Source organism: Ziziphus jujuba, chromosome 5, assembly GCF_031755915.1.
Source record: "Ziziphus jujuba cultivar Dongzao chromosome 5, ASM3175591v1".
Classification (NCBI taxonomy): Eukaryota; Viridiplantae; Streptophyta; class Magnoliopsida; order Rosales; family Rhamnaceae; genus Ziziphus; species Ziziphus jujuba.
The window spans coordinates 15297240-15369328 of record NC_083383.1 but is presented as its reverse complement, the minus strand read 5'-3'; the positions used below and the strand labels follow the sequence as shown (position 1 = coordinate 15369328).

Genomic DNA, 72089 nt, shown 5'->3' with positions numbered 1-72089 from the left:
TTGAGATTTGAGTTAATTATAAAAACATCTCTAAAATTTTGGAAAAATCATTTAAGCCATCTAGAGCAAGCTTGCAAATATAATTTGGTTGTAGCTAAAGATAAGGAATGCACACATGCAGCAAGGTTTCTATCAGGTTGATCTGTTGATTTTATTATTAAGTTCTTTATTATAAGCTATTAAATCGCCCCGTAAGCTATTATTTAAAATTTCATTTATAGCACATCAAGTCTATAGATGTTTCACTTTTCCCAATTAGGGTTTTAGAGTCTTACTAAATTATATTAAATCTTCTTTTTTTATTTTTAAATCTCAACTATTAAAGCGACTAATGGTATACAGCAAATGACCTAATGATAAAACCATCAAGTCAACCTGATATGAGCGTAACTCTACATATATATATATATATATCCATATAGTCAGGCTCATGCTCAAATCATGTTCTTAATATTAGGATTAACATCTGAATTTTCTTTTTTAATGAATGGATCGCATCAAGGGTTGGAATTTAATATTACATTTATTAATCTTCAAATCTTGATAGGGTACACTTTTTCCAAATAAGATCTTAGTATATCACTAAACATATATGTGACTACTTTTTAAATTTAAATTCTAACGTTAATGTGATCTAATAGCTAATAAAAGAAGACTTAGTTTTAATCATCAAGTCTTCTAATGTGAGTTTGACTCTACATAATATATTTATAATATAAATATATATAGACAACTATGCTAAAATCAAGTCGTTAATATTAGACCTAATGTCAAGACTTTTTTTTTTTAGTCTTTAAATTATATTAATGGTTAATATTTAAAATTATATTTTATTAATCACTAGGTTTCTACAGGGTCCGTTTTCTTTAAATAGAATTTTAGTGTATGTCATTATAATCATATTTTACTATTTTTTGAATTTTAAATTATTAATCTTGACGTGATCCAAGGGCCAATTAAAGAAAATTTAATTTTAAAAATATTAAGTTGTTTTGATATGAGCATGACTATATATGTACAAATAATATAATATATATATATATATATATCGAGAGAGAGAGAGAGAGAGAGAGGAGTCATTCGGTTGACGTGATGATTTCAACACTAGATCTTCCTATATTAGTTCTTTGATCACATTAATGGGTAATATTAAATTTTACTTAATGGTTAAATATAAGTTTAATGATATATAAAAATGATAGTTAGAGAAAGTGAATCTTATTAGGATTTGTTGAACCTTAAATATATTTTTAGGATTAAAAGATTCGAACAAAAAATCCAACTTCATGTAAATATGGTTATATATATTTATAAGTTCTGACGGTAAAATCCTCATATCGACTTGACATATATATATACATATATACAATTTTATTATAAAGAAAAGCTATGTGCTCTATAACGTGAGCACTCAATCATAAATTATCCTTTTTTTATTTATTTATTTTTATTTTTATGTAATTTTGTAGTGCTATTCAAGCGTATACACCAAAATTTACGAAAATCACATAAAAGAAAAAAAAAAAATCTAGATTGGCCCTCGCACGATGAAGTGGACAAGTCTTTTTAATATTAAAACAAAACCCTCTGTGTGTGTGTGTGTGTGTGTGTGTATAATTATAGAGAAGAGGGATTATCTTCAATATATATACATGTGTGTGTATCCAGTTTTACCATAAAGAAGACGTGTCCACTCAACAGTGTGAGTACCCAACTATGGCATTTTTTGTTTTTTTCTTTTATGTAAATATCAAGTGTTATTCAAGTTTACATACCAAAATTTATAAGTATACACACAAAAGTTTATAAACAATTACATAAGAGAAAAAAATTTCATCGTTAGGTGCTCATAGAGTGGACAGTTCTTCTCTATAATAAAATCATTTGCATATATACATCATATATATATATATATAGAAAATCTCTTCTATGGAAAATTTTAGATGAATTTCATCCCACGGAATAGTAGAAAAGATTATTTTTTTAAAAATATAATCATCTATTACATTTAAAAACGAGGATAATATAAAAAATTATCGTTTTTACTACTGCTCCAAATGAAATTCGTTGGAGACTTCTTGCAATTGAGAATATTATTTTATATATATATATATATATATATTATATGTTTATGGACAGAAGGTAGAAATGTTATTGATTAATACCCATAATAACCCTCAAACCGTTAATTGCCACCTTTATTAACCAAAGGGTAGAATGGGCAAACAATGAAATGTGACGAATGACAAAGACATTCTGAAAAATGGCTGTGCTGGCAACACCTCGAGAAAACGTGGAACAGTGGGCTCTTCCATGACAGCCTACAAAACATGCACACATAAGTTAATAAAGAGACACAGACTCGCGGAAGCTCAGTGGTTAGCACACCACAGCCCGGCCAGTGGAAGTTGAGTTCGAATCTTTGGGAGGAAGGGGATGCCAGGCCCAGAGGGCATAGCAAAAAACCAAAAAAAAAATTCATAAAGAGACGCGAAATTGGACCATGAGTAGAGATGTGTAACTTTCAGCAAAAAAAAGGAGATGTGGAAGGAGCAATTATTTGTGATAATTTTTAGATTTTGAATTTGAAATTCAGCGATGAAATTTCATTTTATAAATAAAAATATAAAAATAAAAGGGCAACTATATTTATGCTATAAAGTTGCTCACAGAATGGTGCTTTATGAACTATTATTATTAGTGTTAATTATATCCAATCAGAAATTGAGATAGATAAATTTGATAAAAGAAAATTATAGCAAATTAATTAGCAAGCATAAGATAACATATTAATTAGCAAATTAAATTATATCCTATCTTTTGTATTGCATCAATAGCATATTTATATAACTTAGCAAGCATAAGATAACCTTAGCAACTAATAATAGCTTATCAACATCATTTTGCATTTAAAGGACTTCTTGGATAACTGTGGGAGATCGTTCAATGATCACTCCATTGGTTCTTCTTTCCTTCGTCAACAGCTTGTTAGTGATGTTGTAAAGTCGTCAACTGTAGTCTATCAGATATTAAAAATTATTAATGCCAAATGACAATTTTATGAATTCTTTTTTTTTTTTTTTCATACAGAAATAGTTGAATGACATATAATGACATAACATGACATGTTTTTGGCAGAAAAACAAATAGTAATAATAATAATATGTTGCATTATAATATATATATGTTTAAATCTCTCCCAAAAGAAAATTAGGAAAAAAAAAAGATGATACCACTTTTCACGGGTGCTCCTTTTTGGGTTTGCTACTTGAATTATATTTAAGGAATATTTGATTTACACTTTTTTTAAATTTTAGTTAAATATAAAAATATCCCAAGGTTTTCAAAAAGTCGTTTATACCCGCTAGAGCAAGCTTGCAGATATAAGTTACTGGTAGCTAAAGGTAAGGAATGCATATATGCAACAGGGTTTTTATCAAGTTGGTATGCTAATTTTGTCATTAGATTCTTAATTGTAAATCATTAAATTGTTCCAAAAACTATTAATTAAAATATTATTTATGATTAATCGGGTCTTTACATATTTTATTTTTTGTGGGGGCTTTAATATTTTGTTAAATTTGTATTTAGATTTTTTTTTTTAAATCCTAATTGTTAAACCAATTCAATGGTATACAACAAATCATCTAATGATAAAACAATCTGGTTAACCTGATATAACTTTACTTTTATTTATATATATATATATATATATATATAAATACAAGCTTAAATCACATCTTTAATATTAGAAAAAATATCGAAACTTTTTTTTTAGTTCATGAATTCATCAAACGTTAGAAATTAAAATTATATTTATTAATATTCGAATTCTAATAAGATTCAATTTTTCTAAACAGAATTTCAATATGTAATCGAACAAATATTTGACTACTTTTTAAATTTTAAATTCTATCTTTAATATGATTAAAGGGCTAATAAAGAAAAACATGTTTTTACGCATTACATCTTTTTATGTCATAAATATATTTATAATATATATAGATTTTTTTTTTTTAGTCTTTAAGTTTCATTAATGAATAATATTTAAAATTATATTTATTAATCAATGGATTATGGAAAAGTTAATTTTTGTTTTAAGTTGGATTTTAATATGCCATTAAAATCATATTTTATTATTTTTTAATTTTAAATCGTAACTCTTAATGCGACTAGTAAAAAAAGATCTGATTTTGAAAATATTAAGTTATCTTTTTGTGAGTCTAACTATTTATATAAATATATAAATAATATAATATATATATATATTCATTTGGCCGATATGCTGATTTTAATATCAAATCTTCCTATATTAATTCTTGATCACATTAATAAGCAGGAATGAAATTTTATTTATTGATCAAATATAAATTTAATAATATGTTAAAATAATAACTAAGGAAAATAAACTTTATTAGGATTCATTGAATCATAAATACATTTTTATATCTCAACAAAACGATTTGAAAATTATAAAAAGAAATTTTGACGGTAAAACTCTTAGATCGATTTAATATAAATCTGATTACATATATATATATATATATATAGAAAAAAACCTATGCACTCTATAGTGTCAGCACCCAACTATAAATTATTTTTTTTTAATTTTTGCTTTTGTTTTTACTTTTATGTAATTTTTAAGTAATACTCAAGTGTACACACTAAAATTTATGAAAATCACATAAAAGGAAAAAAAACAATTCATGATTGGGTGCTCACTCTGTGAAGTGGAAAAGTCTTCTCAATATTAAAACCATATATATATATATATATATATATACACATTTATATGACTATAGAAAAGATGAATCCTCTTTTTATATATGTGTGTGTGTATTTAGTTTTAGTATAAAGAAGATATGATCACTTCACCATACCCAAACTATGGAATTTTTTGCTTTCTTTTATGTAAATATCAAGTGTGTATATCAAAATTTATAAGTACATACCAAAATTTATGAAAGTTATATTAAAAAAAGTTTATAGTTATTTGCTTAGAGGACAAGTATTTTCTATAATAAAATCATATATATATTATACACACACATATATATATATATAAAGAAAGTTTTTCTGTAAAAAATATCAAATGAATTTCATTCCGAACAGTGATAAAGATGATAATTGTTTTAAAAATTATCATTATCTATTGCATTTACATATAATGATAATTCTTTACCACTGTTTCCTATGAAATTCATTCAAAATTTCTCATGTGAAAATTATTACACATGTATATATGTAAAATTTATTCAGAATTTTTCAGAATTAATATATATATATATGTAGAATAATATTATCGTGCAGTTTGTCTATTTACATATCCACATTAAAATTAAAATTTTAAATATTAATTTTGCTGTATATATATAATAAAATTAATATTTTTTTAAAAATATAGATTTATATACCAACAATTAAATAGTAAAAACTCCCTGCACGCCAAAGACGTGTAAACAACACATTTTTCATAAAAATGGCCGTGCAGCACCTCAAGACAACGTACAACACAAAAGCTCTTATGTTCATGAACGAGCCAAACAACACCCATATTTAAGTTGATAAAGAGACATGAAATTGGACCACTAAAAACTCCTTCTTCTTTTTTGTGGTAGTTTTTGCAGCATTTGCTGCACTGCAACTCGAACTGGGGCAGGGAGGAGGCAGAAGCATGGACCAGTAAAAACTCCTTATACGCAAAAAACGTGTAGACAACACATTTTTCATAAATATGGCTGTGCTGACAGCACCTCAAGAAAACGTACAACACGAGGGCTCTTCTTTTCATGAACGAGCCAAACAACACGCATATTTAAATTTATAAAGAGACATCAAATTGGACCGCGAGGAGACGTGTAGCTTACGGCAAAAAAGGGGGAGATGTGTCAGGCCGTAACAATAATAATCATAAATGATAATTTTTATATTTTAAATTTGCAAATTGGTGATAAAATTTTATTTTTTTAATTAATAAAAAAATAAAAGAATCAGATTTTTTTTTGTTTTTTTACTAATTTTACAATTAAATAATATGCATGACTAATAATTATCAACTGAGAAGGAAAAATTATAAAACTGACTAAACTGACAAACACTTTAGAGTTAAAAGGCCAACACTTTAGAGTTAAAAGGCCATGTGATGGGTTTTATAATTCAGAGGGAAACAATGTGATGGGTTCAATGATCCACATGTGATGTGATGGGTTTTATAATTCAAGAAAGTATAAAAGGTATAATAATTGGTACTCTGATACTTTACCACTATATCTTGTCACACTTTCAGCCTCATGCTATAGTTGTTCTTATCACATTTTTTCCTTAACTATCATTATTATATTAATTTTGTCAATTAAATCTAATTATGAACTCGATAAAAAATTTGAAAAAAATTTGAATTTTCATTTAATAAATACATTTAATAAATTTAAAATATAGAAACTATAAATTTGTTTAAAAATGTATTTTTTTTAAAAATATTTCATTTAAACCTTTTCAGTTTTATATTAATTTTAATTTATTTTTTTAAATTTTAAAAATTATAATTGATATATTTATAAAAGATGTAGATTAAATTATTTTGAAAGATGTGAATGAAATAAAAAAAAATAAAATAAAATTGTTTGAAACTTTAGAAAAGATAAATGATATTTTTTAAATCTTAAAAACTAAATTGAAATTAATATAAATCCGAAAAGGTGTAGATGAAATATTTTCTCTTTTTAATTTCTATTAATTATTTTTGAACAATATGCATGATGAATTATATTAAGTTATAAGAAAAAATTACTTAATTGTACTTAAGTAATAAAAATATAATGGGGCAAGATGGTCATGTGAGGGGTTTTAAAAGGTAGAATAGTTCAGTGCTAAACTATAGTTTAGTCCAGTCTGTACACATATAAAATATATATATATATATATATATATATATATATTTTAAAACGTCGATTTTGGTACTGATTCGCATATAGATAGATCACACCGTAAAAATACCCTATGTACATATATATACATATACACACACCTTTATAAAAGTCAAAATATAGTTTATAATATATGTATACATGTTTATTTATAATATAGAGAGGACTTACCCACTCTATAGTCTGTGTACCCAATTAAGATTTTTTTTTTCCTTTATGTAATTTTTAAGTGCTATTCAAGTGTATACACATAAATTTATGAGTATATATTTAAGTTTATGAAAATCACATAGAAGATAAAAAAAATTTCATGCTTGGATGGTCAAAGTGGAAAGGTACTTTTTATATCAAAATTGTATATATATATATACACAAATACTGTCAATAATGATCTAACAGATTATCTGGTTTACTTTTATTATTAGCTATTTATAAATAGAATTGGTAAATTATATATAATAATATTAAATTAAATTATTTTTATTTTGTTTTTAATAGAAAAAATCTAATAAGAAAAGTGAGCTCTATAATGATGGCTAAATTAATTCTTCTTTGATGTTTAAATAACTTTGAATTTTTCATTAGAAATAAATTTGAAAATTTTATACATATTCTCCTTTAATTCCGTTTTATTTTGTGTCATATCAATTTTTGATACCATAAAATAAGTTAAGCAGTATACTAAATCAAAATTCTACATATTATTATTGAGAAGATATGTTTGCTTTATAGCATTAGTACTCTATTCTAAAATTTTCTTAATATAATTTTCACATGTTATTCAAATTTAGATATTCAAATTTACGAGTATAAATCAAAATTTATGTAAATTACGTAAAAGAAAAAAATTATGGAAATTCATAAATCTGAGGGTTTGTGAGAAGAGTTTATCTTATCGCATAGTTTTTATTTATTTATTTAACTTAAAAAACTATAACATGTTTTGAAACAAATTTATTTAAAAATATAAATTTATAAAACTTTCAAGTGTCAATTTAATTTTTGCTAAATTGTTAAAAAAATTAATTTTTACTAAAAAAAAATGAAACAAGGCATTTAAAAATAATTTAATTTTATAAGGATATAAAAGTAATTTAATTTACCATCAAAGAGTATAGATAATTTATTATAAATTTTAAAAATAATTTTATATTTATCTCAAAGCTCAGAAGGTGTAAATGAAATATTTTTTTATATTTATGGAGATATAAAGAAAAAAGCTACTTATAAATCTATTATTGTAGAGTGGTATATCAGTCAAAAGAGGTCACGATAACCAATCGGTCCTTCTTAAACCCAAACTAGAGGTGGGCATGGTTCAGTTCAGTTCGGTTTTAATTGAAATTTATAACCAAATCGAGCATTTAGTTTTGCTTTATGATCTTAATCAAACCAAACCAATAAAAAAAAAAAAAAAGCAAACTTCAATCGAACTGAATGGTTCGGTTTTCAATTGGTTAGTTTGGACCTATTATTTTAGGTCTGTTTTTATACTAGATTTACCAATTTGGTATCAAGTTATACCAAATTTTCAAATAAAAGGTTTTTGGTTTGAGATGTGGACCTAATATTACCACAACTAGTTTAGCATAAGTAAATAAATAAAAGAAAAAGATTACTAAGCATACATGTTTTGAATTACATATGTTTAAGTTTAGCCTAATAAATTACAAATACAAACATCTAATTGACGCAATTACAAACACAAAGTTACAAAAACTGACAATATAAAGCACAAACAGTTCCATACTTCTATTATTTTTAGAATACAACAAACATTACCATCATCAATATACATAAAATAAAAAATAAAAATAAAAAGAATGTCTAGAGAGAAATACAAAGTTTCAAAGAAAAACAAAGTCCAAAACTACCTCTAATTTCCAAAGAAAAACAAAGTCCAAAACTACCTCTAATTTCCAAATCTCCCACTTCAAAGCTAAAAACTACCTCCAAATCTATCCTCGGAGTCCTCCAAACTTCAAAGTTCAAACAATAAGCACTCTTACAATTATAAAGGAAGGAACGCCAAAATAAATTAAACTAATAATGTAATGATTAATAAAAAAAAATAATAATAATAAAACAAAAAGAGTTGCCGTAGATAGATATAAAAGCCTCCAAGACCCTCTACTCTATAATGTACGAGCACAATCAATCTTTTTTTTTTTTTTTTTTTACTACTATTAGGCGCTGTTCTTTGTAGGGCCGGAGCCAGAATTTCTAGATAATGGGGCAAGTGTAAATCTATATAAGATTTATATAATATATAAAAATAAAATAATTAATGTCATGTGTTATTATAATATTCTTCTAAATTTTTTCAAAATAATAAAAAAATTATTTATTATTATTATTTATAGTCATAACAAAATATTAATCAATATTAAATAAATCAACTATTTAAAAGTATGAAATTTTTTATCTTTTATTGTTGTAACGTAAAATATATAAAATTTATTATTATAACCATTATATATATATATATATATATAAGACATAGAGTGTTTCTACATATACAATAGATTTGGACGTGAATTGAAAAAAAATTGAATGAAAGAGTATAAAATTTTTACCTTTTATTGTTTGTACCAAAAAAATATATTTTTATTATAATAATATTATATATGATATACCGTGTATTTGCATATATATGTTTCTCTTAATCAAATGTATTTTAAATATTTTTACATACACAAATATGATACTATGAAAATTAATAAATATATCTCCATATTTTAACACAAAAAAATTTACATAAACAATATAATTTTATTTTATCAGTGAAAAAATTTAAGATATCTTTTTCATAATATAATTGTTAATCGTGACAAAGTAAGATTTATATTCAAATCTAATTATTTGATTTTATTTTATTTAAGACTGATGATGCATCTAATGTTGCTAATTTAAGAAAATTATGAGACTGATGATGCGTCTAGGACTATTGTTTCGGATAGGGATGCTAAGTTCTTAAGTTATTTTTGGAAAACTTTGTGGTTTAAATTAGGAACTAAGCTTTTATTTTCAACTATTTGTCATCCACAAATTGATGGACAAACTGAAGTAGTAAATAGAACTTTGTTTGCATTGTTAAGGGCTTTAATTAGTATAAATTTAAGAACATAGGAAGAATGTTTGCCACATGTTGAATTTGCTTATAATAAATCTGTAAATTCAGTGACTAAATATACTCCATTTGAGATTGTTTATGGTTTTAATCATTTAACTCCATTAAATTTAACACATTTTCCTTTAAATGAATGTGCTAATCTAGATGGAAAACAAAAAGCTAATTTTGTGAAACAAATTCATGAGAAGACTAAGGCAAATATTGAGAGGAGAACGGAACAATATGCAAGGAATGCAAATCAAGGCCGAATAAAAGTTCTTTTTGAACCTGGAGATTGGGTTTGGTTGCATTTAAGGAAAAAGAGGTTTCCCGAACAAAGAAAGTCCAAGCTTATACCACAAAGAGATGAACTTTTTCAAGTTTTGGAGAGGATTAATGAAAATGCCTATAAGCTTGACTTACCGGGTGAGTATAATGTTAGTGTCACATTTAATGTTGATGACTTATCTCCTTTTGCTGCAGGTGATGATTTTAAGGCAAATTCTTTTCAAGAGGAGGGGAATGATGAGAATCCGCCCGCATCCGCTCAATCTACAACCCGCTGGGGTGCGGATCCTATGCAAATGAAGACATGGTCAATCACTAGGGAACAAGCTAGAAAATTCATGGATAATCTGGTTAGCTTCATCCAAGAAGTAATTCAATCACAAAAGGGCATGACAATACCCGAAGATCCGAAGCCTATTTTAAGCATCCAAGTAGTGGAGACTAGTATAGACCCGAGGAGCTGTTTTGGTACATTCGTGGACTCCAGGCATCAAGGACTGGATCCAACACTTCACAGAGTCAATGGATATCACTAAGAGGTCATGGACTTAAGTCAAGTTAGAATTAAAAGCAACCAAAGAAGCTATTTGCGCATGGAAGGGAAATTTGGCCATAAATGTTGTTTTTGCCGCTAGCTTTGCTATATTTTGGTGATTCAGCTCTTCTCTTTATTCCAATCAAGGAAAATGTATGGGAATCATTATTAATCCTATTTGGTATCCTCCATGGCATATGGAAACTGATTTGGAGCCCAAACAAGCTAGAGATTGGTCAAAGATAGCTTAGTTATTAAACTAGTCAACTAGTTTCCTAATTTGAACATTGTCTTTTTGTTTTAGGAAACTAGCTTTTATTTTTATTTTTATTTATTTATTTGCTAAACAAATTAACTTAGAAAATTTATTATTTTGTTATTTCAATTGTGAATTAATTAATTCCTAATTCAAAATAACGGAATTAATTAATCCAACTAAGTTTAGGAAAGCTTATGAATTTCGACCACACTTGTTGTTTGCTTATTGTTAGCCAAATTCAAACTTTGTTTTTAGGGTTTATTGTTTTGTAACCTTAGCCTATTTAAAGGCTAATTTTTCAATGAGAATGCATATTTGATATTATACAAAAAATTATTTATGAGATTGAATTCTCTTTGTTCTCTTTGAACACCTAAAACACTTAATGGAAATCAAGTGTTTTAGTTTGACTTATCAATAGCACTTCCATCACCTATTGTGGCGTCTTCATTATATACCAAGATTTCTATTCATAGGTTGGTTAGGGGTTAAGGTGACCATTAGAACTTGAACATAATTAAGATCCGAGCTAATATAATACGGGTTTAAGAGCCGGTCGTCTTAAGTTGGTATCAAACTCCTCTTTGGTCCAAGATTAAATGGAGGGTGTGGACTATGAGAGCTTTATCTTTCAGGCTTGGAGTTCTCACGATTTAACCTTGGAGTCTTTATTTTAATCTAGATACTAAGAAATCTTCTTGTAGATAAGTTTAGGTTCGTTTATATGGTTTGAGCTAGGCCGACTGGCATCTCAAATTCTCACATTTAGTAAAAAGAATTGTCATCCCTTTAAAAATTGATCAGGCTACAACTTTAGGTGATGTAGTTCATCATGCAAGAATCATGATTGATATACTTCATCTTTCTAGATAGGTCCTTAGTTTTTTCTAACTTGTTCAGGATGATGGGAATGTTAAAATTTATTTATCTTATTAGAATTTTCTTAGTTTTGAAATTTTGGCAAAAATATTAGTCATTCAGTCTCTTCCTATCATTTTGTCAAAAAGTAATGGAATAACGCCCAGTGCAAAAAAGTTTAGCCAATAAGGTTGTGATATTGGATGAAAATGTTGTTGATCAGTGGGTTGATCCTCTTGTTGCTTCTATGCCAAAATCTAAGCCAGTTACTAGCAAGAATTCTTTTGAAGTTCTGGCTAATGATGACGTTGAGTTGTAGATGCATCAACCTATGATATACTTTATAAACCTGCTTCAAATTCTTCCCATGGTTTTCACATTTCTTCTGTGAGAAAGGTTGCAGTGTTTTCACATCCCAAAATTGTTCATTCTCACATCCCAAGATTGTTCATTCTTGAGCTGATGAGGATGAGGAAGATGATGATGAGTCTTAGAGTCCTCATTCTAAAAGCAATAATTCTGCAAGTGCCAATCACAGTGATCAAATTTAGCCTCTAATTGTTGTTCTTTATGAGCAATAGGCTTTCTAGCTTGGGAAAACTTGTTTTTGGTTAGCAGTTGCTTCATTCTCCCTTTATGTTCTACTTGCACTTTTGAAGCTGAATTATTGATTGCAATTCATGTTTTTCAATTGGCTGAATCTTTTTCTTCTGACAAGGTCTAGCTTGAGTGTGATTCCTTATATGTTGTTAGTCTGTTGCACTCTTGGTCTAAGTTGGTTGCTTGGAGTCTTCGAGCTTGATGGCTTAAATATTTGCATTGCGCCAATCAAATTAGCTTCTATTGTTCTCATTTTTTTCAGAAGTAAACTTAGTTGCTAGCATCCTTTCCAAAATGGCTATAAGAGTTCCTTCCTTGTTTACATGCATTGTTTGCCGAACTACTATATTTAGGCTCATCATAATGACTTGCTTGGGGGTCACTCTTATAGGCCTATTTCTTTGGGGTTTTATATTCTTTACTTAGATGGCCTTGTTTTGACTTTTTCTTAGTGTTTTATTTTTTTTTCTTGGATGGCTTTTGGCTTTTTCTCTTGATTTTTATTAAATCTTATACTTATTTTTGCTTTTGAGGTTATCCTCTCTTGGGATTTTTACTCAAAAGGGTTTTAATAAGGTCGGTTGTAATGTTATGGTTATTTTTAGCTCTTTTGGCTTTATCTTCTTTAATTTATTTTCGCCAGTTTTATCTTGGTGAGGTTAGGGGTGCCAACCTATTTAGGATGTCCTCCTCTTCTTGATTCTTCTAGTAATTTATTTTGATTGTATTATCATTATTATTTTTGTTGTTGTTGTTGTTGTTGTTATTGTTATTTTTATATTGTTGTTATTGTTATTACTATAATTGTTGTTGTTATTGTTGTTATTATTGTTGTTGTTGTTATTGTTGTTGTTATTGTCATCTTCTTCCTTCTTTTTTCGGTTTTGCTGATAATGCCCAATAATTCTTACTTTTCTTCAACAGCCATGTTAATGGAGCTTCAAAGTCCTTGTGAGGTCAATTACTAGGGTTCTTTGCTATGATATGGCAAATCAAGATGATCATGCTCAGGTTTTGAAAAAGTCGACTCCTAGTATGGTTCCCACATCTATTGTTGTTTTTGATTTGTTGAAAAGAGACTTTGCATCAGCCCTGAAAAATGATAAGACAGCAGCTTTGAGATCGTATGCTGCAGTTGTTTCTGGTGGTAATAAGGCCTCTTTAGTTGTTCAGGCTTCATTTTCTCTACTTCCACCATCTGCTTTGATTTCTAAAAAAGGAGATGTTATTTTTGTACTTATGAATCATATCTCTTTGCAAGAATGTTTATAATTGTGTAAATATTCTCTTATTGCTTGTTTGATTTTATTAGCTATGAAATTATGTTACATGATTCTTTTGTTTATACTTTTCTTAAAACAAGGTATAAAGAGAAGCTTTCTCAATGTTTTTATATACATTCTTCTATTTGGCCTACAATTTCTAAGCTTCAAGGTTTCGTCATTTCGTACTATATGTGGACGATTGGTAATAACTCCAAGGTTAATTTCTTGCATGATAATTGTATTTCATTTTGGGATTTAGACATTTGTATTTCTAATTTCTTGGATTCGAATGGTATGTGGCATCTTACAGATTCTTTTAAAATTGCTTTCTCAATGCTCTCTTATTTCATTTCTCAAGTTGTTATAAATTTGCATATTTCAGATTATCTAGTCTGTAAACTTTTGGCTTTAAGAACTCTTTCCTATCGGAACATGTACTTGCATTTGCTCAATCCTGGCTGCTCAACTGCTTGGGTTCATCTTTCAAGATCTTTCATTCATCCTTTTCAATCTTTTTTTTGTTAAAGATTATTTGTTAACAAGATTCCAACTGATGATATTTTGTACCGAAAGGGTTTATTTGTGGTCTCTCGCTGTCATATTTTCCATAGTGATTGTGAGTCTATTGCATACCTATTCATAAGTTGTGCTTACATTGTAGCTCTCTAGAATTATATTGGTTATTTGTTTGGTGTCTCGCTTAGAAAAAAGAATTCCCCATAAAGATTTTTTTCAGTATATTTGTTCTATCAAGCTTAGCTCTTTATTGGTCAATCCCTTAATTGCTATTTATGTTACTTGTTTTTCAACTATTTGGCATGTTCGTAATCAATGGCTTTTTCATGGAAATATGGTCATTGTTTATCAAGGTATAAATGTCATCAATTGAGCTATTTTTGAAGCCAACTTTTTACAATCGAGGTCAATGTGCAACTCCATACATGGTTAAGTCATTCCTCATTGATTGAGTGTCAAACCTTGACTTCATCTTTCTCAAAACATTGTTCATGTTCCTTAAAGTTTTCCTAAACACGGATGGTATAAATTCAATACAGATGGAGCTACAAATTGGGCTCCAGGTCTAGCTAGTGGTGGAGATGTTGTTTATGGCTGTCAAGGTTTGGTCAGTGGTTGCTTAACTCTCCCTTTAGGTTCTATTTGTGCTTTTGAAGCTAAATTATTGACTGCAATTCATGCTCTTCAGCTGACTATATCTTTTACTTTGGACAAGGTTTGGCTTGAGTGTGATTCCTTACGTGTTGTTAGTTTATTGCACTCTTGGACTCATTTGGTTCCTTAGACGGTCCGAGCTCGATAGATAAAATGTTTGCATTATGTTGGTCGAATTAGATTTTATTATTCTCATATTTTTTGAGAGAGAAACTTGGCTGCTAATATCCCCTATTTAGATGCATTGTTTGCCGAACTGCCATCTTTAGGCTCATCATAATGACTTACTTAAGGGTCATTCATATAAGTTGATTTCTTAAGGTTTTATATTCTTTGCTTGGATGGCCTTGTTTTGACTTATTTTTAGTGTTTTATTTTCTTTGCTTGGATGGCTTTGATTTGGCTTTTGTCTTTTTTGATTTTTATTTTGTATGATCCATATTTTCACTTTTGAGGTTTTCCCCTCTTGGGATTTTTACTCAAAAGGGTTTTAATGAAGCCGACTGTAATATTATGGTTATTTTTAACTCTTTTGACTTTATTTTCTTTAATTTATTTTCGCTAGTTTGATCTTGGTGAAGTTGGGGGTGCCAACCTAGTTGGGATGTCCACCTTTTCTTGATCACTGTAGTAATTTATTTTGATTGTTATTATTATCATTATTGTTATTGTTGCTTTTTTTGTTGTTGTTGTTGTTGTTGCTGCTGCTATTACTATTATTGTTGTTGTTCTTATTATTGTTCTTGTTGTTGTTGTTATCTTCTTCCTTTTATTTTTTTGGTTTTGCTAATAATACCCAATGATTGTTACTTTTCTCCAACAGCCATGGTAGAGAAGCTTCAAAGTGTTAAGAATTCCTTATCCATGAGGTCAATTACTAGGGTTCTCAGGTATGACATGGCAGATCAGGATGATCAATGCTTAGGTTTTGAAAAACTTGGCTCTTAGTGAGATTCGTATGTCTCATGTTTTCAATTTGTTGAAGAGAGATTTTGCATCAACCTTGAAAACTAATAAGCAAGCAGCTTCGAAATCGTACGGTTTCTAGTAGTAACAAGGCTTTTGTACATGCTCAGGCTTCAATTTCTATACTTGCGACATCTACTTTGATTTCCAAAAAGGGAGATGTTACTTTTATATTTATGTGTCATAGCACCTTGCAAAAATGTTTATAGTTGTCTAATTATTCTCTTATTGCTTGTTTGATTTTATCTCCTAGTGATATCCTTTGTATGAGTGCAAATTTAAAAAAGAAGCTTTCTTCTATCTGAGATTTAAGTTCCTAAAGCTTAATTGCGATGGGAGATGGTTATTATCATGTCCGTCTTTACTCAAAAGAGGATCAAATGCATGTGTGGTCCATGGCTTCACTTTCTTTGAAGCCTAGTGTGATTAGAATTCAACTTGGGTTAGCTTCTTTTAACCTATCTTATCAAAAGAGCATGAATGCTCAAGTGTGGGTGCGTCTTTATAATCTTAATTGGCTTTTTTAGTATCCTTAAATCCTTTCAGATATGGCTCGTGGAGTTGGAGTTCCTCTGTGTATTGATCATTGAACTTTAAATGGGGAGCTAAGATGGTTTGCCTGAATACTAATTGATGTCGATCTTTAAAAGTAATAGTATCTTATTAGATAACAATGGAGAGTGCCTAAAGGTTCATATTCAATATGAAAAGTGTCCCTCTTTTTTTTTCTGCTTATAGCAGTGTGGGGAATGATATTTTAGCACATCTTTTAGTAGAGCGTAGGTTGGAGAAAAAGCATGGGCAAGAAGAACCTTCATAAGCTCTTATTGGCCCTAAAGAGGTGAAGCTTCAACAATTTTATATTCCTAAATATTCTTCAAAGGATACAAATTCTAAGCCACTTATTTTTCCTTTTCCTAGTGAAGTGTTCAATAATGCTGAATTTATTTTAGCGAATGAACCTATAAAGAAAGATAAAGGTCTTATAGGTCTTAGGTATAAATTTTCTAATTTCAATAGTTATGATGAAAACTTAGATTCAGTTTCCTCTCGAGGCAGAGAGCCTTTCAAATCTTTTGGTCTTGCCTACAGAGAACATACCCCTTTAGTTTATGAAGAGATTCTAGATAAGGATATGACTGGTGAAAAAAGTGGCTTCTGTGCAGAAGCTAACTTTGGATTTTGCTGTAGGAGCTTCTTGGCAGGATGACAACTCCATTCTTCCTTTACAAGTTAGGGTTCATACTGGTCTTTTGAATCCAGTAGTTTTCTCTTCTAATGCATTGCTTCAAACTTCAGCCTTCGCTAACTTAGAGATGGTCACATTGAATTCGGATATTACTGAGGCTGTGAATCCTAATCTTTTACTTCAAACCCATACTTGGTGATGTGGTCAGTTGCCAAAGGTGGAATTGGATTGACAGATAAATGCTCAACATGAACCTGGTATCGTCAAGCTTTTTGCTTGAGCTTCACTGAAGACTTTTTAATGAAGTTCATTTTTTGGAATTGTTATGGCTTGGGAGACGTGGACACTAAAAGAGTTCTTAAGGGATTTTATCATGTTCATAAGCCTGACATTTTATGTATTGTAGAAACTTTTGTTGCTTTTGAAGTTGTTCTTTCTTCCTGTTGGTCTCATTTGAATTTACAACTGATTGCTACTAACTATAAAAGCTTTTTACTGCCTAACTTTTAGTTGTTAGCTCATGATATGAACATAGATTGACTAGCGTCTAAACCCGTATTGTATTAGCTCGGATTATGATTAAGTTCAAGTTCTAATGAAAACCTCAACTCCTAATCAACTTGTCACTAGAAACCTTGTTATAAGATGTAGACGCCACAATAGGTGATGGATATCCTATTGATAAGTCAAACTAAAACACTCACTCTCTAATGGTGTTTTAGGTGTTCAAAGAGAACAAAAAGAATTATTTCTCACAAATAATTTTCTATATAATAGCAAAGCTACTTTCTCATTGGAAAAATAAACCTTTACATAGGCTGTGAATGAACAAAATAAAATCCTAAAACACTCAGTAAAACTGGCCAAGCATAGAAAAACCTTAATGTAGTCGAAATTCTTCCTTTTTTTCTAAACTAATTTTGATTAATTAATTCCTTTATTTTGAACTAGGAATTAAGTAATTTACAATGGAAATAATAAAATAATAACTTTCCTAAGTTAATTTTTTCAGCAAATAAATAAATAAAAATCAAATAAAAGATTAATTTTCTAAAACGAAAGTCAAATTACAAATTAGGAAACTAGTTGACTATCTTTCAAACTAAGCTGTCTTTAACCAATCAGTGACAACTTTAGGCTCTAAATTAGCTCCCGCATGCTACATAGGATGCCAAATAGGATTAATTGAGTTCCCACACATTGCCGTTGATTGGAATAAGTCAAGCTTGCTTGAATAAAAAGAAAAGTCAAAGTCAACACCTAAAGTAAGCATTTTTGGCCAAATGGAAGGTTTATGTTCACAAGCCTCTTTTGTCAACTTTTGCTTTTGTCTTGACATGATTCCATTGCCTCTTTATGATATCAATTGATTTCATAAAGTGTTGAATCCGTTCCTTGCTACCTGGAGTCCATAAAGACACTAAAACAGCTATCCGGGTCCATCTTGGTTTCCACCATTAGGATGCATAAAATAGGCTTTGAATCTTCGGGTATTGACATGCCGTTTTGAGAATTGACAACTCCTTGTATGAAACCAGCTAGGTTGTCCTTAAATCTCTTTGCTTGTGCCATAGTGATTGGCCCGATCTTCAGTTGTATAGGATCTACACCCTAACAGGTTGTCGGTTGTACAGGTACGGGTGGATTCTCATTATTCCCCTCCTCTTGAAAAGGATTTGCCCTCAAATCAAAATCATCACCTGCAGCAAAAGGAGATAAGTTAGCAATATTAAATGTAGCACTAACATTATACTCACCCGGTAGGTCAAGCACATAAGCATTCTTATTAATCCTCTCCACAATTTGAAAAGGTCCATACCCTCGCAGCATAAGCTTTGACTTTTTTTGTTCGGGAAATCTCTCCTTTGTTAAATGCAACCAAACCCAACCTCTAGGTTAAAAAACAACTTTAATTTAGTCTTGGTTAGCTTTCTTTACATATTGTTCCATCCTCCTCTCAATATTTTCCTTTGTCTTTTCATGAATCTACTTCACAAAATCAGCTTTTTATTTTCCATCTGGATTAGCACGTTCACTTAAAGGTAAAGATGTTAAATCTAATAGAGTCAAAGGATTAAAACCATAAACAATTTCAAATGGAGTATATTTAGTAGCTGAGTACAAAGATTTATTATAAACAAACTCAACATGCAACAAACAATCTTCCCATGTTTTTAAATTTCTACTAATTAATGCTCTTAACAATGCAGACAAAGTTCTATTAACTACTTTAGTGTGTCCATCAGTTTGTGGATGATAAGTAGTTAAAAATAAAAGTTTAGTTCCTAACTTAACCCACAAAGTTTTTGAAAAATAACTTAGGAGCTTAATATCCCTATCCGAAACAATTGTTCTATACATTCCATGAAGTCTTACTATTTCCCTAAAGAAAAGATTGGCTACATTAGATGCATCATCAGTTTTATTATATGGAATAAAATGTGCCATATTAGAAAATCTATCAACAACCATAAAAATTGAATCTTTTCCATTTCTAGACTTAGGCAAATCAAGAATAAAATTTATAGACAAATCAATCCACGGGAATGAGGGAATCAACAAAGGCATGTAAAGCCCGTGCAGTTTCAACTTAGACTTAGACTTTTGGCATTTTATGCATCTTTCACATGTCCTTTCTATATTTCTCCTCATGTTAGGCCAATAAAAATGTTCTTGCAATAAACATAAAGTTTTTGAAACACCAAAATGTCCCATTAGACCCCCTCCATAACCTTCTCTCACTAACAATTCCCTAATGCAACAATTAGACACAAAGTTTATTTTTCCTAAACAAATATCCTTCAAAGATATAAAATTTATTAAAACCATATTTTGTGCGATTTCTAATTATTTTGCCAAAGTCACTATCATGCTCACAAAGTTCTTTCAATTGTTCAAATCCAAGCAATCTAGCATCTAAAGTAGAAAACTGTACGTACCTTCCGGATAATGCATTGGGCAATCACATTTTCCTTACCTTTCTTGTAGCGGATGACATAAGGAAAAGTCTGAATGAACTTAATCCACTTAGCATGCCATCGGTTGAGCTTCCATTGACCTTTGATATACTTCAATGATTCATGATCCGCATGAATCACAAATTCTTTTGGCATCAAGTAATGTTGCCATGTCTCCAAAGCCCTCACCAATGCATACATCTCTTTGTCATATGTTGGGTACTTCAATGCCAATCCATTTAGCTTCTCACTAAAAGATGCTAGAGGTCTTTCTTCTTGCATTAAGACAGCTCCAATACCTACACCCGAAGTATCACATTCAATTTCAAAAACTTTATCAAAATTCGACAATACTAATAAAGAAGCATTAGATAATTTTTCTTTCAACAAATTGAAAGACTTTTCTTGTGCTTCTCCCCATTTGAACCTAATATTTTTCTTTACAATTTAGGTCAATCGTTCTGTGATGGTGCTAAAATCCTCGAAAAATCTTCAATAGAAACTAGCCAAACCATGAAAGCTCCTCACTTAGGTAATAAATGTAGGTTTCGGCCACTCTTGGATTGCTTGAACCTTGGATTGGTCAACTTTAATTCCTACATCACCTATAACAAATCCTATGAAAACAAGTTCATCTTTGCAAAAATCACACTTTTTAAGGTTAGCAAATAATCTCTCTTCCCTTAGTACTCTTAAAATTTACCTAAGATGTCTTACATGCTCATCTAAGTTTCTACTATATACAAGAATATCATCAAAGTAAACAATCACAAATTTTCCAATAAATGGATACATAACATGCTTCATTAATCTCATGAAAGTGCTAGGTGAATTAGTTAAATCAAAAGGCATTACTAACCACTCATACAATCCATATTTAGTTTTAAATGTAGTTTTCCATTCATCACCCTCTTTCATCCTAATTTGATGATACCCACTCCTAAGATCAATTTTAGTAAACATGCATGCACTATGTAATTCATCTAACATATCATCTAACCTAAGAATTCGATGCCTATATTTAATGGTTATATTATTTATGGTTCTACAATCAACACACATGCGCTATGATCCATCTTTCTTAGAAACTAATGACACAAGTATAGCACATGGATTCATACTCTCACTAATATAACCTTTGTCAAGTAATTCACTTACCTACCTTTGTATGTCTTTTGTCTTTTTGGGATTACTCTTATATGTAGGCCTATTAGGAATCATAACTCCTGGCACAAAATCAATTTGATGTTCAATCCCTCAACTAGGTGGTAAACCACTAAGAATTTCATCTAGGAAGATATCATTAAATTCCTGCAAAAGAAAAGAGATAGAACTTGGCAATTCAAGTTCTTCGGGATTAGTTTGATCATTTAAATAAAAATCTTTATATATCATGACCAGCAAGGATTTATCATTCAAAAATGCTTTTTTAAGCTCACCTAAACTAAGGTAAAAAAATTTCTTTTTCTTTCCCACTTTCGGCCTCCATTTTTTTTACCCTTAATCTTGGCTTTTTCTCTTACAACTCTCTCTCGGCTTTGTCATGGTTTTTCCCCTCATCATTGAGTTTAAAATTCTTACCCGGATGTGGATGTTCAGCCTTGCCCTATTGGATAAGTGGTGAAGCCATGGGTGCTATATTAACCTTTTCTTTAAGCTTTTTGGCCTCCCTCATTTGTTGCATTTGAAGTTGGTCTTAAACACCTCCTTTAGAATTAACGGCTCCAACTAACCTTTTTTCCTTTAAATTTTTAAAAAAATGGAATTCTCTCTTCCATAGTGTATAGCATCCTTATCAAATTGTCATGGTCTCCCTAACAAAATATGACCAATATACAGGAACAATATCACATAATACAACATCCACATATTTATCAATGCTGAATTTTATTTTGGCTTGTTTATTTACTTTCATCTCATTACTATCATTAAGCCATTGTAATCTATATGGTTCGGGATGTTTAATGGTTGTTAAGCCTAATTTCTCAACTACGACATTACTAATTACACTAGTACAACTTCTATTATCAACTATCATACTACATATGTTACCTTAAATTTTGCATTGGATGTGGAAGATGTTCTCTTTTTGGATTTAATCCTCATATTTATACACAGTTAGAACCTTCCTTGCCATCAAGCTCAATTCAGCCTTTGAAGCCTTGAGTGTTTTGGATTCCTCGTGTTCTTCATCTCCAATTTCTTCATCATCAAATTCGATTTTAGCTTCACTTTCGGATTCTAAGTCTCCACTACCTTTCAGCACCATGATCCTCTTATTCGGGCATTGGCTAGTGATGTAACCTCATCCCTGCATTTAAAACAAACAATGTCACAAGTTCTAGAAGGTTTAGGATTAGTTTTACCTTCAAATTTGAGTACTTGGACAGATTCGGCCTTGGCTTCCTTCTTTGGCCGATTAGAGCTTTCATCACTAAGTTTTGATTTTGGCCTTGTGTCATAAGTGGGATTGGTTCTCCAAGCAATTGGATTTGATCTCCCGCTATTTGATACACTTGCAAACCGTGAGCTTGTGCCCCTTCTCTTGAATTAGTTTTCAATTTCAATGGCCACATGAGGCATCTCCTCCAATTCTACATATTATTGAAGCTCCACTTGGTTAGCTATCTCGCGATTTAGACCACCCAAAAATCTTGCCATGGTTGCCTCTCAATCCTCAGTCATGCTCAACCTCATCATGAGCATCTCCATCTTCTTATAATAATCCTCCACAGTCCTACTTCCTTGTGTTAAAGATTGGAGTCTTTGATGCAACAACCTATGGTAATGAGTCGGTACAAATCGCTTTCTCATGGCTCCCTTCATTTGGCACCAAGTAGTAATTAATTCATCACCAACTCTTATTTGAGTACTTTGCTCATTTTTCCATCATTGGAGTGCATAATGTCCAAATTCCAAAGCTGCCAATTTAACTTTCTTAACCTCCAAATAGTTATGACAATAAAAAATCATCTTCATTCGTTCTTTCCATTCTAAGTAGGCTTTCGGATCACTTTTTTCCATGAACGGTGCTATGTTGACCTTAATATTTCCAAGGTCAACATCATCCTCTTAACCTTGCCTCCCACAGGTTGGACTTCCTTGAAGTGCAAGAGTATCATCAACCTCCTCTTCAAGGTTATCTCTAAAATTACCTTACCCGTATTCTTCTCTAGGTCGTCCACAACCTCCTCGACCTCGACCATGGCCTCCATGTACATCAAACTTGGATTCGGCCCATCTTGAGAATTTTCAACCCTGTCCAATCTTTGATCTAGGTGATCAAAATGAGCATTCATCCTTTGGAGTTGTTCTAAGATCACCATCATGTCGATAGGTTCACCTTCACTTCTCGTAGCTTTAGAATCCCCTTTGAATCCAATGGATTCCTCTTCATTAATTTTTAATGAACCATCTACTCTTCTCATCCTTAAATCTGTCATACTAGCAAAAATAATACAAAAATTCTCACCAAAATCACTATCTCACGTGTTTCACTCAAACAAGGTCTCGACACTCGTGTTTGCACACTAGTTTCGGCTTTTAACCCTCTTTTAAGCTCACACGCTCTTGTCTTTTACCTTAAAGTTCTAATTAAAGCACACATAAAACAAAAACTAGACCACAAGTGTACCTTAATTTAAACTTATCAATAAAATAGCACGCAAAAATAAGCAAATACCGAGCGGATTGATAAAACCTAGTCTTGGCCTTTCTAAGCAAAAACAAGGTAAATTGATAATGTAATTTTGGAATTAATGAATAATGGTCTAGAATATTAAGAGGCTAATAATTCAAGGATAAAATTAGAAAAGAGATTCAAACAATGAACAAGAAACAATTTGAACAAATATGGAATAATTGATGGTTGTTGTTTTTGTAATTTAACTCTTTGTATCAAGTCTTTTAGCAAATTTTAATCCCAACAATTTTAACACTCAAAATTTCAAATAACCAACAACAATATAAAATTCCAACAACTCCAAATATCACTAATTCAATTATTTCAACTTAAACAAATTTAAATTCCAAACTTCAACAAAAACAGGCCTTTGACAAATTTTTTTTATTCCACTTTTGGCTTTTTTTTTTTATCATAAAAGATTGATGCTAACACAATTTCTAGAAGCACCATACAATACAAAAACTGCAGTTCCAACCCAAAGATTCAACAAACCCGAGACTCACTTCAAACAAAGACAAATTGCACAATTTTTAGGTTTTACACAATATGCTTTCAAAATCTCTCTCTCTCTCTCTCTCTTTTCTTTTCTTTTCTTTTTTTTTTGAATATATGAGTGCAAATAATTAAGATCAAAACAGCAAAGAAAAATCAATAATAAACTAAATTATTAAGAACAAAGATAAAAACAAACAACAAACTAGGAAGCAAAAATACGGTAAAAGAAGAAAACCTAATTTGACTAGGATTTTTTTTTTTTTTCATGCAGAACATGTTGGATAGATGCAACCTTAACCTAATGTCAAAATGACAGAATAAGTAAAGAAAATAAAGCAAATAAGATAAATCGAACATGAACTAAAAACTAGGCTCTGATACCAAATGATATGAACCTAGGTAGACTTGCACCTAAACACGTATTATATTAGCCCGGATCATAATTAAGTTGAAATTCTAATAGAAACCTCAACTCCTAATCAACTTATGATAAGAAAACCTTGGTATAAGATGTAGACATCACAATAGGTGATAGATATCCTATTAATAAGTCAAATTAAAACACTCACTCTCTAATAGTGTTTTAGGTGTTCAAAGAGAATAAAGAGAATTCTTTTTCACAAATAATTTTCTATATAATATCAAAGCTACTTTCTCGTTGAAAAAATAAACCTTTAAATAGGCCGTGAATAAACAAAAGAAAATCCTAAAACACTAGGTAAAACCGGCCAAGCATAGAAAAACCCTAATGTGGTCGAAATTCATCCTTCTTTCCTAAACTAATTTTTTCTTTATTTTAAACTAGGAATTAATTAATTTACAATGAAAATAATAAAATAATAATTTTTCTAAATTAAATTGTCCAGCAAATAAATAAATAAAAATAAAATAAAAGACTAATTTCCTAAAACAAAAATCAAATTACAAATTAGGAAACTAGTTGACTATATTTCAAACTAAGCTATCTTTGACCAATCAATGACTACTTTAGGCTCCAAATCAGCTTCCGGATTAATATGAGTTCCCACACATTGTCCTTAATTGGAATAAGTCAAATTTGCTTGAACAAGAAGAAAAGTCAAAGTCAGCACCTAAAGTAAGCATTTTTGGCCAAATGGAAGGTTTATGTGCACAAGCCTCTTTTGTCAAGCTTTGTTTTTGCCTTGACATGATTCCATAGCCTCTTGGTGATATCAATCAAGTTCATGAAGTGTTGAATCCATTCCTTGCTGTCCAGAGTCTATAAAGGCACATAACAGCTACCCGAGTCCATCTCGGCTTCCACCATTTCATCAAATTCATTTACTAAAAAAAAAAAAAAAACTTTTATCACAATTCATTATTAGACTTAATTGACAAAATATATAATAATAATAGTTCAAGAAGAAATGTAATGTGAGCAACTTTAAGTGTAAAAAGTTGTATGGTTAAAAAGATTAAATATAGTTATACATAAATTCCGCTATAGGATTCTTTTAATTGTACAAGAGCATCGGTTATTCTTTCTTTTATACTTTGCCCTCCAAACTATAAGACCCCTCACATGGGCCACTTGAGCTATAAAGTTTTAATAGTTTATCTCAATTATGTAATTTTTCCTTGTAACTTGATAATTATTTGTCATGCATATTATCCAGTAGTAAAATTAATAATAATAATTAAAAAAGTAGTTGCTAAACAGAGCTATATAAATCGTGTAAGTTTAATTTCATCAAATTTATTTACTACAGTTGTTTGTTTTATCAAATTTATCTACCACAATTCATAAATTGGACTTAATTGACAATAATAATAAGAATAAGAATAATTGTTCAAGAAACCGTTTCACAAAACTTGGTTGACAATGTATATATTGTAGATCTTCCAACCGATTTGAAGATTTCTCTGGCATTCAATGTTGTTAATGTTTCTCCGTATTACCCTCCAGACGATGCCTCTCTTCTCCTTGAGACACTTAGAGGCGAGTCGTTTTCTGGTGGGGAAGAAATTGTGCAAATGAAAAATGAGTGAAAGTGATCTGGGGACAAAGCTGTTATTTGAATTTAAAGTCGTTATGCTACACATTATTTCATTTTATTTGTTTGCTTAAGTCGTTATGCTACACATTATTTCATTTTATTTGTTTGCTTAAGTTCTTTGTTGTTATTGTTATATCGTTGTAGAATCATTTTAGTTTAGTTTTGAGATTGTTAGTTAAAACGTCTCCCTTTACATTTTATTTTGCTATTAAAGGAAAACCGTCTTTTTCCTTGGGCAGATTAGTTTCTTTCTTGTAATTTGGTTTTGACGAAGCTTGTGAGCTCGTTTTTAATGGAAATTAACCTCTCTAGAATTCAAAATACTCTTTGGTGTTAGTGATGGTCTTGAATCCCTACTCTTCACACTATCTACATAAATAAGTATTTCTGTTTTTGTTTTAATAGCATCATTTTCTGTTATGAGCTAATTGTATTAAATATTCATAATTCCAGTTAAATTATAATTAATATATTACTAAAAGTTTGCAGATAAATATTTTAAGTGTATTAATGAATTATAATGTGAAAAAATAAGGGATCAAAAAAGTGAAAACTAAAAAAAAAATTAAAAAAATAGAATATATAAATATATTAAGCAAATGATTCTATAAAAGTTTTATTGAGAGAAACGATAGAAAGAAAAAATAATCATAGACAATTATTAGATTATAAAAAATAATTTAATAGATCTGATAATTATAATTATTGTTTTTTGTAATTCTTTTTCATAATTTTTTTATTATATTATTTATGTATGTGCAATATATATATATATATATATATAATCAAAATGGTTTTTCACCACTAACCTTTTATCATTTTTACAATATCTCCCCACTTTTAGACTTGGCATCTTTACCATTTGACATTTGTGAGTAGTTCTGCTATACCCAAAATCCCTTTGACCTTTGTGAACGGTATTGCTATACCCAAAAAATGCTAACATTGTATATATCAACGTGTTAAATCATGTCGTCAAAATGCTCGTGCAGTGCATACTCAACACTTTTTGCTTCACATTTCCAAGGGCAAATTAAGAGCATTGATGTTCTATAGTTGCAAGTAGTAGCACACAGAATGTATTATCTCAATATGAAACTGCTTCCCTCAACTGGACTAGTTTTCCAGCAGACTTCATATTCAGACAGCTTCATGAGCTTGCTAGGTAAGTCCCATGGTTTGTGATTTAACTTTGTGATTCCGACATGTTAAGCTTTGAAACATTAAGCTTTTATTTTAATGCTTCGTGATGCCAACATTAATTTTGACGTTTTGTGATTCAACTTTGTGAGTTTTTTCAGCATGAAGGTGCAGCAAGAGAAGGTGTGGTCCAAGGTGTGGTAGGGGACCTATAGCCTATTCTCACAAACACCCAGATCGATTCTTCTAATTGAGTGGTCTATCCAAAAAGATGCTTGGATACATAATTATTGCCATTTTATTTTCACGTGGAAGATGCTTTCATTTTGCATTCTTTTCCTTCGCTTTTTTCTAATTGAATGGTCATTTCAAAAAGATACTTGCTAGGATTTGTAATTATTGCCATTTTGTTTTCCCTTGGAAGATGCTTTCTTTTTACAAGTAAAAGTTTGGATATTTTAACATTTCAGTGTATGCGAGTGCTACTAAAGCGGATAGTTGTTTCCTGTAATGTATACGACAGAACAAATCCAATCATCCAAAACAAGATTGGAAATAACAACATAAATTTTTTTTTTTTTCCTTGTAAAGTATGTATGGATTTTTTTTTCTTCTATGCAACTTCCATAAATTTTGATGTATATTTATAAATTTGGATATAGATATCTGAATAACACTTGAAAATTATATTAAAAATAACAAAAATTATATAGGGCACTCATATTATAGAGTGAACATGTCTTCTCTATTCTAATATGTAGAATTTTAATATTCTGCGCTACTTAGTTTATTTTATGAAGTAAAAAATTTATACAGCATAAAATTAAATGAGATTAAGTAAGAAAATGTATAAAATTTTTAATTTTTTTTAAAAAATTCAATGTAACATAAACACCAAAAAAGAATTTAATTGAATTTCATTATAGGTTCATTTTTATTTATTAGGTTTTTGGTACTAAAATATATAAATAAAAAAATAATTTAAATTACTATTATTATATATAATTTATTGATTTTATATCTAAGTAATTAATGATAAAAATGAACTAAGTAACCTATTTAATCATTACTGATAATATGATTTTGGTAAAAAGAGAATCTACCCACTGCATAGAGTGACCATCCAATCATGAAATTTTTTTTTAATCTTTTATGTGATTTTCATAAATTTTAGTATATACTCAAAACTTTATGTATATACACTTGAATAGGACTCGAAAATTAGGTAAAAGCCCCAAAAAAAAAAGTAATTCATAATTGGGTGCACACACTATAGAGTAAGTCATTTTTATATTATATATTTAGTCAAAATATATTGATTTTATAAATTTACAATGCAGTTTTAATCAATGTAAATCGGTTATTTTTATTTTTTAATTTGATTGAATTGATTTATTTTATATTTTTATAAAAATCATAATATTCTAACTTAGATAATCATTGCATATAAATAGATATAGATATATTTATTAAGTTAAAAAAGAAATTTTACATAATTGAACTAGAAGGAACTAAACTATATTTTACCCCAGAATTATTCTATCTTTTAAAACCCCTCACATGGCCGTCTTAAACTATTTATACTTTTGTTAGTTTAGTACAGTTATGTAACTTTTCCTTATAACTTAATAAAATTAGTCATGCATATAGTAAAATTAATAAAAAAATAAACTTTCTAAACAAACTTATATTGTGTATATTTTAAATTCATCTGCTACAAAAATTGTTTTTTTATCAAATTTTTCTTTCACAAGTCATGATTGGACTTAATTGATAAAAATAATATATTAATAATAGTTTAAGAAGAAATGTGAAATAAGCAACTTTAAAGTATAGGGCACAAAGTGCAAAAAGTTGTATAGTTTAAATGTTAAAAATATGGTTACACATTAATTCCGCTGTGTGATTTCTTTAATTGCATTAGAGCACCGGTTATTCTACCTTTTACATTTCTCTCTCCGAATTATAAAACCCCTCACATGTCAGGACCCGTCCAGAATTCCTTCCCCGGAACTCTAGACAGCCCTGATCCTAGGGAAACCCTACCGAACTCTCCAACGGAAAATCTGGCAGAGCCTCCCCTAAGGGATTTACTTACCACAAATTTACCTGCACTGAAAACACACTTCTAAAATTGTCCCCTTATTCCTCCCACAGTACTACAAGTTGGTTCCACAAATTTCAGCACTTCAAAATAAATACAGTAATCCAGTGCATAATAAATACAACAAGAATGAAAGAAATAGTACAACTGCAATAAAGAAGAACAGGGTACTTCATGAAGTAAAACAGCGAGGAAGATCAAGTCCGCTCCGAATGAACACCGACAACCTGGAACCTAGAGGAACGGAATTTAAGAGTGTGAGATGCTAATCATCTCAGTGAGCGACCCTACTACTATACCATATAATATCACAGTAATAAGTATAAATAATAATTACTTGGAAATAATAATTTCTCTCAAAACCCTTACAATTCTCTCAGTTGGAAAGGTTCCCCTTTTAAAACATTTTCACAAAACCCTTTATTCATATTCCCCGAAAACCAAGACATCAAATAATTAAATATCGGAAGCAGTAATAATTAATTTTATTTTTCCAATACAGTTTCCAAACATTTTATTTTTAAAACACAGTTCTGAAAATCATTTGATGCACCCACTATATACCAGTGGCGCCAACAGTACCCAGCGTCCCGAGGTACCGCCAGACAGGAAGTTATAGAGAGAAACCGGCATACGGTCGCGTGGCGTCCCACTGCGCCGCTGCTAACCTGGTGTCCCGGCCAAAGGGGGGTGGCCTACCCTCTCCGATGGCATCCACAAGACACCCTCATAATATCAACCGCGCGCTACTCACACCCACCTGCGCGCTAATCACATCACCTGCGCGCTAATCACACCCACCTGCGCGCTAATCACAACCGTGTGCACACTAACCATATCACATATACCATATCACATAATCAGAACACCAGTACGTGCACGGTGCATCTAAAAATCATAAAATCCATAAATTTAAATCATAAAACAAATTTCACATTTTTCATAAACATAGCGGGCATAATCCATCCGCTTGAACCGGGAAATTCTCCACAATTTCTTTATAATCAATGCCATAAATCCCATGATTTCCAAATCCACCAACTCCCAAATCCATCAATTCAAATATCCACATTTTTTCCAAGCATAAATAATTCTCGAATATAATAATCAAATCTCAAAATATTCCATGGGCATATTTTATAAAAATTGAAATCACCAACATAACCAAATATTTTCCTTGAAATATTTGAAATTCAAATCGTGCCCAATTTAACATTAAAACCACCCCAATTTCAAAATCCTCAAAACCATAAATTAATTTCACATGGCATAAATTTGTAGAATTCGCATTTTCTTAAATCCAATAAATTCATAAATAATTCTACAATAAATCCAATAAATATTTGGCACATAGAAATTAAATTCCAAATATTTAAATCATACATTATATATTCACCAATTAAATTCCCAAAATTAATTTGAAGGTGGGTCACTCACCTGGAGCACGCAATTAACCCACGATCCACTACGGGATCAATTCTACGACTCACCGGTGCTCCTAGAACAAAATTCACAGACAGTCAAATAAATTAATATTTTATTCGGGTAAATAATACCCGGTACCTGGGGGTAAAACACAAACGTTATCTAGAATTTACGAGTTATATACCGAATCGAAGCTCGCGTGATGAGGATCACGGATTCGGTCTTACTTTCCGGTGATCGGACCCGACGGGGTCGGAATCTCGCCGGAAAGCTTTTCGAGTTTCGGCTTCGCAATTCTCCCAAACCGTCGCGAATTGGCGGAAACGGAAGTCGGATTTGGGTTCAGGAGGTCGAACACTGCGGACTGGAGCTGGCCGGAATTTCGGGTACTCGCCGAAACAGTATTTTCCGGCGGGTCGCCGCGGTCACCGGCAACCGTCGCCGGCGGCGCGTGCGTGCGGTGCTCGTTGGCTGTGAAATTTTGCAGACTTGTAGATCGTGAGGAGAGCAATCCAACGGGACCGGCGGTGAGCAAAACGGAGGTCGGACGGCGGAGAAATCACCGTTTGAAGATTTCCGACCCCTCACCGGAAAACGCTCCGATCCCGGCGCGTCGGTGGTCCGATGGCCGTGATTTTTGGTGGGTAGGCCGGACTTGAGGAGAGGATCAAGGCTGTCAGGCGCGTGTGGCCGGAAAATGGCCGGAACAGTGCCGATTCGCGGTGGCCGGCGGTGGAGGGGGAAAAATCGCCGCCAAACTTCGGACGTCCGATCCGGGCGCGTCCGGCGGCCATTCGCCGTGAAATTTGGAGGTTTTGCGGGAAATGAGGTGGGCAATCTGGATGGCCGGCGCGTGTACAGTAACTAGGCCGGAAAACGTGAAAATGACCGGCGGCCGGTGACTCTCTCTCTCTCTCTCCTCTCTCTATTTCTCTCTCCTCTCTCTCTTTCTCTCTCTTCCCCGAGTGTTTTAACAAATAAAACCCCTGTGTGACACTGTTCATGCCACGTGGACCAATCAGAAGCTGACACGTGGCGTTTCACTGTTCACCGACCCAAAAACATTAAAATAATACGGTATCCGGTAAACTTCAAACGTCCATAACTTTTTAACCGGATGTCCGTTTTGAGCGTGCCGCTAGTCTATGAACTTGTATCGACGAGCACTTCACAACCATGCATGAGTCAAAGCTCAATTCCCCATAAACAAAAAGTCAACTCCGGCACCCCTTGGACAGTTTGGACCGCAACTTGTTTCGTCCATAACTTTCAAACCGTAGCTCCGTTTTCGACGTGCTACCAGTCTACGAACTCGTGGCATCGTGCACTTCGCCACGATACCCTAGTCAACTCAAAATTCTTACCGAGTCAAAAAATCAACTTTTGGCCCCCTTCGGTCAACGGTCAACCTCGATCAACGTGCACGGATTCCGGTGCGATTTGGGACGGGGTGTTACATCACATGGCCCCCTTTAACTATAAAGTTTTTGTCAGTTTAGTTTAATTTTGTAATTTTTTCTTATAATTCAATAATTTTTAGTAATGCATATTATAAAATATTAAAATCAATAAGGAAAAATAAAATTATAAACAGAATTACATAAATTTTATATGATTAATTTTATCAAATTAATTTGCTAAATTTTTTTTAATCAAATTTATTTACTCAAATTCATAATTGAATTTAATAATAATAATAATAATTCAAAAAATACCTTATACGAGCGTCTTTACGAAATTAGATATAGGAAATATAAAATGTTATATAGTTTAAAAGTTAAAAACGTAATTACCCTTTTAACTTTTATCTTTTCCTTTTAATTAATTAGCGAAAAGAGATTTTATCAAAAACACTTCAAATCAAAAATTTAAAAATTATCAGGATGATCATTGTCGTGGTCCTTATACATCTCCCCTTTTTGCTGAAACTTACACGTGTGTCTCTTTATAAACTTATAAATGCATGTTTTTGCTGAAATTTCGTGGTCCTTATACATCTCCCCTTTTTGCTGAAATTTTCATGTGTCTCTTTATAAACCTATAAATGCATGTTTTTTGGGCAAAAAATGCATGTTTTTTTTATTTGGCTTGTTCACAAAAACCAGCCCAGCTGTTTTGCACGTTCTCATGAGGTGTCGTCAGTACAACCATTTTTCGAAGGTCTTTGTCATTCGTCACATTTTGTTGTATGCCCATTCTATCCTTTGGTTAATAGACGTGGTAATTAGCAGTTTGATAGTTATTTTGGGTTTTAACCAATAACAATTTCACGTCCATATATATATATAAATACGGAGTCCGAGTCCGTTGTTATCGTATGAGAAATCTCATCAATCTTGAAGTTGTGGTACGGACGGTCCACCGTACATTTTTTTAATAAATATATATATAAGTTTACTAAAGAAAAGACACATCCACTTCATAATATAAGCACCTAACTATAAACATTATTTTTTATAATATTTATAAATTTTGGTGTATACTTATAAATTTTGGTATATATGCTTAAATAACATGATATTTACATAAAAGACAAAAAAAATTCCATATCTGGGTACTCACATTATGAAGTGGACGCATCTTCTTTATAATAAAATTGGACACACACCCATGTCTAAATATATTATTTTAATACTGTGAAAACCTGTCCACTTGATCATGTGAGCAGTCGACCTTGATGTTTACACATGAATAACACTTGAAAATTACATAACACTTGAAAATTACATAAAACGAAAAAAAAAAAGTAATTTATGATTGGATGCTCATACCACACAGTATATAAGTTTTCTCTATAGTAAAATTGTATGTATATATATAATTAGATTGATTTGATAGTTTTTCTATTAGAATTTTTTTTTATAATTTTTGAATTATTTTGTTGAGATGTAAAAATATATTTATTATTTAACATGTTCTAATAAGTTCAATTTTCCAATCTATCATTTTAGTTTATCACTAAACTAATAGTTGACCACTAAATTAATTTTTAATTCTACATATTAATATGATCAAAGAACCAATATAAAAAAACATAGTTTTAAAATCATCATGTCGAATGGATAATATATATATTATATTATTTATATGTCTATATATATATTGTTGGACCTATATCAAGACAATTTAATATTTTTAAAATCAGATATTTTTTTATTTTGTATCTTGAATCACATTTGAAAAATAATAAAGTATAACGTGAATGATATGTTAAAATTTTATTCAGAAATATAGACTTAATTAGAATCCGATAATTATTAAATATAATTTTAAATATTAATTATTCATGCAATTTACAGATTAAAAATATAAATTTGTTTCTTTTTTATTTGGATTGAAGATAGCATGTGAGGTTGGGATTATTAATAAATTTTAGGTCCATGATAAAATAATTGAGGCATCTGATTCGTGTACATGAAAGTGTTGAATGATTAAAGGCTAATCTTCGCGCTTTACCAAGAAAATAATATTTAATTTTGTGTAATTACATTTTACCCTTGAATGGTTCTACTTTTTACATTTTGCTTTTGGAACTATGAAAATCCTCAAACGGCCCCACTTAACTTTTAGGTAAATTCCAGTATACGGACTTGAATTTTGGCTTGTTTTCACTATATCACGTAAATTTAATTTTGATACATAATCACTTATTTTTTACTTAAACTGGGATTCATTGAGAAACCAAAAGAAAATGTCATCAACAGACAAACCTCGATTCAGGTAGCTACACCACGATCGTTTTCCTGAATCAACAGACTTACAAAATAAGGAGCCGGGGAATATAAATCCACCTCTCCAAAAAAACTAAATTTCTTAGCCCACTGCCGAACTAGGTGAGCACACCTATTGTTCTCTCTCGCAGTCCAGACAAAAGACATATTAGCATACAAAGGAGTTGACTGAAATATAAGATTCGCAAGGTGCTCAGCTTGCCAGTGAAAAGCCTTTCTATTCTTGGTAGCTAAGGAATCAATGACAGCGGAAGCATCAGATTCTAAGCAAATATTGCTCCATCCGTAACTATAAGCCACTTGTAAAGCCTTCAGAATAGCTTCCATCTCCGCCACTTCTGGAATATCAATCACAGATTTGAAGGATCGGATGAGGAGAATGTTTCCTGCGGCATTTCTCACAACCATGGCAAGACAGCTTCCTCGTTTGCTCAAAGCAGCATCGGTGTTGATTTTGAATGTTCCTACTGTCGGTCTGCTCCAACCTTGTCTACTATTAATGGATGAAACGGTTGGACGGCCCATAAGATCATGCGAGATGGAGTCTTTAATTTCGTTAAACCTGATGGTGATTGTCTGCATGGAAAATTCCAGGCTTTCAATGTCTTTCCCATGCATGACACGATTTCGAATCCACCAAATATGTTCCAAAAGGATGCAGCTAAACATGTTTATCGGCATTGCCTTTTATATCAAGTTATTAGACTTTTTTACCCAAAAAAAGTCATTAGCCTTTTATATAAAAAATATTATGTCAATTCTGGTCCACAAAAAGAAAAAACATAAAATAATAATAATAAATAAATAAATAAATAAATAATAATAATAATAATAATAATAATATGGGCACGCCTATAAATTCCGAGCAATGAGAACCGCTTTACTCACTCAACCCAATCCCCAAACAAACATCTTTGAAACCTTCCAATCTTAATCAAGCTCTTTCTTTCTCGCTTCTTGCAATGGCCTCTGAAATTGTTTTCCTGAAAGATGAGAAGCTCCGAATGCTTGCGCAGCTCATTCGCAACCATGAAGCTAACAACATACAGAATATTATATTCGAGTCCATAGGCAAGCAATTTGAATACCTCAGGATGTGCAACTCTAATCAGGAATCCGTCAATACCGTCCTAGATGAGTGCAATGCAATGGTGAGTAAGTATAAGGATGACGAAATTCGAGGTCCCATTTCTGGTCTCATCCTTGTTTATATAGAAAACTGCCTCAACAATGCACTTCAGCTCATCAGGAACTACACTCTGCGAAGGACCTACCTTGACAAATTGATCGCGCATGACCTGGAACTTTTCCAAGCACTGGATGGGTTGGACACTTCAAATCTCACTGAAGTTGCTGATTTCACGGAACAAATTCAGCAATACGACCAAAAAGTTATCAGCTACATGAAGTTGAGTGTCAACACTCATGCTTCACAAGAATTCTCAAGATATCTCAGGAATTCCGGCATCGGCTTCGACAACCTAGTCCGAAGGTGAGGTGACTATATATACCCACTTCTATCTCTAATTATATATATAAATATATATATGTGTATAGAATTTTTCAATGATGGGTGTCCATGCTCCAAATTAGGACATTACCGGTGATTACAGGATGCTTATACATATAAAATTAATCTGTATCAAGCAACTTATAGCAGCCCTAAGGAATTTGTTCCGTGTCTCAGAGTTGTAATTTTATTATTAATGATTATATGACAGCTTTTATAGGATAGGTTCTACCTCGGGATCAAATGAGCTTTTGGACAGCTACACTACAGTAATTACAAGTTTAGCTAGCTCCACATCTATAGTAGGAAATGCCTTATTTACCTAAAAATAAAAAATAAAAATAAAATTAAAAAAATGGTAGGAGATACCTTAGTGACTTGGCTGTGGGGTGGTTTCTCTGTGGAGAATTCCACCTTAGATTGTTTTTTTCTGTCTTCATCATTTACCCCTTTATTTTAGTAGGCATTAGTCCTCTTTATCCGGGGGATTATATGCATCAAATAATCTACTGGGTGTACTCTTAGAGATGGATAAAACTTCTTTTCTTCCTTAGTAGGATGGGTAGTCCTCCTGACAATTATATACCTGCTAATTTGATGTTCATCCCACCTCATATTGTGTCCGAATGGTATTTCCTACCTATTCATATCATTCCTTCATAGCATCCCAGACATATCGGAGGTGTAGCCGCAATAGCATTAATTTTTATATGTCTGATCGTTTAACTTTTTTAAAAAAAAAAAAAAAAAATTGTATGTGTGTAGTTCAAGTTTTCTCTGTGTTTACCAAGGAATAATTTGATTGCTCGACGAATTTGTCTTGGATATTCCTCCAATTACATATAATAGGGTACTTTAATATATACAAAACCATATATTCATTAAATATTAATATTTGAGTTATATGATCTATGCAGTTACCAGACGAGGCTTGGGTTTACCGGACCGTTTAAGGACTTGAAAGATGAACAAAAGCTAGAGGTGAATGATTAAACTGCTAATTGCATGGATATATCATTTTTTTTAACTATCTCCTAAATTAATATTAATATATATATATATATATATCTATATAATTATAGGGTTTATGTTGGAAACCAACTAATGTGGTCAATTGCACAACTAGATTTTTCATTTTAATTCATAAGGGCTCATTTGGTGTGCTGTGTCAGCCCATCAGATCAGTATTAAATTCTGTACACCGTTTGGAACCTCTAACACCGTACACATCTTATCCACAGTCCCCATATGGCACGGTCGGATTTGGGTTTTCTCTAATTAAGAGAAAAGCTTCTGCTCATTGAGTGTACATACACTTTCTCTCATATAATGTGGGACCCATAAAAAAAAAGCTTCAATATATCGGGTATAATACATCCACATTCCACATCCTATGCGAGAAAGGGCTATGCGCACCTAATGTACAAAAGGTCTTTCGCTTAATCAATGACCAGACAGAACCCATATGTGAATTGTGGGGTGGAACACGTGCTTGTTACCCACCAGATATATATATATATATATATATATATATTTTAACAAATAACCTTCACTTTTCAGTTTTTGAGTTTCAAAATCATTGCAATAACTATTTTTACGCCTGCATCATCTACAAATATTTTTTAATTTTTGGCTGTTCTAATTTCGGTGAGTGATGTGAAATGTGTTGAATTTACTTTTATAAATTGTGTTTCATTTGATCCTAAATTAAAATTACAATATCTAAAATGCCTATTAGTTCTTCACCATTGTTACAGCAAAATAGTCAAAGATAAAGGATTTTGGTAGGGACGATGATATCTGAGATTTTTGCAATTTTTCTTACCTTTCTGCTTTTGGTTTTTTTCTTTTTTTCCTTTTTTTCGATTGAAATTCTGCTTTTGTTTTTTGTTAGAAAATAAAAAAAAAGAAATTAAAGTGTTTCTTCCACTTACTAAGGGCCTTATAGTCTTTATACGAAAGTAATTCTTTATTTGTTCCCCTCTACTTCTGCTAATTTGGCTTTTGGCTGTGGATTATTTGTATATCCGTTATCTCTCCTTATCCCACTCTCCTTCAACTTTCTCTTGCAAAATTTCGGACATCCAAATCACTTCAAACAAACAAACCCTTTGCGTATCCAAAGAAACACTTTTGTTTCTTTCCCAAGTTCTTCCAAAAAAACCTCATAAGTATTCGTACATTTTTACCTCTCTTTTCTTATGAAAGAGAACCCAAATTACACGCTGATCAAAGAGAGAGATTGCCTTTTGTTTCTACTCCTCAAAACCTCCAAGCTTATGTGAATGAATAGTTTAGCAAGTTTTGGAGATATAATAAAGAAAGAGAATGAACGTTTTTGCACGGCTTTGTTGGAGAGAAAGGAGTGAGAGAGAGAGAGAGATGTGAGAGGAAGTGAAATGACCTTACTTATCCTGACAAAATGCATCATGAGATGCACACATAAGGTTTGTATTTTTAATAGATGGACCATGGGTGCAAATAAAATGAAAATTCGAAAGGCAAATTATTATAAATTTTTTTTAGGATACGAAGTATCAGTTTTGCTAAAATATGGAGTATGATGGTATTGTAAATTATTATAAATTTTTTTTTAAGATATAAATAAAGTTCAGAATACAACGGTCTCAATTTCTTGTATATAAATGATAAACAGGTGTATGATGCAATAATCGAGGCATCGGGTAGGCTAAGCGTACTGGATGACAAAGGCTTAAAGGCTCTATCATATGGGAAAGATACTCGGAGCATTAAGGATTATGGTCAAAAAGGCATGTTCCTGATGAAAGTAGGAATCATAATTTGGGACATATATTCATCGGACCAGCCAATCCAAACGGCAACACGAGAGGCCATGGTGCAAGCAGCAAAAAAAGGAGGTGCAACGCTAGGAAAGATTGTGGGAGCTGCAGCGGCAACCCAATTAGTAGGCGTTCAAGCAACTACATTGTTCGTTGCTGCGCTTGGACTTGCTGGAGGAGTTGTGGGAGGTTTTATTTTTGGAGCTGCTGCTGGCCTTTTGTTTGATCTGATTTTCGGCTCCGGAGGGGAAGCCGTCCTTCCTACTGATGGCTTAATATTCTACGTAGCGCCCATGCCTAATGGCAAGGATTTGGCCAAACAAATTGCCCACATATAATCATATGTACTGAACAAAACAACCTATTACTCCCTTCACCCACCCACACACACAACACACACACCCACCCACCCCAGCCGTTCCCCCCCCCCCCCCCCCCCCAAAAAAAAAAAATAAATTTAATGGGTTCGTAATAATAGTCTCACTTATGAGAATTGCATGTACACGTTCATAATTATATTTACTTTTCTCCTGGTTTGTACTATCCCGTGTTTGTTGAGTACTTAATACCCATTTTAATTAGTTTTATTTATTTTACTTGTTCTATTACTTATAGAGTTTTGCTATAATTATCACAACTGGATTGACACTCATCCTCACACTACAATTGGCAATTCGCTCCATTTAATATTTTTTTCCTTTAAAAAAAATGTTACTTTATCATTATTAGTGATTATTGTTAATCAAATCTATACAATTTAGTTGACTATCCTAAAAGGTTCATTTTCTAGCAAAGGTTCATTTTCTTATATTAGATTTTTCAGTTTTAAAGGTCGAAATATAATTAAATGCAATCAATTATCAGTTGTTATGTTAACAATAGATCCCACTAATGATGAGAAATAACAAAACTTAATTTTTTACTTGTAGAAAATGAAAACTAATAATATGAACAAGTGAATTCGGAAAGATAGACAACTAAATTGTCATATTGCATAAGGGTCCTATATACAAGTCATTCTATGCTTCAACTATCCATAAGACTTAAGGATTAATGAGTCTGGTAAACCACAAGATAAAGCAAAACCTTAGATGTAGGAATATGGCGTATGTTGATGCAAAAAATCAATGATTAAAGTTTGTGTATCCTCCTTCACCGTTGAATAACCCATGGATTTGCAAACTAGGCAAAAAAACATCGTTAGAAAGGCTTAAGGAGTGCTGGTGAGACCCTTCGATGGTCAAGTTACAAGAGGTACTTTGAATGCCAAAAGCTATTAGAGTTTTGATTTTTATGTTGTTGTGCACTTTACATGAGATGTATTACGATATATTTAATGAACTGGAATACAGGATCAAATAACAAAACTAGGAGACAGTGATTAAATTTACACTCATAGTTAGCCCCCACTCTGTGATTAAAAATTCACTCAATAGAGTAATGAATGTTGACTTTTGAGTTGAGGATTGTTTTGGTTTGATTGAGTTGATGAATTTCTTTATGCTGATTCTGTATATATATTTGTCTTTTTCATGTTGATTCCATACAAGACATCTACATAAATTTTGTATATAGCTGAATATATTGGAAAATTTCCAATTATTCCATGCACATGGATGCATGTATAAATATTTTATATAGTTTTTGGTAGCAATACTCCCTGAACTTTTATCATATTTGCAAATTACAATATGATTTTCATGTTTAGCAGCTATACACTTTCAACTTCATGTTTTTTTTACAACAATGCCTAACTACCTTAACACTATTTTTATTTGACTGTTAAATGTCATGTGCTTGGCATATGCTACATTTTTTTCGGCATAAAGGACATGGGATACCACATGATGGATAGTTTTGTGATGGAGGTGCAGCAACATAGCTCAGCAGCTCGGCATAGCTCGGCAACTCGGCAACTCGACAACAACATAGCTCGGCAACAGCAGCTCGGCAGCAACAGAATAGCTCAGCAACAGCAACTCGGCATCAACACAGCAAGCTCAGCAGCAGCAACAACAAGCTCAGCAACACCAGCAACAGCAGCAGCAGCAACACAACAGCACCATTAGCATCAATAGCAAGCTCAAAATAGCAGCAGCTTCATCATGAACAGTAACAAATGCCAAAACAGGGGAGAATAGAGTGCTACAGTACCATAGAAATGAAACCCAATTTAAATCTTATGGTCATTGGCTTGCATGTGCCAAGGTTCATGTGACCCAAATAAAAAACACACCATTTTAATCTTTCCAGAATAATTGTTTAAAACGCACTGTTTTCATTTTTAGGTTTATATATGTAATAGTTTGCCACCTTTCGGGTAGATAATTTTTTATGTTCTTCAACATATGAAATAGATTGGTAATCAAGCTGAGTTTCCAGTAGCTTCCTTTGCTGGTTGTTTGTGAATGATAAATTCATTTTTCTTGTTTAATTGAAAGCTCCTACATTAAATTGGTATCAGAGCTCGGAGATCGCCGGGAATCTTGTTATGGCCAATTCCGATGGAGGGAGCAGTTGTACCAATGGAGAAGACCAGGGTATGAAGACCATTTTGGGAGCCATCCGAGGTGTGGAGCAGTAGATCGAGAATCTTGCCGTAGTCATCCAACAATCATTGCTTCAACAAACCTCACCACCACCTTTAACACCACCGGTTGCTGGATCGAGAGAGCGAGAGTTAGCTTGCCACCCACCGGCACCAATTCAGACCCAAAACACCCAGCCACGCCTAAATTTTCCCTTGGTGACAGATCCACCACCACCACCTCACTTTCCACAAAATTTTTACCCCAACCAGCTCCCATTGCCGAACACCGACTCAGATGATGACATTGAGGCAACTTTCTTTGACCAACCACGACGTAGGCTTGGAGATCCCTTCCCTAACCACCATTTTGGACAGCCAGGAGCTCCACCCAGGTACAATCAACATCGAGATACAAATTATTAAATCAAAATTGATCTGCCTATGTTTGATGGCCAAATTGATATAGAAAGCTTCCTAGATTGGATTCAAAATGTTGAAGTCATTCTTAGACTACATGAATATCACCGAAGCACATAAGTCAAATTGGTGGCTTATAAGCTCAAAGGAGGTGCTTCTGCTTGGTGGAAGCAATTGCAAGCCAAAAGAAGGAAAGAAGGAAAGGAACCTGTTAGATCTTTGCACCGAATGAAGCAATTGCTCAAAGCACGGTTCTTGCCAAAGGATTATGACCAATTGCTCTATGAACAGTACCATAGTTGCCACCAAGGTAATAGAACTGTGAATGACTACACTACTGAGATGAACATTACCATAGTTGCCACCAAGAAAATTGTCCTCTTACCATCAACCCCACTAGGAACAGGTCCACACAAAACTTCCAGTGATAAGCTGAGACACCCACCTCAAAACTTGTTGGGCCAACTTAACACTCCTAGTGCTACACAAGATTCCTCACAATACAACCACTCTTATGCTTTAATTGCCTTTATTCTCAATGATGCAGAGATGATAGAGAGTAACATTACTATCCCACCAACCATTCAACCACTCCTTGAAGAATATAATGACCTTACACCAACTAAACTTCCAAATGAATTACCTCCTTTCCGTGATCTACGACATAATATTGACTTACTTCCTAGTGCAAGTCGTCCAAATCTGCCCCATTACCGAATGAGCCCCAAAGAACATGCAATCTTGCAAGGTATAGTAGACGATCTCTTGTCAAAGAACTTGGTACGTCCAAGCCTTAGTCCATGTGCCATTCCAGCCCTCTTAGTCCCAAAGAAAGACAAAACATGGCGTATGTGTGTGGACAGCCGAGCCATTAACAAAATCACCATTAAATAAAGGTTCCCAATTCCATGGTTAGAGGACATGCTGGACAAACGTGAAGACTCTAACATCTTCTCCAGATTGGACCTTAAAAGTGGCTACCACCAGATTAGAATCCGACCAGGAGATGAGTGGAAGACCGCATTTAAAACCCGAGAAGGCTTGTATGAGTGGCAAGTGATGCCGTTTGGCCTTTGCAATCATTCATGAGACTCATGAACCAAATTCTCAAACCTTTTATTGGCCAATTTGTGGTGGTATACTTGGATGAAATTTTGGTATTTAGCAAATCCCAAGAAGACCACTTAACTCATCTAAGAAAGGATCTACAAGTACTAAGGGAGAATAAGCTATATCTTAGCATTCACAAGTGTGAGTTTGCCACCGACCGACTTCTTTTTCTTGGCTTCATTATCAGCAAAGAAGGAATCCATACCGATCCTAAGAAGATACAAGCCATAATTGACTAGCCTTCACCCAAGAATGTCACCGAATTAAGAAGTTTTCATGGCCTTGCCACTTTCTATCGGAGGTTTATTAAGAATTTTAGTGAAATAGCTGCACCATTAACAGCAAGTCTTAAGAATGATGATTTTAAATGGGGACAACCATAACAAGACAGCTTTGAACTTTTGAAGAATAAGCTCACCAATGCACCAGTCCTAGCGTTGCCAAATTTTGACAAAGTGTTTGAAGTTGACACCGATGCATCCAAGGTGGGAATTGGAGCTGTCCTCACTCAAGAAGGCCGACCAATTAAGTTCTTTAGTGAAAAACTTTGTCCAGTACAGTAGAAATGGTCCATCTTTGAACAAGAGCGCTATGCTGTCATTCGCGCTTTTGATCATTGGCAACACTACCTCATTCAAAAGGATTTCATTCTCCATAGTGATCATCACCCTCTTAAATATCTCAATTTACAAAAAAAACTCAATGACCTGCATGCTCGTTGGCTTGAGTTCCTTAAAAAATTCCACTACACCTTCAACCACATAGCTGGACATCGTAATACTGTAGCTGATGCATTGAGCCGAAGGTATTCACTCCTCACCATTTTGAAATTCAACCTACAAGATTTCAACCACCTCAAGGAATTGTATGTTGAAGATAAAGATTTTTCTTTCATATAGGAGCAATGCCAACTCCACCACAACATGGATGATTATCACATTCTAGATGGCTATCTCTTCAAAGGTAACCAATTGTATATTCCTCAGACATCACTATGAGAGTTCATAATGAATGATCTTCATTCGGGTGGCTTGGCTGCATATGTTGGACGTGATAAGACCACATTGGCTATCACCTAATGTTTCTATTGGCCCAAAATGACTACCTAAATAGCCTCTTTTGTTGGCCGTTGTCCCACCTGCCAAATTGCCAAAGGGCATACCCAAAACACTGGTTTGTATACTCCTCTGCCAAATTTCTGTTACAATTTGGGAGGATCTTTCCATGGACTTCATCCTTGGCCTTCCAATGACCGTCAAACGAGTTGATTCCATTTTTGTAATTGTTGATTGCTTCTCCAAAATGGCTCAATTTCTTTCCTGTAAGAAAGCCTCAGATGCAAGTTTTGTAGCTCACTTATTCTTCTGGGAGGTGGTTTGTTTACATGGTATTCCAAAAACCATCACTTCCAATAGAGATGTCAAATTTGTCAGCCACTTTTGGAAAGTTTTATGGAAGAAATTTGATATCAAGTTACAGTATAGCAGTCCTTACCATCCCCAAATCGATGGCTAGATCGAAGTTGTCAACCGCACACTTGGTACCATGCTTCGTAGTCTAGTTTTAGAAAAACCAAAACAGTGGGACTCTCTCCTTCCACAGGTTGAATTTGCCTATAATAGCATGGTCAATCGTTCCATTGGTCTTCAACATTTTGCCATTGTGTGTACAAAGATACCCAACAATACCATTGACCTCATTTCACTCCCTCTGTCAACTCATCGGGGAGCTGACACCTTTGCTGAAAATTATGCCCAGTTTTATAAGGAGATTCAACATAAAATTGAGAAAGCCAACCTCAAATATAAGGCAGCTGCGGATGCCCATCGTCACCACAAAACTTATGCTGTAGGTTATTTAGTCATGGTTTACCTGCGAAAGGAACGTTTCCCTACCGGTACATACAACAAGCTGAAACCTCTCAAACTTGGTCCTTTTGTCATCTCAAAATGTGTTGGGCCAAATGCTAATCACCTTGATTTACCTGAAGATCTCCACATCTCTCCTGTGTTCAATGTTGCCGATTTCCATCCATATCTTTCTCAAGATGCTTCTCCTACTCTTTCTTTACAACTCGAGGATGAGTTTCCTGACACCGAGAAAGAGTTGATGGAGGTGCAGCAAAATAGCTCGGCAGCTCGGCATGGCTCGGCAACTCGGTAGCAACTTAGCTCGGTAGCTTGGCAACAGCAGCTCGGCAGCAACATAGTAGCTTAGCAACAGCAGCTCGACATCAACACAGTAAGCTTGGCAGCAGCAACAACAAGCTCAGCAACACCAGCAGCAACACAGTAGCAACAGGAAGCTTAAAACAGCAACAGCCTCATCATGAACATTAATAGATGCTAAAACATGGGAGAACATAGTGCTACAGTACCATACAAATGAAACCCAATTTAAATCTTGTGGAAGTTAGCTTGCATGTGCCAAGGTTCACGTGACCCAAATAAAAAATACAGCATTTTGATCTTTCTAGAATAATTGTTTAAAACGCACCGTTTTCATTTTTAGGTTTATATATGTAATAGTTTGCCATCTTTCAGGTAGACAATTTTTTCTTCTTCTTCAACATATGAAATAGCTTGGTGATCAAGCTGAGTTTCCAGCAGCTTCCTTTGCTGGTTGTTTGTGAATGGCAAATTCATTTATCTTGTTTAATTGAAAGCTCCTGCATCATTTTGGCATTCGATTTTTCTATTTGGTGCCATAAAGAATAGAGAGAGGGGTGTTAGGTAAGCATTTGACAATTATGGCATAACAAAACTGTGAAAGCCTTCATCCTCTACCTTTGTTCTAAAATCAGATTGGAAAAAAGCGAAAAAGAAAAAAAAAGTTTAAAATTTTTAAGGTTTTAGGTTGATTGCACATGGAGTGAGAGATGGAAGAGATAATGTGCTTTTGCAGTAGGCTTGTCGTGAAAAAAAACCCCATGGATGGGTACAAATATTGGAAGGAGGTTCTTCACATGTGAAAAGGTTAGAAACCTCGAATTTCTACTTCGTTCTCCCCTCTTTTTATGCAATTCAGTTAGGTTAAGGACATATTGGAGTGTTTAGCTTATTGGTAATCTGATTGGACATGCTTGTTAAGTTTAATTTAGGTTTTGGGTTGGTTGCTTATTTACGATTAAAATGATTGTTGAGTTTTAATTTTTCTTTGACAGTATTTTGGTTTTTCTAATTTATGATCAAATGAGATACTTGAAAATTAACGAATCATTATGAGCAATTATATGTAGCTTCAACCCATGCAATCTAGCTTCCTAAAAATGCTACATTTCTCAACCCAAATAAAAAAGATACATATGAATGAAAGACTAAGCATCAACTTACCTATGAGTCATTTATCAAAAAATAAAATAAAATAAAAAATTACCTATCAGTCCTCCTAAATGCCATGCTTGTACGCTAGAGCATCCCATTCTTTAGCAATTTAAAAGCAATTTAGCCTTTGTGTAGCTTCATCTGTTACAACAATTTAAAGAACTCCAAGACATGCATTAACTTTAAAAGCACTCCTTTGAACATCCATCATAAAGGTGTAAGCATATATGTATGCACTATGTATCCGGTACAAATTATACATACTAAAATGTTTACATGCAAACTTTTTATTGTATTACTTTGATGGTGAATTTTAAATGTTTTTACTATTGGAAAATATGGCTTTAATACCATATTTAAATGGTTTTGCATGAAATTAATTTGTAATAATGACCTTAAAAGTTTTTAATAACCTTGTTAAATTGTTTGTGAATTGGGCTATAAACTTGAGTGTCCCATGGGCTATTAAATTAGGAGTTACATGTGTATTATTATTTGAATTAATTTTGTAAGGCCTATTAAAACTTTATAAAGTCTTGGAATTAAAGTTATGTTTTGAATACCCCCTTGTGTGAAGCCTTTATGGAACTCTTAAAAGTTGAAAAGAAATAGATGAATAATATTTAATCATTCTAGCGAGAAGAAATACAAAGAAAATAAAAAAAAGGGCAAAATGCACTTGGATATCCTCTATTTTCACATCTTTTCATTTAGGGAGATGTAACAATTTTTTTTTACATTTGATACCCTTTATTACCAAATCTGTTAAATTTTAATAGATTCTATCAAAAATGGGTCATGTAAGTAGCACGTAACCTTTGAAATTTTTTATTTTATTTTTTTAGTTTTCTTGAATTAATTTGATAGAAAATTAATTAAAAATTCAAAATCTTAAACAAACCGTTTCAACTTTCTCTGCTCTACTTTCCTTCTACTTCGTTTTCTTCTTTCCTTAAATGAGGTTCTCCAATTGGGCTTCAACGCTTCATGTAAGATTCTCAATAAGACATTACAAGTCGACGTAAGAACTTAGTAAGCTACCAAACTGCGATGGATCACTATCACTTGTTAATACAACCTTGAAATGTGGTGCTAAAAGTGAACTAACACTTCTAAAGTCAATAAAAGTGGTGGCAAAAGTCCAACATTAAAAAATTTGCAATTTACCTAATTATGAAAGCTACATTCTTGCAGTTGCTCTCTTCAAAATTTCATGATTGAAAACTTAAAAAATAAACTTTTTCTAATTTTCCACGGCATAAAGAGACTAAACTCAAATATAATTTTCACTTGCTAAGTTTCTTATCAACCAAACAAAACAAACATTAAAAGATAGGGAAAAAGAAAAAAAAAGAGCAACTATACGGATAAAAAATACCTTGAAAGCGAGTAATTCAATGCATGGCATCTTGCATAAAATGCAGTTGTTTTGTTGATTGTTGTGGTGTAGATTAGCATAATCTAAAGTCGAAATTGGTAAAGTTTGGACATAAACCAAACAAGAATTGAGTGGATGCAGATGAGAACAGAGAATGGCGTGTTGGCAAGCCTCCATCTTCAAGTAAAAATGGCAATATTTATGAGGGGGGCTATGGCAGTGGCAGCGGCAGCGGTAGCGGCACAATAGCTTGGTTTTTGGCATTGGATGGATTTAGGCTTGGTCTAGGATTTAGGTTGAGGATATGAGCTTGGGGATTGGGAGAGGCTTTCAAATTTTCCTAGGGTAGGAGGAGATGGTGGTGCTGGCAATGGTGGTGGTGGTAGCGGCATGACAATTAGAAGCTCGTGGTAGTTTTAGGATTTTTAATTAATTTTCTTACAAATTAATTCAAAAAAGTTTTGAAAAAATAAAAATAAATAAAAAATCAATTTTAAGGATAACATGAGTAGCATGTGATTAATATTTGACAGAATCCATTAAAATTTAATAAAATTGGTAATAGACAGTATCAAATATCAAAATTTCTTTTATAGCCCCTAAATGTAAAGAATATGAAAGTAGAGGATACCAAAGTGTATTTTACCCAAAATAAAACTATATTAAAAATTAAAACCTATAAACCATAAAGTAAATCCACAAAACAATCTATAGCATGTGATCCCACAATCTCCATAAAACAAATTTGCTCCCCATTAGTGCAGGCATTCTCAAAGCATTTGTCTCTTAAGCGACAACATATTGATTTAAGTTTTGAACTTTTGCACCTTCAAAACTTCTCCTTCAAACATGAATTATGCCCAAACACTACAACACTAGAAAGTGGAGTACAAAAGCAAAATGAAAACTAATTTTTTTTGGTGTTTTTGTTATGTATTTTCCAAGTGATGGGAATGGAGTATATAATGGCTTCAACAACAGTGTATTCAAAAAATGACTTTAATTCCAAGATGTTATAAAATTTAAATGGACTATTATAAAATTAATTAAAACAATAATGCACATGTAATCCCAATTTAACAACCCATGAAACAATCAATTGAATGACCTAATTTACAAGCCATTTAACAAGGCTGTCAAAACTTTCAAAGCCATTATTACAAATCAATTTTGTTCAAAATAATTTTATATGATATTGAAGCCATATTTTCCAATAGTCCCCCATATGAATGAAATTGACAGATAAACATGAAGCTTGGGACACAAAATTTTACTTCGGTGATAGAGTTCACTAGTTGGAATATATATAGGATTGGTAAGTGTTATATTTTGAACTTTCCATTGTGAGAATATATCTACTTTACATGTAAATGATGCTATATCTGACATAGGACTTTTCATACCACATTTCAGTTCTCATTGTTATGGTCATTTTGGCCATGAACGTCTCCCTAGTTTTACGTGAGTTTTTAAAGAATTGTGTCTAATATAATTCTCCTATGAAACAACTCATATTCTCTCTCACACAGGTGATTTCTTATTAAAAGTAACCTGCATTACTCCGTTCAAATTTTTCTATGCATAATAATTATTAAAAGCATACCTTAATCTTACATTCAATAGGTATTACTGTTTTATCATAAGAATGAACGAGAGCTTAAACCCTCATAATGTCTTTACAATTAGGTTGTCTCTTTGAACGTAAATCTTGTGATCTCCAACCAACTAGGTTGGGTTTCCATCGTATAGACTTCCTATTTCATGGGCTTTACTTCCATTTCCCTTAATTATTTCTCAACTAATTTTCTATTTAACCCTTTAGTTAGAGGATCTAGCTAAGGTTAGCTATCTAATGGTTTTGTGTCTATGACGTAAGTGGCTAGACTTAACCACTATTGCATATAGTCTATTATAATGAATGCTTATCGCAAGCACATGCTTTGGCCACCTTGGAATGTCCTCTATGAAATGTCGTAACCATTCCATCTTTTCACTACATTTATCGAAAGCTATGAATTCACATTTCATAGTAGATCGGCTATAACCATTTGATTTGAAGACTTCCATAATATGGCAGCACCTACCAGTGTGAATACATATTCGCTTATAAATTACAGGTTTTTTTTAATATTAGATATCCAATTTGTATACTTGTTTCATATTCTAGAACAACTGGACATCTTATACAATGTAGTTTATAATTACGAGTATACTGCGAGGACCTCAATGCTTTTGTAATTCATTTCAATGATTATCAATTTGATTACTTTTGTATCTACTCAGCTCACTAACTGTGCAGGCCATATCTAGTCTTTTACAAATCATTAAGTAAATTAGACTACTTCTCATAAATCATTAAGTAAATTAGACTACTCATCACTCTAGAATACTCCACTTAAGATACACTCTTACCTGGTGTTTTAGCCAATATCAAAATAATCTTTATTCAATTTCTTCTGTATTTTGTCCATGTAACATAACTAATTAAAAACAAGTCCATCTGGCGTTCTTAAGATTTTAACCCCTAAATTCACATTGGCAAGACTCAGCTGTCAAACCTTAAGTTCAACATTGCTTAGGTAGATCTGACCACTTTGTTACTACCAATAATGGGTATGTCATTAACATATAGACACAAAATGACACAACCATTTTTTTTTTTTTTAACATATACACATGCATCATACTTATTGATTTGAAACCCATTGGCCACCATAACACTATCAAACTTTTGAAGCCTTTGTTTTGGTGCTTATTTCAAGCCATACAAGAACTTTGCTCATCTACATATTATCTTTCGTTATCTTGGAGTAGAAAAACCCTTAGGTTGCTCAATATAAATCTACGTGTCTAGATCTTCATATGGAAAGGAAATCTTCTCATACATTTAATATATCTCAAGACTGTGTAAAACAACAGTTACAAGCACTATCTTTATGGAATTTATTCTCATCATAGGAGAATATGTATAAAAGTAATCATGATCTTCTTCCTGTCTATAACCTTCAATTACAAATCTAGCATTATATTTTTTAATTGTTCTATTTGCTTTCATTTTCACTTTGAAAAATCCATTTATATCCTAGTGGAACATCCATTAGTTCCCTAGTATACTTTTGTAAGATGGAATCACTTTCACCTTTTAAATGCCACTTTACCACAAAAAAATTTCATGATAGTTCATAGCTTCTTTAGTGCTTTAAAATTCACCTCCCAACAAATAGATCAAAAAATCTTATCCAAATGATTTTTCTATCATTATTCTCTTGTTGTGTCTAGGTTCATTTTCAACCTCTTGTCTAGTTCTTGGTCCTAACTATCTTCATTTATAGTCTCATATGTTCATTTAAATGAACTCGATCACCTTTTCAAACTAATATGGAAAACCATGTTAAAAAATGATGCAATCCATGATTGCATTATCACATTTTATGTATATCAGAGATTTCAAACTTATACATAAGAAATCAATAAGCACCACTGTTATGTGCATAGGAAAATGTCAATGCAATAAAAGAAATTTGGACTTATTTTCACCTTCTTTAATGTAAGTACACCCATTTTGACACGTTAACACACTCTTGTAGGTATTTATAGGAAAACTCTCTTCCTATCTATATCTCATATGATGTCTTTGGTTCTTTCTTATGAGACACCTTATTTAAAAGGTAATTTACCAACAAAATGGTTTCCCTCATATGTAACCCAAAACTTATCACACTACATTCATCATTTCCTTAAAGGTAAAATCTTTTTGTTTAGTGAGAACATTTATATAAGATGATTAACAATATTCATCAATCGATGTGACATACTTGCCACCTCAATAATTATTATCATTTTACTTTCCTAATTAAGTTGATTCTCAACTTTTGTTTTATAGAAAACATATTTTTCTATTTTTTCATCTTTGCTCTTAAGCAAATTAAGGTATTAGTCACCATTTTTCCAAGCATTTAATGCCTTGAGGACTTGAGAATCATTCTAATCTTCGCCTATTATTGGTTCATCCTCAGTCAAGAACATCATAAGGTTCATGGTAATCGGATAGTACATAATCTTCTATTTGCATCTTTTGAAATTCAACCTGTTGAATCACTTTGGTCTCTCTGAATAGTTCCTCGAAACCATCATATGTGCCATTGTTGAGAAATTTCTAAGAAAAAATATTAATTTATTGTCAAAAAATTAAATATATGCAACAAAAAATATTCTTGTAGGAGGAAAAAAATACACATATAGAAATTATATTTTTCATGTTCTCCCTCTTATGATGTCAGTACTAATGTTATCACTTTGATGTCATTTTTCTTTAAATTTCTCTTGGTATAGAATTATTAAATATTATTCATCTGTTTATTTTTAAATTTATATTATTATTTTTCTAACATTTATTGTAGAATAAACGTGATGTGTTTCATTCATATGATCCACCGCTATGTGAACATTCAATGGAAATAATCCTTAGCTAGTTGAGAAGCACGAACAAATTGGAGGAAGAAAACATGAAGATTGGAAGTATCGAAAAGAAGTTGTTGTTAGCTTTTATTTTATGTTGTATGTTGATAATGCTATTGCTTAGTAAATGCAATAAAGACTATGTTTTGTAGGTGGTGGATGGAAAACTGCTAGGTTCAAGTTGTTGTTAGGATGTTTATTGTAATTTTTAGTAGTTTGTTATGAAATTGTATGTGTTATATTCTAGTTTATTTTAATGGTAACAACACTATATGTTAAATTTTGAAAATATTGAAAAGTATAAAGGATTGATTATATGCCAAATGCACCATTAAATAGGTTGTAATTGTATGCCAATTATGTAAGCTTGTATGCCCTTTCTAATATTGGATGGCCATTGTCAAATTATCTATGCTAAGAAGCCTAATTGAAAGAAAGGTTCTTTTTTTGGACTACTTAACCATCTAAATATTAATTTTTTGGCAGCTATACACTCTAAACTGATATTTAGTTTTGCAGTGATAGCCCATAAACATTATAACAATTGGCTGGATTTGCACCTATGCCCCCTAGTTGGAGTATTTCGTATGTGCATAATATAAACACAATTTTGGCCATATTTAAACCTATATCACTTATTGTATTCAATTATATATATATAGATATAAAAATTAAACATGTTAAATTCACTTTCATTTTTATTAAATTTGATAGTTTCAAAAACAATTCTGTACATATACAATGGGGTATCAATAAGAAAGTAGACATTCTCATACAGATTGTTTATTTTGTGAAGTTCCATAACTATCAGAGAACTTCCTAAAACAATCAAACTTAAAAAAGTTAACTAAGCTAACCTAAGTTATCCGCCAACCCAATTAGGTACATATTTTTACATCACAACCACAACTCATAAAAGTTCATAAGTGACCTAAAACAGACAACAAGATATAAAAGTATATTGCATAGTTCACTCAAACAAGTGACTTAAAATTTGACAAAAAATAACCTATAATCATCACATCAGCTTCGTTGAACTAGTTGCTCCCTTTATTAAGTGCTGTTAGAGGTTCTGCAACAAGCACAATCAGTGGTTCTAATTCAATGATAGCTCTTTCACTTCTTTAGCTTTTGTTGCCTCTACCATTGACTCTATTGCCTTTGCCTTTTCGATTGCTCCTCCAGTACTTCTTGATCCAACTAGTTCTTAAGAAGACACTTTTTGTGTTATAGTGGGATTAATACTAGTTTCATTTAGATGAAAATGTCTTCGGATGGTGTAGGTATGCCACCGTCTTTTCTCACTTACAATAAATATAAAATGAATAAACTAAACAAGCTAATAGTGGGATTAATTATATATTGGAAATGAGAATGTTTATTTACATTGATTTTTCTCCTTCCATGATTGATCCAGTTGCAGTTCTTTTGCAGGTCTTATAATTATGGTATTTTTCTCCATAGTTAGAACATGTAACTGTGACATTGTTTTTCTTGCATCTTGGCAGGGTGTGGGGTGGAAGTTCATCTAGTTCTCTTCTTCTAAGTTTTATGGGTCTGTCTAGTTGCCTATGATATCTTGGTGGCTTAACTGATGGTATCCAAGATTTTGGCCACAACTATGACCCATTAATAGGATGCAAAATTGAGTCATATGCTTTCATGTAAGCTTCTTTTTTATAGCAATTATCAATGTAATCCTTTGCATCCAAGCCCTTTGTGTTCAACGTAGTCAAACATGCATAGCTAAACAGAATGCCACGTACTTCCCATTTCTTGCATGAGAAAAACTTTACATCCAGATCAAGAATATATTGCATCACATTTGCCACTCTAACCTCAATTCTTTTATCATTTGCTTATGTTGTGATGCAATATCTTGAATACAACTTGTCGCTCTGTAAAATTATGAAAATTTTTGAAGAATTATCTCCATGCCATTTCTTTACTCCCTTACTCTCGGCATTCTTCCTTTGTATACAAGAAGATGATAAATTAGATAATTTTTTCATACTATATTATAAAGCATATGAGTTAAGTAATTCCAGAAATAATAATAAAATAATATATAATCAAGCATATAATTTCCAAAACCATTTTGAAAAATAAAATTTCACTCATAAATTACAGTTCAAACCAAATCCTTGATTAGATTGCCTTTAGTATCTGTCCCGATTCCTAAAAATAATAATAAAATATTTCTCAGGCATCAAAATTTAAAACAAAATTATTCGTGCATACCAATATTCTAAAATAACTTTTAAAATTCTAAAATTACAAAAAATTGGACACTAAAAGGTCTAATTCTACTGGAAACCCTAAATTTTTGATACCAAAATTGGGGTTTTCACCCAAAGACTAATTTTTTTGAAATTGAACTTTAATTAGGTCCCATTAACACCTAATTACATAAATCCAACTTTAATGTGGTCCAAAATTATCCAAACACAATCCAATTTTATCTGATATTTAACTAATTGACCTAAAAATGAAGAATATATTAGCGTACTCATTTTAGTCTAAAACAATTCATCGGTAGTTGAAAAACTTGTCAAAAGTCTCAACCAAATTTCTCATCAATGTATCTTTCAAACAGTAAGAAATCTTGACAAAATAGATGCTGGACATCGATTTAGATGGTCAAAAATAAGGGGAAGGAGCGATTTCTTGGCCTTGGTTGGTTAGAAAATGGCCAAATTATTAAAAAACAGGAGGTGGCTGTCGTCGACTTTGAATGCCCGATCTCGACACATCACCAATTGGTTGGCCATAAAAGTTGGTGACTGAGGTCGCCAGCTGAGGGCTTCAGTGGTGGCCAACAAGTGTTGATGATATGTGGTTGGAAAATGCTCAATGAGATGACTTGATTTGAGGAGGAAAAGGGGTTCGGTTCATGAATTCTCAGGTTTGCTGAGGGTTTTCTGAGACTTTTTGGATATTTTTCATTTTTTTTAATCATTGGCATACTTCCCTATGCATATATAGTGCTTTGGATTACTAGTTGAAAAGAACTTAGCATTGGTTTGGATATAGATAAAATATCTAAGCTCAAAACTTTCTAGAACGATAAATTTTTAAACATAACTTAGAATTCGGCGTGTCTCCAATCTCTGAACTCGTATTTTTGAGCTCTATCGTAATTATGAGAAAACGCCCCAAATTTGAATTTTTAAGCAGTTTGACCAAGGTTGATCAAGTTTGACTTTTCTTTTAAAATGGAATTTGGCATTGACCTTTAAAAAGTTCAAATCCAAATTCCATTTTCAAAGAAAAGTCTAATTATAGACTGGTGGAACACCTGATTTCAAGTTACGGTTAAAAAGTTATGGTTTTCAAATTTTTTTAAATATCAATATTATATCAATATCTAAATCAGTTCTACATTTTTATCGGTTAGTGATACAATGGCCTATAAATACATAGGGAACCATATCTTCATTAAACAATTCAAAAAATACCATTTTTTCCGAAAAGAACCCCAAACCATGAAGACCCACAACAAGACCTGCAAAACCCACAATTGCCAAATTGAATTGTCACGATTAAGCTCCATTAGACCTGGTAACATGTTGTGTTGAATCGTATTTGTATCATATTGTGTCATGTTTCTATGAAATTTAGTTAACTTAAACACACCTGATTAAGCTTTTGTGTGTAAATAGATAAAACCAAACACATTTGTTAAATTATTGTATAAACTATTACCCGATCTGTTAACCCATTAAGAATATATATAAATTTAAAAATTCAAATTTGACTTTGCTTTCAAATAATAGAATAATATTTTTTTTAAAAAAAAGATACTTGTTTATTTTTAGATTTTTAAAAAATTAAACTAAAAGAGAACAAATCAATACATATTAAATAATAAATTAAGAAATTTTAACATTACAAAACTTATATAATTATAAAAAATCTCACTTTAATGGGTCTGATGGGTTTATCAAGTATTATTATGTTTCATCCGTTAAAGCTCATTAATTTATTGGGTCTTATTATATGATGTTGATATAGATCTGACACAATACCGTCAACCTAAATTTATACATTATCATAGGAATTCGTGTCTTATGATCATGTCATGCGAGATTTTGCCAAACCTACGCTATTCTAGCCACCAACTACTACATGCACTGGATGGCTATAAAGCCCATGGCTTTCCGACCAAAACCCCTAATTCTTTGGCCATTCTGCAACTCAATGAGCCGAGATCAGCCGTTTGAAGCTCGTGGAAATGACCAATCGGGTTTTCAGCTGGTTGGCCATTTTTCTACTGTTTCTTGTATTGGATGATTACCTCTTTAAAGGAGAAACCAAAAAGAAAAACCTAGCTTGTATTTGAACTATGGGTTTCTTTATTCGGTTGCTTATCTTTAATTGTTTATGAATTTGATATTAAAGAATTAATATAGTCGGTTATTCTAAAATAGTGGATTCATATATGACATGTCAATCAAACACCCTTTGAATACATTTAAGTATCGGCATGAAACGTAATAGCCTTTTTTAAGTATCTGTCCACATAGTTTATTTAATTTCATGAACTTTATGTACACAGTCAAGACATATGAGCAAATCCATCTTAACATAAACCCAAAAATTTTGTCTCATAATTATCTATTTGAGCTTTATTGCATTATGCTTGGAAGCTGTTCAAATTGCATGTTTCTCTCCAGGTAATTAATTTAATATATATATATATTTTTTTTCAACCTACTTTTGCTGTATTAGGACTTGCAAGACTGATCCAGGTTATTTGATTTTATTAAACGTCCATGCAATATTTCCTATGTTCTTTTATATCCAGATTTGTGCTGATGCAAGTAACTGAAGAGATAGGGACAGAGCAAGATTCCAAAATGATTTCATCAGTCAGCTGGCAAGTATCACTGCTTGAAAGAAATTATTTATTTTGAATTACATAGGACAAACTTTTATTTCTTCTATCTTCAACTATCTGAATTATTTGTCGGGAATGCAAAATTAATTACTAAGACAATCTAAATATTCTGTGCAATTTATTTCTTATTCATTTACTTTTGCATTATTATTCTAGGTTATTGGGAGAGACAGAGAGAGGTAGAGAGAGATGGTATGGGTACTTGGAACCAAGAGAGTGTTTTGTTTCCTTTCCTGGGATCTTCATCAAGAGAATTTACCACTTGATTTTTAAAAGGCCGTAAATCTATTTCTATTGCAGGAGATGTTTTCATCTACACTTCTTGGAACTGGTAAAATTGGTCGTTGATGAAGATTATCGATCTTACTGAATACTTCAAGTATGAAGAAGGTCAGTCCGTCCTCTACTGTCAGTGTTAATTTATCCTTTTTGTAAATTGTTTTTAGATTCTATGAATGTCACTCTTAATCTATAATAGAATTGAAAATTTTACCAGCTTAGAATAGTACATAGTCTTAGTTATGTTGATAGAAGCATGCAGTATTTTGAAATTAATTGAATGGTCTTTATTGCATTCAATTGGTGATTTGATGTTGATATTATAATATTGGAACAGCGTTAAGTAGATTAGCTCATTGCTTAGATCTTTAAAGAAGCCGAGTGTTGGTCATGTAGTTATTATATGCTATTCAAGTAGTCCATAGTTGTGTTGGACCCCCAGTGGATTAAAGCCTCCAAAGGCCAAATATTTGTGGGAATGGTTTATTTCATACACCTTTTTCTTGGTCATTGGTTTATTTCATATTTTATTGGTATTATTAAGATCCATTCTATTGATTACTTCTTATTGGAATATTTCAAAACGAGTGAACCTTGGAGTCCTTCTTCCTTAATGCCTAAGGTTGAGAAGCTGTCAGGTATTTCTCCATTATTTTCACGGGGTTTCTTGAGGCGATGCCTCAAAGAAATCAGCCAATTTTGAAATTGCATGGCATTTATAAGTACTATTGTTACATATTTTTTTTTTGTACTCTTCAGGTTATAGTTGCTGCCTTTGTCATGAATATTTACATTGTTGGTTTAAATCACTTGTATGACATTGATATAGACAAGGTAGCTTTATTTGCTCTTAGCATTGTGATAACTTGGAAGATAAAAGCATGGAAAGTTTGTTATCTGCCTAACAAATAAAGCCATTGAGTTTTGTGTTGACTTGAGATGCCTAGTTTAGATTGCAACTGGTCTTTATCTGCATGTTGCATTACAATTTAACAAGCCCTATCTTCCATTGATATCAGGGGAATATTCAGTTTGAACTGACATCAGATAGCATCTTACTTCTCTACGACGATATTAGACGCAGCTTTCAATGCAAGTGTCTTGAATTATTTTTCACTTTTTTCTTATGGTATTTAACTCTTTAACTTCACTTATTTTGCATGCAAGAAAATAATCTTGTCTATTTGTTTTGCCTCTTAATATTATCAAAAGGGGTTTCATATATGTAAATTAGGACCTTTGAAACTGAAGCGCTCTGGTTTATTTATAGGATATAGAGCCAGCTCTTTCAAAGGTTTGGCTCTATGTCAACTTGGAGGCGATTTTAGTGGAAAATAAGTCCTTGAGCAAGATGGTGATGATGAAATTGCATTAGATGATGTAGAAGAAGATGGTTGGAAGACTTGGCAAGCACCATGTAGTTTCTCTCTCTCTCTCTCTCTCTCTCTCTCTCTCTCTCCCCCCCCCCCCCCCCCTCTTTTGTTTAAGTTTATTGTATATAGTGCACCATTACATGTTGGAATTTTAATATAAATGATATTTGGTGGTAATAAAATATCATTGATTTTATATAAATTTCATTTTTATCGTTTTAGATTTATAAATGATATTTTAGTGCTAAAATGATCAGTTAGTGGGATCTAATAAAAACAATATTTTATCAAATAATAATTAATTAGTATATTATTAATAGATACAAAAATAGTGTCACTAAATTAAAAAGATAGTTTCTGTGACAATTTAAATAACTTAACCATGGTTAATGATTGACATGTCAATGATAAAAAAAAAAAAATAGAACTTTGTCAGAAAATCGTATGTACTTTGTAATTGAAACTTTTTTATGTCAACCAGCAAGATGGCATAGAAAGAAACAATGACGATTATGAATTGCAATTGGAAATATTTGTGTCAACCAATGATGTCACAAAAATGAAATGACGATTGTAGATTGTAACTATAAATATTTACATCAACCAGTAAGTTGTAAAAAATAAGTACAGTGACGATTGTATTGTGTATTATGGGAAGAAAATGTCAACGATTTTAGTGAAATGTCATCGATATTATCGGGTATCGTCAGCCATCGACTTCGATGTTTGGGGGGGGGGGGATTTCCATCAGCCGTGTCATGGAAACATTGCCGGTGTCGTGACATTTCGCCATTGTCGAAATAAGTTGGTGAAAATGTTGGGAAACTTGTGGAAATTGGATGGATTTCAGTGGAAATTTGATGAAAATCGATGAGTACCCTCTGCAATTCGATCTTTCCCAAGAATCCTAGCCAGTGCACTCTGCAATTTGATGGGAAATATGATGAAATTCTTATTTTATTTCGTACCTTTCCGGTGTTTGGCTTAAATTAGATGGGTACCCTCTGGCCTCTGCAATTTGATCTTTCATAAGAATCCCTGCTTCTATTTTTGTAATTGATTCTGTTAGCTATTTTTAAATTATTTTGTTTTGTGAATTAATTTGGATTTGGAGAAAGATGAAAATTTGATTTGATGAAGCAGTGTAGAGGAGGCTATTTTTGTTTTCTTTGCGGTCTTGATCTTGTTTTGCTCTTCGTTCTGGGAATTATTTCAAACCGTTGGATTTCCAAAAACAATCCCAGCTCTTCCTTTAATGCTCTTGAAGTCCCTCTACCTCCCAGAGAAGAAACCTCGCTCCTCGGCGAGAGAGACCCCAATAGCAGATCTTTCTCTTCCCAAGCCAATATCTTCGCCAACGTCTTCATCGCCATCATCGGGGCCAGAGTCCTCGGCCTTCCCTACACTTTCAAGCCCATCGGTTGGGTTCTCGGCCTCCTCATGCTCTTCGCCGTCACATCTCTCACCTACCACTGCATGATGCTCTTAATCCACACTCGCCAGAAGCTCGATTCTGTCCACTTATTGAAGAATAGCAACATCGCGTCGTTATTGCTTATTTAGAGCGGCTGTTTATTGCTTTGAAGGAATTGATATGGTTCTCCCTCTGGAATCTGAAATGAGAGACAAACGAAAATTTGGGAAAGTTGTTGATTTTACTATGGCTTCCATATGCTTGATATATGGAAGTTTTGGAGCTCTCGATTACTTTGCTTTTGGTGAACAGACAAAAGAAATGATCACATCAAACATGGGAGCCAGATTGGTGACCACTTTGGTGAAATTTGGTCTCTGTGTGAATCTCTTCTTTACCTTACCTATAATGATGAACCCAGTTTATGAAATAGTGGAAAGAAGATTTTGGGGTTGAAGATGTTCCCTTTGGCTTAGATGGTTATCTATTTTGTTGGTGAGTTTGGTGGCTATTTTGGTTCCTAATCTTGTTGATTTCTTGTGCTTGGTGGGTAGTGGAGTTTGCTTTGCATTGGGTTTTGTTTTGCCTTCTCTGTTCCACCTAGTGGTTTTCATAGACGAGATGACTTGAGGAACATGGTGTTCCCATGTGAGCATAATGGTTGTGGGTCTTGTTCTTGGAGTTTCAGGAACTTGGTGTGCTTTAGAAGAGATGTTTTCAAAATAAATTTGTCTAGTTCAAGTGCCACATTCTTTAGCTGTTATTAGCCAAAAGATATTGCAAACTTGCGATCTTATTCGTTGAATGTAGATTTGTTAATCATAATAAACTACACAGCTCTGGGTATATTAAGAAGTGAGACGGAGGATATGGTGGAGCTCGGGTCAGTTAATTGCAGTAAGCATTGAGAGGGGGATTGAAAGAATAAGAAAACAGTCAGTCAGTTTGTTAGTTTAAGAAAAAATTATTGAGAATCTTTGCAAGCATTTTGTATTTTCATGATATATTCTACGATTTTTGAAGCTTTATCACAATTCACATGGTAATAGTAATAACAAGTTAAAAAAAACTTTCATGGATTTATAGTAATAAATATATAGATTTCTTCTGGATACAGATTGAAAAGAAAAAAACCATGAGGGAATAGAGTAATGAGGTGGAAAAATAACAAAGTACAATAATAACCAATTGAAAAAGAAAAAAATGCTTTGTCATTTTTTAAAATAGTTTATTATAATTTTGTACTTCAAAAATTTAAAACGTACATATATCATGTGAGAAAAAAATATTTTTATTTATTTGTGAGAGAAGGAAATGTTTGTACTATTGTTTTATTCTTTTATAAAAGCGTGATATTCATTCATCCATCACTTCTATAAAATTTTATTTTTACGTTTTGAATCATTTCTCTTCAATATGAAATTGTGTAGAGAAAATAAATTTGAAAGTATCAAAAAATTAGAAAATAACGAAGGCTTTGTTTTCCGTGAAAGTGATTAATTTTCAAAATCTTTTAATTTTTTTATTCCATATTTTATGTTCATGAAAAGAGAAATTTTTAGAGGATACAAGACAGAAAGAAAGTCTCAATTCACAGTTTCTGGATCTTTAAAAGTAAGTATTTTTATAACAAATATTATAAAAAATTTATTTACTATTTAATATAGAACTAATTTTGTTTTACAAAATAATATATTATGTAATTATGAATTTTGATATTTATTAGTATTTTAACATTTATTAACTGTCAAATTTATTAATATAATTCTGTGCATTAGTTATTAATAGTATAAATATAATGCTTAAATTGGATGTATAACAACATATTAAATATTATTATTATTTTTATTGTTATTATTGTTATCATTGTCAATATATTATTATTATTGTTATTATTATTTTTATTCTTCTTATTATTGTTATATTATTATTGTTATTATTGTTAATTTTTTCTTGTTGTTGTTATTATCATTATTTTTATTATTGTGACTATTATTTTTGTTTTTTGTTATTATTATTATTATAAATTTTATCTTATTATTATTATTATTGTTGTTATTATTATTATTATCATTTATTTCTTCTTATTCATGTTATTATTGTTATTATTACTCTTTTTATTCTTGTTATTATTATTATTATTGTTATGATTTGTTTTTTATTAATTGTTATTGTTATTTATGTTTTCATATTCTTATTATTTATTTTTTCATATTATTATCATTATTATTATTATTTTGATTATTGTTATTCTCATTATTGTTGTTATTCTTATTCATGTTATTATTCTTATTCTTATTATTATAGTTATTATTATTATTATTATTATTGTTACTTTTTTATTCTTGTTATTATTATTATTGTTATCATTTATTTCTTATTAATTGTTACTGTTATTTATTTATTTTTATTCTTGTTATTTTTATCATTATTGTTATTATTATTATTCTTATTGTTATTATTTTTTTATTCTTGTTATTATTTTTTTTATTATTATTATTGTTATTATTATTATGGTTATTATTATTCTTATTATTATTGTTATTCTTATTTATTTTTTCTTATTCATGTTATTGTTATTATTATTATTATTGTTGTTGTTGTTGTTGTTATTACTTTTTTTTATTCTTGTTATATTATTATTATTGTTATGATTTATTTCTTATTAATTGTTATTGTTATTATTATTGTTATTGTTATTTATTTTTTCGTATTCTTGTTATTATTATTATTATTGTTATTCTTATTTATTTTTCTTATTCTTGTTATTCTTATTATTATTGTTATTATTATTATTCTTATTGTTATTATTATTATTTTTATTCTTGTTGTTGTTATTATTATTATTATTATTATGGTTATTGTTATTTATTTTTTCTTATTCATGTTATTATTATTATTATTATTATTATTACTTTTTTTTATTCTTGTTATTATTATTATTATTGTTATGATTTATTTCTTATTCTTGTTATTATTATTATTATTGTTATTCTTATTTATCTTTTTCATATTATTATTATTATTATTATTACTTTTTTTATTCTTGTTATTATTATTATTATTGTTATTATTTATTTCTTATTCTTGTTATTATTATTATTATTGTTATTCTTATTTATTTGTTTCATATTGTTGTTGTTGTTATTATTATTGTTATTGTTATTGTTATTATTGTTATTGTTAGTTATTGTTTTCTTATTCTTGTTATTATTATTATTATTGTTATTATTGTTATTATTACTTTTTTTTATTCTTTTTATTATTATTATTGTTGTTATGATTTATTTCTTATTCTTGTTATTATTATTATTATTATTATTATTTTTATTATTATTATTTTTATTATTATTATTGTTATTATTATGAGAAATTAACTTAATAATTATTTATGATTATTAAGAAAAAAAATGGAAAGTGGTGGTGGAATAGCAGATCCAGCTTGGTCATATTGTATTCCAATTGAAGATAATAAGTGTGGTACAATTTGCAAATACTGTAACCATGAAATGCAAAGTGGTGAAATAACAAGATTCAAGCATCATTTATCCCATTCTGATCCAAAAATAACGTAAAAAAAATGCCTGAATGTACCTCCAGAAGTGAAAAAAGAGATTTATAATTCTTTAACGAAAAAAGAACATGCAAGTTGAAAAAAAAAGGCAATCGAAGAAGATATTCCTCATGAGTTGCGGGGTAATTTAGTTTCATCTTGAAGTAACTACAATGATATGATGATGACGTATGTATATATCCAGCTGATATACATCCTGATAAATGAGACTCGTATAGAGCTGTAGTACGTGCTTTTAAATAAGATAGATGGGAGAAAGAACAAAGGAGAGGTCAAGGATCGGGATCTATTAGAGAAGGTGGTAGTCAATGATATTCTCAGTTTCGTCGTGTAACAAGTGTAAGGGAGTCCGTTCATACACAACAGTCTCAACAATTTCCTCCAGTTGCACCTTCATTATATAAGTCATTCACAGCAAAACAAAAAAAATATAAAAGATGTGTTGAAAAAAGGTGCTGTGAAAGAAACATTGGGACGACTAGTAGCAAATTTTTTTATTTATGATAATGTTCCACCTGCAAAGGAAAAATCACACCATTTCAAAAATATGATCATTGGTGCTCAACAGACAGGTATGGAAGTCGAAATTCCATCTCCATATGAAATTAAAGAAAAGTATCTAGATATGGAGTATAAAGATATGCAAAAACATATTGAAAAGTTCAAAGAAAAATGAAAGACAAATGGTTGTACGATTATGTGTGATGGATGGACAGGACCAACTAAATTGTCCATATTGAATTTTATGGTTTATTACAAAGGGTCATCAGTGTTTCTTAAGTCAATTGATGCCTCAGAAAAAATCAAAGACCATAACTACATATATAAGGTTTTGGAGGATGTTATCTATGAAGTGGGCAAGAACAATGTTATGCAAGTAGTCACGGATAATGGTTCTGCATTTGTAAAAGCTAGTAACAAGTTGACGCAAAATTACAACTTGTACTGGACACCATGTGCTGCACGCTGCATTGATCTTATATTTGAAGATATAGGAAAGCAAGAAAGTATCGCAAGGGCCATTTAGCGTGGAAGAATAATAACCAATTATATCTATAATCATAATTGGTTACTTTCCTTTATGCGACCTGGAAAAACAAGATTTGCAACAAATTACATTGCTTTAAATAGTCTCCTTAAAAAGAAATCTTTTCTTAAACAGGTGTTTACCAGCGATACTTGGGTTGAGCATCAATTGAGTCGAACAAAAGCAGGTAAAGAAGTGGAAAAACTTATCCTTGACAATCATTTTTGGGATTATGTTGCTCACGTTGTCAATATATATGAGCCATTATATACTATTTTGCGGATTGTTGATGCTGAGTTTATACCTACGGCGCTAATATTGTATGATTGTTTTCAAAAGATGAGATATGCAATCAACAACCAAAGAGGAACTCAGTGGGTTATCAACATAATAAATCATCGATGGGATAATACACTTTCCCATCCTCTCCATATGGCTGGTAATTTTATCTCAATTACGTACTCTTAATTGTCATTTTGTCAAATAATTTATATATTAGATTTAATTTTTTTAAATTTTTGCGGCATTCTTTTTGAATCCATGATTCTAGTATAAAGAAGGGATTGGTACCGATCCAGATCTTATACATGCTATTCATGATGTTTTTGCAGTGTTAGATCCAAATTCGGATCGTATATCTCAATTTGGAAATGAAGTAAGATTTATTATTTTTTTAATCAAACTAACATATTAATAAAGTTTCATATATTTTTTTTTATAATTACATGTAGATAATATGTTTTAGAGATACATGAAAATGGTTTAGTGATCGTGCAGCAATTGTGACTCGAGCAGAAATGGTACCTGATATGTGCATTTAAGTATATTTATTAATTATTATCGATAAATCATGTGTGGAATATTAAAAATTTTATTGAAATTTAATATGTTTTTATTTATAATGTTGAAATATGCAGCTAAATGGTGGACAATGTACGAGAATAACACTTCAACACTTAGAAAATTGGCAATGCGTATTTTGCCACAAACTGTATCGTCGTCTGCTTGCGAGTGTAATTGCAGCACATTTGCTTTGATACACACAAAACAATGAAACAAGCTCGCATATGAAAAACTTCAAAAACTGGTTTTTTGCTACTATAATATGAAATTGCGGATTCGTGACATGGAAATAACAAATCAACAGCAATTAGATTCGGATTATTTGGATCTTCTTGAAATTAGAACTGACCCTGGTGTAGATGAAGATAATCCTATTATCCAATGGGTTAAGAATTCATACTTAGATGATGATGAAGGTAATCCAGATCCTCGAGTTGCAATGCATGCTTCATAATTAGGGATAAATGTTGATAATGTTATTACTGAAGAAGTTATGAGCAGTGATAGTGGAGGTAAGAATTCATTTGAAGTGGTGACAAAGCCTTTAACTAATAGATTTAATCCTACTTTCGAAACATTTAGTGGCGGTTATGCTCAACCAAATAAGGATGAGGAAGAAGTTGATGATGATGATGATGTTGTTGATCTTGATGACGACAACAACGATGATGATGATGATGATGATGGTGGAGATAATGGTTATGGTGGTGATGGTGGAGGAGGATATAATATTGGTGGAGGTGAGAGTGGAACATGTTATCGAGAACCAAGCTAACAACCGTTAAGTCCATTTACTGGTGAAGATCAATGCACACATGCCACACAAGATTTTGATCATGGGGCTCGAACAGTAAGCACTGGTTCAAGAAGGCATTATGAAATTTCTATGATGGATCAACCTATTGAAGATTATCTTTCTAGCTTTTTGGATGCAATGAGTTTAAATACACAAGTTAGTTCTCAATACGGAAATTATAAGATTCCAACTGCGTATCCAATTGGTCAAATGAGATCACATAATCCTCACAATGATTACGATATTGGTATCTTTAATCATCCCATGTCTCAAAATGAAGGTTGTACTTCTTCTTGGGTAAATCCACATTACCCTCCACTTGGACAGTTGATTGGAATCGATAGAGAGAGATATACTTGACATATCTACAATGATACGAACCTAGGACGACCTGCTCCTAAACCCGTATTATATTAGCCCGGATCTTTAATTAAGTTCAAGTTCTAATGGAATGGACCTCAACCCCTAACCAACCTATGGTTAGAAACCTTGGTATAATGTAGACGCCACAATAGGGGATGGAAAACCTATTGATAAGTCAAGCTAAAACAACCAATTCTCTAATGGTGTTTTAGGTGTTCTCAAAGAACAAAGAGATAATTAATCTCACAAGTATTTTCTTAATCAAATCAAAGTTTTAAAGTTGTCTCATTAATGAAAAAATAAGCCTTTAAATAGGCTTTGAAAGAAACAAAATAAACCCTAAAAACCCTAGGAAAAACCGGCCACACAATGAAGAAGTCTACCTTGGCCGAAACTTTCCTTTTCCTAATCTAATTTGGATTAATTAATTCCTTTATTTTGAATTAGGAATTAATTAATTTACAATGAAAATAATAAAATAATAACTTTCCTAATCTTATTTTTCCAGAAAATAAATAAATAGAAACTAAAAATAATGGTAGTTTCCTAAAACAAAAAGTAGAATAAAATTAGGAAACTAAAATACTAGCTTTTTGACTAAATTGACTTTGACCAATCTTTGACCAAAGTGAGCTCCAAATCAGCTTCAATATGCTTTGTAGGATGCCAAATAAGCTTATTGTGAAGTTCCTCACGTTGCCCTTGCTTAGAAGTATGAGAAAAGGCTAATACAGTAAAATACAGTAAAGCCCGCAAAGAATACAGCAAATTCGGCCTTTCCTTCTCCTTGTGCGCAAACCACCTTGTTGGTCGGCTTTGAAGCTGCTTTGGCTGGTTTCTATGACTCATCCTCCATATGAATTAAACCCATAAAGATGGGGTTCCAATTCATACAACCCGGCCTCTTTATTATCACCAAAAACGTCACCCGACCCTGTTTTGGCTTCTATTGCTTGTATGAGTAAAACAGGCCTTGATTCTTTAGATTTGGCCAACCCCTCTTGACTATGACTTATTCCTTGTATGAAGACAGCAAGATTGTCCTTGAACTTCTTGGCTTGGGCCCTAGTGATCGGTCCCACCTTCATCTGTATTGGGTCACCACCCCAGCGGGTTGTTGGTCGAGCTGTCTCGGGTGGATTCGCATCATTCCCCTCCTCTTGAAAAGGATTTGTCCTCAAATCGAAATCATCACCTGCAGCAAAAGGAGATAAATCAGCAACATTAAAGGAGGCACTAACATTATACTCACCCGGTAGATCAAGCTTGTAAGCATTGTCGTTTATCCTCTCCAAAACTTGGAAAGGTCCATCACCCCTCGGCATGAGTTTTGATTTCCTTTGTTCGGGGAATCTTTCTTTCCTTAAATGCAGCCACACCCAATCTCCAGGTTCAAACACCATTGATTTTCGGCCTTGATTAGCCACCCTTGCATATTGCTCGGTCCTCCTCTCAATGTTTGCTCGGGTTTTCTCATGAATCTGCTTTACAAAATCAGCTTTTTGTTTTCCATCTAGATTAGCACGCTCACTTAAAGGCAAAGGTGTTAAATCTAATGGAGTCAAAGGATTAAAACCATAAACAATTTCAAATGGAGTAAATTTAGTTGCTGAATGTAAAGACCTATTATGCAAATTCAACATGTGGCAAACATTCTTCCCAAGTCCTTAAATTTCTACTAATTAATGCTCTCAACAATGCAGACAAGGTTCTATTTACTACTTCGGTTTGTCCATCAGTTTGTGGATGATAAGTAGTTGAAAATAAAAGTTTAGTACCTAATTTAGCCCACAATGTTTTCCAAAAATAGCTTAAGAACTTAGCATTCCTATCCGACAATAGTTTTTGGCATTCCATGCAATCTCACAGTTTCCTTGAAAAATAAATTAGCAATGTTGGATGCATCATCAGTTTTATTACATGCAATAAATTGTGCCATCTTAGAAAACCTATCTACTACAACAAATATTGAATCCTTACCTGTCCTTGACCTAGGCAACCCAAGAATAAAATCCATAGACAAATCTACCCAAGGATAGGTAGGAATCGGCAAAGGCTTATACAATCCATGCGGTTTCAATGTTGATTTTGTTTTTCGGCACTTCAAACATCTTTCACAAATTCTCTCAACATCTCTCCTCATGTTAGGCCAATAAAAATGTTCTTGCAGCAAGGATAAAGTCTTTAAAATACCAAAATGACCCATTAAACCACCCCCATGTCCTTCCCGAACCAATAATTCCCTAATACTACAATTAGGCACACAAAGTTTGTTTTCCTTAAACAAATATCCCTCAAATATGTAAAATTTATTAAATCCATGTTTCAAACAGGTTCTAAAAATTTCTCCAAAGTCACTATCATGCTCATAAAGTTCTTTCAATTGTTCAAATCCAAGAATTCTAGCATCTAAGGTAGAAAAGAGCACATACCTTCAGGATAATGCATCGGCAACCACATTTTCCTTACCTTTTTTGTAGCGGATCACATATGGAAATGTTTGAATAAACTCAATCCACTTAGCATGCCTTCGGTTGAGCTTTCCTTGACCCTTGATATGCTTCAAAGACTCATGATCCGTATGAATCACAAACTCCATTGGCATAAGATAATGCTGCCACGTCTCCAAAGCCCTCACCAAAGCATACATCTCCTTGTCATAAGTCGGGTAGTTTATCCATTCAATTTTTCACTAAAGTAGGCTATGGGCCTTCCTTCTTGCATTAAAACAGCTCCAATACCTACACCCGAAGCATCACACTCAATTTTAAAAGTCTTAGAAAAATTTGGCAAAACTAACAAAGGTGCATTACACAATTTTTCTTTCAACAAATTAAAAGATTTTTCTTGTACTTCCCCCCATTTGAAGCCAACATTCTTCTTGAAAACTTCATTCAATGGTGTTGCTATGGTACTAAAATCCTTGACAAATCTTCGGTAAAAGCTTGCCAAGCCATGAAAGCTCCTCACTTGGGTAATGGAAGTAGGAACCGGCCACTCTTGGATTGCCTTCACTTTAGCTTGGTCAACTTTGATTCCTGCAGCACTTACTACAAAACCTAGAAACACAAGCTCTTCTTTGCAAAAGTCACATTTTTTAATGTTAGCAAATAATCTTTCCTTTCTAAGAACTTGCAAAACTTGCCTAAGTTGATCCACATGGTCATCCAAATTTCGGCTATATATTAAAATGTCATAAAAATAAACAACCACAAATTTACCAATAAATGGACGCATTACATGATTCATAAGCCTCATGAAAGTACTAGGTGCATTGGATAATCCAAAAGGCATAACTAACCATTCATACAGTCCATATTTAGTTTTGAATGCGGTTTTCCATTCATCACCTTCTTTCATCCTAATTTGATGATAACAACTCCTAAGATCAATTTTTGTAAACATGCAAGCACCATGCAACTCATCAAGCATATCATCTAATCTAGGAATGGGATGTCTATATTTGATGGTAGTATTATTTATAGCCCTACAATCAACACACATTCTCCAAGAACCATCCTTTTTAGGTACCAACAAAACAGGAACAGCACATGGACTTAAACTCTCACGAATATATCCTTTATCAAGCAAATCACTTACCCGTTTTTGTAGCTCCTTGGTCTCTTCGGGATTGCTCCTATAAGCTGGTCTATTTGGTATGGCAGCCCCTGGAACAAAGTCAATTTGATGTTCTATCCCTCGAATAGGTGGTAGTCCACTTGGAATCTCACTTGGGAAGACATCTCCAAACTCCTTCAAAAGAGAAATCATTGAACTTGGCAATTCAAGTTCTTCAAAGTTAGTTTGATCATTAAAATAATTTTCTTTGTAAAGCATGACCAGCAAAGGTTTCTTACACTCAATAACCTTATTAATATCCCCTAAACTCAAATAAAAATTCTGGTTTTTCCTCTCTTTTCTTTCTTTTCTTTTTCTTTCCTCGGTTTGGCTCTCATTGGCGGAAATTTCCAGTTTTTGTGTGCTCTCGGGTTTGCTCTCTTTTCTCACTCCTCTCTCGGCTTTTTCTTGGTCTTTCCACTCAATATGAACCTTAGTAACCTTACCTTGGTCAGCAACCTCAACCTTACCTTCTTGGAAGGATGGTGAAGCCATTGGTGCCATACTTGCTTTTTCTTTAAGCTTTCGGATTCTCTCCTTTGTTGCATTTGTAATTGGTCTTTGTAAACCTCTTTAGGAGATAATGGTTCCAGCTTGACCTTCTTCCCTTTAAACCTGAAAACAATACTTTTTCTCGACCAAAATGAGTAGCATCTTTATCAAATTGCCATACCCTATGTCAGGACCCGTCCAGAATTCCTCCTCCGGAACCCTAGACAGCCCTGATCCCAGGGAAATACCACCGAACCTTCCAACGGAAAATCCGGCAGCACCTCCCCTAAGAGATTTACTTACCACAAATTTACCTGCACTGAAAACACACTTCAAAAATATCCCCTTATTCCTCCCACAAACTACAAATTGGTTCCACAAATTGCAGTACTTAAAAAAATAAATACAGTAATCCAGTGCAAAATAAATACAACAAGAGTGAAAGAAATATTACAACTGCAATAAAAGAATAACAGGGTACTGCCGAACTAAAACAGCGAGGAAGATCAAGTCCGCTCCGAGTGAACACCGACAACCTGGTACCTAGAGGAACGGAATTTAAGAGTGTGAGATGCTAATCATCTCAGTGAGCGACCCTACTACTATACCACAGTAATAAGTATAAATAATAATTATTTGGAAATAATATTTTCTCTCAAAACCCTTACAATTCTCTCAGTTGGAAAGGTTCCCCTTTTAAAACAATTTCACAAAACCCTTTATCCATATTCCCCGAAAACCAAGACTTAAATACCAGAAGCGGTAACATTTATATTTTTAATTCCAATTCAGTTTCCAAACATTTTATTTTTAAAACACAGTTCTGAAAATCATTTGATGCACCCACTATATACCAGTGGCGCCAACAGTACCCAGCGTCCCAAGGTACCGCCAGACAGGAGGTTATAGAAAGAAACCGGCATACGGTCGCGTGGCGTCCCACTGCGCCGCTGCTAACCTGGTGTCCCGGCCAAAGGGGGGTGGCCGCCCTCTCCGATGGCATCCACAGGACACCCTCATAATATCAACCGCGCGCTACTCACACCCACCTGCGCGCTAATCACAACCGTGTGCACACTAACCATATCACATATACCATATCACATAATCAGAACACCAGTACGTGCACGGTGCATCTAAAAATTATAAAATCCATAAAT

The 72089-nt window shown here is 32.1% G+C and overlaps 2 protein-coding genes and 1 pseudogene across 2 annotated transcripts; all 3 read left to right on the top strand.

The window, feature by feature from the left end:
* Positions 1-35600: 35600 nt before the first annotated feature.
* Positions 35601-39625, top strand: LOC132799152 (uncharacterized). The gene is made up of 3 exons (XM_016030302.4): positions 35601-36215; positions 37151-37214; positions 38890-39625. The coding sequence occupies exons 1-3, from the start codon at positions 35686-35688 to the stop codon at positions 39370-39372; spliced, it is 1077 nt and encodes a 358-aa protein (XP_015885788.3). The 5' UTR covers positions 35601-35685; the 3' UTR covers positions 39373-39625.
* LOC132803770 (uncharacterized) lies at positions 35686-39372 on the top strand. Its single transcript, XM_060817282.1, has 3 exons — positions 35686-36215; positions 37151-37214; positions 38890-39372. The coding sequence occupies exons 1-3, from the start codon at positions 35686-35688 to the stop codon at positions 39370-39372; spliced, it is 1077 nt and encodes a 358-aa protein (XP_060673265.1).
* A 20432-nt stretch (positions 39626-60057) lies between the features above and the next one.
* On the top strand, positions 60058-60942 carry LOC132803769 (amino acid transporter AVT3B-like; annotated as a pseudogene).
* Positions 60943-72089: the final 11147 nt, after the last annotated feature.

Coding starts and splice junctions, on each gene's coding strand:
- LOC132799152 (XM_016030302.4), top strand. CDS start 35,686: ATGGCCTCTGAAATTGTTTTCCTGAAAGATGAGAAGCTCCGAATGCTT. Junction 36,216..37,150: donor TTCGACAACCTAGTCCGAAG/GTGAGGTGACTA, acceptor TGATCTATGCAG/TTACCAGACGAGGCTTGGGT. Junction 37,215..38,889: donor AAGATGAACAAAAGCTAGAG/GTGAATGATTAA, acceptor AATGATAAACAG/GTGTATGATGCAATAATCGA.
- LOC132803770 (XM_060817282.1), top strand. CDS start 35,686: ATGGCCTCTGAAATTGTTTTCCTGAAAGATGAGAAGCTCCGAATGCTT. Junction 36,216..37,150: donor TTCGACAACCTAGTCCGAAG/GTGAGGTGACTA, acceptor TGATCTATGCAG/TTACCAGACGAGGCTTGGGT. Junction 37,215..38,889: donor AAGATGAACAAAAGCTAGAG/GTGAATGATTAA, acceptor AATGATAAACAG/GTGTATGATGCAATAATCGA.